At 41.7% G+C, this 72,089-nt stretch overlaps 1 protein-coding gene across 8 annotated transcripts; it reads right to left on the bottom strand.

Annotated features, from left to right (window-relative positions):
- Positions 1 to 11,895: 11,895 nt before the first annotated feature.
- Positions 11,896 to 44,844, bottom strand: gabra1 (gamma-aminobutyric acid type A receptor subunit alpha1). Of its 8 annotated transcripts, none has more exons than XM_084372720.1 (10): positions 44,614 to 44,844; positions 41,875 to 41,980; positions 37,893 to 38,005; positions 36,796 to 36,863; positions 34,422 to 34,642; positions 31,969 to 32,051; positions 30,579 to 30,722; positions 29,605 to 29,757; positions 16,446 to 16,648; positions 11,896 to 15,263 (listed from the first exon to the last, which is right to left on the bottom strand). In XM_084372720.1, the coding sequence occupies exons 2-10, from the start codon at positions 41,952 to 41,954 to the stop codon at positions 14,943 to 14,945; spliced, it is 1,386 nt and encodes a 461-aa protein (XP_084228846.1). In that variant the 5' UTR covers positions 41,955 to 41,980; positions 44,614 to 44,844; the 3' UTR covers positions 11,896 to 14,942. The 8 variants fall into 8 exon arrangements, with proteins under 8 accessions (XP_084228846.1, XP_084228844.1, XP_084228842.1 ...); XM_084372718.1 differs by having other exon boundaries at positions 44,687 to 44,844; XM_084372716.1 differs by lacking the exon at positions 44,614 to 44,844 and adding an exon at positions 44,460 to 44,493.
- Positions 44,845 to 72,089: the final 27,245 nt, after the last annotated feature.

Raw genomic sequence — 72,089 nt, 5'->3', positions numbered from 1 at the left:
GCCAAACAACAACCATTACAAGGCTCCTTCTGCTGACAGCTTACACTTATTATATAATACATTTAGAGAAATGTGTATCCCAACTCACCGGTCACAAGAGAATGATCTGCCAGCTTTTCAATTAACAGAAAATTGGCATAAAACAATGTTGATGTCCAGTTACTCACTCGTTTTAATTGAACAACTCCATTTAAACTGAAACACCACAGCTATAACTCAGGTTGACAGCTGAAACGTCTTCTTTTATTACAAATTCATACCTGCTATCTAAAAGGCTGAGCATCGGGCAGCCCATCAGAACATAGGGTCATCTGGGGTTGTTTTTCAAATAAAATGCAATTGCAATATTTACATTTTTTATACAAGTTAAAATTGATAGGTTCATGTTTGATGCATAAGTAAAAAGAATAAAAAAAATTTTGGTTAAAAAAACCCCCCTTTTTTTTTTCCTCATGTCAGGTCGAGTCTTTAAGTAGCCGAGTCAGGCACAAATCTGCTTTGTATTAAACCTACAGATTATGTTCAAGCTGCAAATTTCCCCTGCACACAATATCTTTTTTGTTACCACCGTTACCTGGCCTGGAAGGAACCACCGTATGTTTTGATTTGCTTCAAGTCTGATCAGAATCCATTTGCCTTCCCCGGTATTTGCATTTAACCTGCTAACTGTTGATGGATGCTTCCGCATCCCCTGCATCCCTGGGGAGGTGGTGTGAGATATGTGTCGATTCAGTGTGCGCAGTCTATCAAGGCTTGATTTATGGTTCAACACACTGCAATATGTGCTGCCTACCATACACAGAGCAGTGGACTGAGAGCCAAACCAAAACATCTAAAGATAAAAGTCTCTGAACAGGCGTAGGTTGGTGAACAGGGGTTGTGACACCGAGTGGCGTTACGTGAAGATATGACAACAGGAATGGAAATGGAGAAACAAGTCCTCCTTCTTATGATTCCCCTCATAATTGCATTGCAAAAGCATCACATATCTTAGCTGTATATCCAATTAATGTTCTACACTGTGCTTCCTCTGTCACACACCGTGTTATCCTCTAAGTTCTTTATTGATTTATGCTCTTGAGACTAGAAAAGCACCGGCCTCAAGAGGAAGTCATAGTTTGTAACCTGCACAAGCCAATACATTTATTAAGGTTGCAGCCAGCACTGTGTCATACTCTCAGGAAGTCAGTTTTGCAGGGTAATCCCCAGTGAAAACAGGGCAAACCTCTTGTGAAAGTCCAAGCTGCAATTATTTGGAATAAGAAAATGGGGAAGGAAGAATGACATGTTGTGCACTTGTGATTGAATTCGATACAACTTTTTGCCCTTTGAGTGGCTATTTCTTCTCCCAGAATAGATGGTTTTAAAGGGGCATGTCATGGTAACAAGATATGATTGAATGGCAATGTGTAGCTGAGCAGAAGTGAGTCTCATAGCCTTTTGAACTGCAGAGCTTGTTAGTGATATGCATGGAAACTATTGGTTTTGACAAAGAACATCCGGGAGGCCTTTGAGAGAGAAGAAAAAATTGGGAGGGAAGAGAACAGACGGCAGAGAAGAAGAAAGAGCGAGGCTAAAAAAAAAAAGATTACAATAGAAGAATGAACACAAGTGATCCCTTCTGAACCCCTGAAGGGCGAAGCAGTGCTCAGGTTGACCCGGGCACAAGACAAAGACAAACCGTAACCAGGTGGTGCTTGCACTGACCGTGGTAAACGTGGGTTTACACAGTGATTTATAGGAGTGAAACGCAGCTCCAGGCGGGACACGCACACAAGCCCACGCACAATCACACACATTTTGCGCACGAAGCACGTGTGAGGATGCACTCGCACACAGACAACACTCACCATAGATACAAAATCTCGCCAAGGTGAAGCTATAAATCTATTACAAGTCATCGGCTATATACATATCTACGGGCAAATGTATGTGTGCTCGGCGGGCCTTCTGGGTGTGACAGGTGCAGTGCTGTTGCTGCATCGAGTCAATAATAAACAGACTTACTGGAGCACATTAATACGAGACAGCTGACAGCACACACATTCTGATAATACCCGGTATGGAAAATAATTCCCAAACAAAAACTAGTTCCCAATAGCCCCGCATTGAACTACGCACACATTGTCCACGTTGAATCCTGGAGTATTTATGCTTTGACCTTCAAGAATTAGGCGGTGTTTACTGACTGTGTAGCCAACTAGCTTACTGCAGCAAAACTGAAGCCAGGGCCATTGTTTGGAATAAAGGAATTCAAAACCGCTAACGGGTCGAATTTGTTCCACATAAATCCAGTTGTATTACCACAAAGAGTGGATTGTGGGCTGCAGATACGGTCACTGAATGCACAAGCACCACCTCGCTGCCGTGCTAAAGGAGAAAGTACACTGAAAATAGAAGTTTAATGAGTGCACTGATAGAGTCGGTGCAACCTGAAAGATTCTGAACGGCACAGTTTTCAAATGTAATTATTAGAGTTCCGTTATTTCATAACGGCAACGCTAATTGTGTTTTAGCAGGGGTTCAAAAATAGAAAGGGGCTCCGTATGGCTCTATAATGAACTACTATATGTCTGTGACACTTGGAGTGTCTGGTGGAGTTGAAGTGGTGTGTCTGTAAGCAGTGAGAAAAGTAGTTAATTCCACATGAAAGCCCTCACTTGCAATTTAATGAAACAGGATGCATTTGGTGATGTAAGCCAAACAAATTACCCCTCTGTTGTCTGGTATTAAATATAACGGCGGATTGCAACAAGCTTAAGACCTCTCTTGATTCTGGATGCTTGGCTGGCAAGTGGAAAGCACACGAATGTAATCCAATGATGGTAAAACAGCAACTTTTAATTACGTTACGTAACTGCCATTATATAAGGCAACCCTACAGACAAATTGAATGTGTATCCCACGAATAGGGAAAGCAATTTTGCCAATGACAAAAGCGGCTTTTGTCTTATTAAATTCCAGCATACATATTTTAGGGGTGGCGGCAGAGGAGGATGTAGATTTGGGAGAGGCAGATGTGTAATTCAAACATTGAAAAAATAAAGGGCTGATGAGAGGAAACAGTTAAGGGGAGGGCTATGAATGCAGGCGGATTTAAAGCATGGAGAACAGTCAAATGGGCAACTGATTAGAGACTAGTACTGTACATATGTGCTTAAAGAGGATATGTAGCACAAAATGAAATGACTTGTGTGAAATCAAAAAGAAATAGAGGCAGCATATCACCAGAGTAGCTGCTAACTGCTGCTAACTTGTTTCTGTTTCTACATTGATGACCGTTGCTACTTTTAGCCTATTAGCTAATTTTTCATCAAGGGAGTGTTGCTATTTACACCACTAGCATAAGAACTATAGACAGCTGGGAGAAAAAGCGTTTTCAGGCCCGGGGCTAGCTGGGTAGCATGCTAACGTCAGTAGATATGTCTTCAACACAATACATAGACGTCTCTGACATAACGTCAAACCTGTTATTTCTTTACATTCTCCTGTAATCTGGATCTGGCTAGAGCATCCAGTTGTTATGGGTGCCAGTGAAAGAAAGATGCAACACATTTTAATAATATTTTTTCTTTTTTAAATATGAATGCTTGATGAAGTGATGTATCTGTTTTGAAAATAACATCTTTGATTGTTTTATTTCACTGTTTGTAGTATCACGTTTGATGAAATGATTCTGTGCTCTGTTCTCCAACCTCTGATTGTTCCTTGGCTTTTTATGTGCCCTTCTCTCAACTCATTGTCTTTTTCTCCTTCCTGAACTACTTTTTCTATCTACCGCCTCCTCCCATATCACTATATTCCTTTCCGCTTCCCCCGACTTCTTCTACCTCACTTTACTCTGTAATTACCCTTGTTTTTTTCCCCTTTTGCCTTCCATTCAGTCATACTCCTCTCTTTTCCTCATCCTGCTGTGACTTTTTCTGCCTCCAGACCCTCACTCATCCTTGTTGTTCATCCCCCCCTATCCCTTAATCTATCATCCTATGTGCCCTTGTGCACCCTGCTCTCCTCCCACCCCTTTCCATCCAGCTCCCGTTCTCACATTCCACCTTTAGCTACCCGTGCTGTTTTGCTGCCGTACCTCATTTCAATCTCGGCACAAGTTCACACCTCCTGGAGAGCAACAAAACATCGTAGGCAGTCAAATCTGATGGGATGGTTGAGGGGAAGATCAGCAGTTCAGTGGTCAGGCTGACCCGAGATGTCAACTTCAAAACCATCAGAAGAACAAGACACAGACAAGGAGAGGGGGACAAAAACAAAAACTCAAAACTGCAAAGACGAGGTATAAGCATCGCTGTAGTCCTGGAAAATAAATTTAAATGTGAAAGGGAGGAATCAAAAGAAGACGTTTGCGATCTAATGAGAGCTGCGGGAGGAAAGACAATATGCTGATGATATCATGATGGCCTAGAGAATGTGCCCCATTCTTATTCTTACCATCACACAGTCTTTCCTCTGGACTGACGAGTCTTGCCCTCGGCTGCTTCTGCCATCATTAGCTGATGCCCAGTGTTCAAGTGCATTCAAACAGGACTTAACGACTTGCTCATTTAGATAAACCTGTCAGTGTGGTGGCTCTGCAAATGTCGTGTTATATGACTAACATTATCCTTATTGCGAAAGAACAGCTCGTGGGCTGAAGTCTCGCTCTGCTTCCATGAGCTGGCCTGGACAAGTTTAGCAAGTCATTTTCTGTGTTCTTTGCAATATTATGGCTGCAAATGGCAACAACCCCCAAGAGGGACTTTCTTTTTTTGTCGTATTTGCATCTAAGCATATTTGAGGTTGATGCCTTGGTTATATGGGGCTGCTTTGTGTCTTGGTAATTTGTGGAAATCTCATGCAGTGCGACAGAGCCCCTAAGGGGATCTGCGCTGTCGTCCAATTTGGCTGAAATGAACAAAGCATAGTTCTGGAGTTCAGTTTGAGGTTGAACGTCATGGACAGAAAAACACAGCACAGGGAGCCAATTCAGAAGTGTTTGATGGATGTGATAACTTCACTTCTCACATTATAGAACTGTTGCTTTTCCTGGAAGTACAGTTATTTCTATAGCAACGCCAGTCAAAGTTTGCTCTCCTCATGGATTAGAGTCAGCGATGGCAATTTATTCTCACTGAAGCGATGCAGAAATGCATTTATTTGGATGCCATATGACCTAGTATTTAAAGCACAAAATATATTGGAGAACTAACGGTCTTCAGACACAGAAACACTCAACAAACATTGTTTTTATATGGACAAAAGTTTGTAAAGTGAAAGGAGTCAATCATTAAGGAACCCACATTTTAAACTTTTTGTCTGGTGTCTTTCAGCACATTGTTTTGTTTTTTATTTTACTGCTGTGGTTCACTTCCACGGTTTCATCAACCCCAATTCCAACCTCAGCAAGCAAATAAAAAGGGTTAGATAAAATTGTGGCAGCAATTTTTCAATCATAAATTGACCAGTAGAGTTGCCCCCTGCTGGCCATTAAAAAAAAAAAAAAAAGCAGGTTAAGGTACTTCTGCATTGGCTCCACTTTTCAGACCTGGACGCTTCAGCCTTATTTTATACAGTCAACGCATTGCACACTACCTGCATCAACATACATTTAACAGACAAAGGTAGGAACAAACTGGTAGTGGAGCATCAACATCTTTAGCTTTTCAGGTCTTCTCTCAAGAAATATTGGAGACCAAATAATAGCTGAGAGGAGAGTTTGGAGCAAATGCATGCTAATGTTACCATCAAGTCCTTTTGCGAATATTTACTGCCATGTTAAGATATAGAAGTATTATTAGGACATTGTACTTGGGAAAGTAAATATAGCATATACAGAAAGGGCTTGTGTAAAGTAACTCAAAATTCTACTTAAAGGTGCACTGTGGGGAAGAAAAGATCTTCATTGACTGATCATTTATGCTTAAACAAACCAAATAAACAAACTCTCTTCATTTTCATGACTGAATAAAATAAATAAACAAACTGACCTAAAAGAACAACACAATTTTAAACATACTTTGTTTATATTTGGCGGACCCTGCCACCTTTCTAGCTTCAGACAGTGTTCTGTGGACTCTATTTTCCTCCGAGAACAGCTTGTTTATTCAGTTTGTTTTATTACCTCATTAATATTGTAAATATTACAATTCTGAGTTTGAATTTCTTCTCCCAAACTACACAGTGAGCATAGCAGCCCCCTGTAATAATGATCTTGATCTGGCTAGCTGATCCATTTATTTTGGATGCCAGTGGAAGAAAAATGCAATACACAGTAATACTAATTTTCCTTTTTAAATACAACCATTTGCTGGAGGCAATGAGGTAATGAATCTTGTGGATTCATATATGTGATAAATGTAATATGATGATGGTGAAACAAAGTCAGCTTTGTTTTCATACCGTACCATACCACCAGACGATAGACCAGCTTCTTTCCTCAGGCTGTGAGACTGAGCAATTTATCCTCAGCACTCGCTGACAAAAAATAGTTTAATTTTATGACTATTCAGCTCAATAAATCTCACCTGGTGACATTAACTATAATAATTACATGGAAACAACCAGTCTTCCAGCTGATGGTCTCATTTGCGTATGTAGTTGTCAGTATTTTCTTGAGACGGTTTTCACAACCCGTTAAAAGTTCCATACAGTGTGTTTATGTGCACTACTTGGTTTTAATGTACTTTGCCATATTCATCTCAGTAAAGTTACAGCACATGAACAGACACAGCAAAAAAACTGCACAGGCTTTGTGCTTGTACCAGCCTGTCTCACTGAGTCACCATGAAAAAGGTTGGCACTTTGTGTCATAATACTCTCACATTACTGCCTGACATTTGGCTGTTATGGACTGGACATTTAAATTTTATTCTAGCTCCTATTCAGGAAGAGCTTTTTCACAGTGGATGGAACGCACAATAGAAATGGCAGCCTTGAAGAGTCCAATCCAATATTGACTCCTTAAGCCCTGCTGGGGAAAATAAATGACTGATTTGAATTTTTATAAAACAACCACCCTGGAATAAAAACTATTATGGCGTGGGGAGTTTTCTATTGTACAGAAACAAATTCGCAGCACATGCACAGATGAAAAAACAGTGTTCAAAATAAAAACAATGCCTTCCTTGGGCACAAACCCTCTATAACAGATGCATTTACTTTCAGTAGGTGCAGAACGTAAAGTAATTATCTTCCACTCCAATTGCGTTTTCCTTGCTGTTTACGTATTCATTTATTCATTTCAACTGAAGGAGAAAAACAAATCACAGATCCTGATACCTGGCCAAGTAATCTATGGAGTCTTCCAGAGGATAATTGGGGAAAGACAGCGGGCAATGGAAGAGAGTGAAGCAAAGGGACAGAAAAATGAGCAAGCGGGGAGAGAACTAATAGAAATCTCAGGAGATGTTAGTCCCTGTCGTGGCTACTTCTTGAGAATTTAGAGTCTGGAGAATTGGACAAAGGTACATTGGCGCTGTGTGAGACTGATCCGGAGCCTCCATCACCCCCCTGGGAGAGTGTGAGGTTTGAGAAATGCAAAATCTCACAGTCTTGATGTAATACTGAGAGTGCATTAGTGGGCTAAATACAGCCAATATTTTTCTGTCTTCATTAACAAGATTCAGTTAAAGGGACAGTTCACCCGAAAAAGCATATTCAGGGGTGCGCCCAGATTTTTATAGGGCCACTGAAAATCTGAGGATGGCCACCAAAAGGCAGTCAGAATTGGCTGGCTGGCTATGCATTCCCTATTTTCATTGTTTATTCATTATTATTTACTTTATTTATAGGGTACCTTCATGTTAAATATCAGATTGAAGCATATTATCCACGCAGTGCTCATTACAAAGAAGAATATTATGTATATGCAACTCAATAGACGAAGGGGGGCACTCGCGATGAGTGGGTGGGCACTTGTGAGTTGGGTGGCCAACTGCCTTTTAATGCTGTCCGTCTAGGTTGTTTAGCTGTGAGTTGCCTATTGTTGGAGATATCGTCCATGGTGATGTCTGCCTTCTCTCGAATGTAATGGATCTAGAAGTGACTTAAACACATTTGAAAAACGCAACAGCAATGTCACTTTCCAGAAGTCATGACCTGGTTACTCACGATAATTCAGAGACGCTGGTGTGAGCAGATTCATGGAGGAACTATTTTCCTTCTGTATCACCACGCAGAGAGAAGTGGGCAACCTCTCACAGACAAGTGGCTAGCAAACTAAGCTAGCTGATGTTACAGCTCAGCTTCGGAGGACTTGGTTAAATGTTTGCATCGTGCACTGTCACAAGCTCAAGACGTGCGTTTCCTTCTGTGCGGTGATTGGTGGGTGGTAGAAAGAAATTAATTCCGACACGAAACTGCTTACGACAAGGTCTGTGGATTATCTTAGGTAACTAGGTCATGATGTCTCGAATGATACATTACTGTTGATGGATAAAAAGCACCACAGGTAAGATGGAACATATTTATATTTGATTTTGATCATTATGAAAATGTCAGTGTTCAAAAAATACCCCGCCATAAACCATTCCTTTAAATACTCACTGAAACAAGGTTCTGAAAAGTTTGAGAGTCATTAACTCTATCCATCTTTGATTCACAGCAGTTACAATAGATTTCAATGGCACCTGAGAGCCAGAGCAAAATGGTTGTGTAAAGAAGGATGATCCCTGGTGAGAATTTTACTAAATTAGCTTTCATTTCGACTGAATTGCAATCTCTTATAATTTAGAGACTGGTTGAATTCACATTTGTTCCTGCAAAAAGACGATTTGTGGACAGACTGTAAAATCCCCCTCTAAATGGAGATCCGAGGGAAACCAAGGAGACGAGGAAATGGACTGTTTTTTTCCTCAAAGAGAAAGGAGGTTTTTTTTTTTTACTTGTGACAATAGCCATCCACACAATGCTTTTGTGAATTCAAATGCGCGTCTAAAAAACGCAGACCATTTGAGGCAGAAACAATTGGAGTACGATTCATCCTGTGCATAAGACAGAGTGGGACATGTCCCCACCCCTCTAAAAAAAAAAAAAAAGAAGAAATCTGTGCCTATGAGGGAAAAAGTGACAGACAGAGAGAGAGGGAGGAGGAGGAGAACCAGGCAGAGAGAAAGAGAAAAAGCCTCTTCTCTTTGCTCTTCTGCCAGCGAGAAGCAGCTTTATTACATAACAGTCTCAGGGCTTGGCAGCTCACATGCTTTTAAGGAAGAAGCACACGTTCCCCTGCACCTGAAATCTCATGGCAGGGTGGGAGAAGATGGGGACGAGGTGGAGGCTCGAGCGCAGAGGCAGCAGGGTAAGACAAGTGAGGCGAAAAGCAATGAGGGACAAAATACAGAATTCAGCTGAGAGACGGTCGGGCTGCCTTTTTGTGGTTTTGGCTTGAAGCCAGGCATCAGTTTATTACTTTGATTACAACTACTGCCACTAATATACTTTCACTAATAATAACAGTACTAGCTTTTACGCGGCTTTTATGGATGCTTTGTGACGTCCAAACTGAATGGCAGAATATCAAGAGGAATAAAGCCTTGCAGAGGCCTTGCGACAATGTTGGCCTGAATACTAATCTCTGGAACGCTGAGCATAAAAGTGGAACCATACATGTATTTAGTTAGGAGAATAAATCACATCAAAGGGAGGTGACTTATTTGAGTGTGACTGATTATACAGCAAAATACTCTGATGCACAATGATGTCCTTAAAGGTGGAATTTTAGTTGAAAACATTAAAAAAATTAACTCAAATTATCAACAGAATGTGAGGAAATAACAATTTTGAAATGATGACGCCTGTGATTTGTTTTGCAGAGATATCTATTGAAGTTAGCATGCTAACCGGCTGGACCTGGCATGTCTGGGTCCAAAGCTCCTGTGCCAGCAGTGTTAGCACTCCTCTGGTTCTCTGAGCTCCCAGTCTTGACCGCTAGCTGCACAGCTAACTGAGCTAACGGTGGCTACAGTTAGCAGCAGTTAGCAGTTACTCTTGTGATATGCTGCCCGCTGTTTGTTTTGAGTATGAATCGGACAGGTGGCCAACTCTTACATATTTCACAGTTAATATAAGGTCGGAAAAGTTGTTGGTTGTGTAGTTAGTTGGATGTATACGCTAACGACTCTGTGTGGCTGTATTTTCGCACAGCAGTGCTTTCAGCCAAATGCTAACATAAGCATGCTGACATGCTGCAAAGTTTACCATGTTCGCCATTTTAGTTAAGCAAGTTAGCATGCTAACATTTGCTAATTGGTAATACACAAAAAATACAGCAGAGACTGAGGGGAATGTCAGTAATGTATGTATTTTGTTGACAAACTAAAGTATTGAACAAATTAAAGTTTTAGTAGAAGTAGATGTTGAAATATTTTGAGTGAACCTTCACCTGTTGGTGGTGCTAGAGGAAAAGTTTCTGATCTGGGAACCTTGGATGTTTGGACAACCTTGTGGTAATATAGCTATCGGTGTTACAGTATTTTATAGTGAAAACGCTGACCTGCTAAAAGTCAGGGATCCCCACGGTCGGATGATTCATCGTCTTGGAACCAAATATCTGTCCAAAGTTTCGTGGAAACTATCGACCACTATTACTATTGACCAGCTGACCGACAGACGCTGTCATCCCAAGAGCCATGAAAAACTAACAAATAAAAAAAACAACAACGAAAATAAACAGAACTTTACATTGGGCAGTTTAATTCTGATTTATCAGTTTATCAGTTCTTCCTTTCCCCAATGGAACCACTGTTTTGTGTAAATGCAGCGACTGACTTATAGATATACAAATACATATATTTTGCCTTCTGTTTATTTTGTATTCCTTCATCTATCCAGTGAAAAGTTTTCAACAAAGCTCTTTTTTAAAATGTACACAGAAAGTTACAAAAGTGACACACATTCTCAAAGTGACACATCTTTAAAAACATATGGTGCACAAAAAAGCTTATTTTCTGCCTGGATAGAGATCTACGTGTCTTTGTCTGGTGATCCATAGCACAAGGACAGAGGTGTAACCACGACTTTCATTTGTTTTCTTTTTATTTAAAGACTAATGCAGAGAATCAGATTCTACAGGGCCATATCATAACCAAAAGAAACAAAAGAAAACATTTACAGAAGGTTCACCATATCATCTACATCCATCAGAACCCTTTTGTCCGTATCATTGAACAACCAACACATTCCTGTGTACTGTGTGTGAGTATGCGTGTTGGTGTGCGTTTTTGAAAGAGTGTGTTTGCTGATGTCCATATGTATACAGTCTCGCTCTAATTTCCCGTACCCTAATCAACTTTTGTGCTTTAGAAAATTAGTTTTTTTTTTTTACATTTCAGTGAAAATCAGAACATATTTTGCTTTGATAAAAATACAAGAAAAAACTCCAGTAGGTATCTAGGAATAACCAAAGACTCAATGTTGAAAAGCAAGTGCTGCTGAGAACTGCAATGGACCTTGCATCGAACGTAATGAAAGAAATGACCGACGTGCCTACAAATGTGATATTTACATGTATGCTCTGCATATGAGTGTGACGGTAAAAGTTGGAAGCTCATGATTGCACTGTGCCTCATATTTCACATTCTCTCTCTGGAGCATTAAAATGTAGCAAAACCAGACCTGGCTCAAAAATATTTGTACAAGGTCAATAGCATTTGTTTGATCCTGCGTGGAGTACAAGATAGGGGCTTAGCAAAGATATTCCCGACAGAGAAGTGTACAAAATTCACTTTTGCTCAAAGTCAAAACTCTCTGGCGCTGCCTGTAATATCATTGAGCTTTTTCGGAAACTCAAAAGATAAACAAAATGATCCGTTTAGCAAAATAACATTTTTCGTCTGCCTCCATTTTAGTAATGACAAACAAGCTCGAGAAATGAACAGAAATATTATTAACGAGGTGATCTTGTTACAGTTTTGCTCCTGTTTTTTTTTTTTTTTTTTTTAGCTCAATCACTTTATTGCATTTCTCTGGAGAAAAAGTGCAATCAACAATAAAAGCCATTTTCCCTCCAACCAACGACAAATCCAAAGCGCAAACAGAAGTGATAATCCACTGTTCTCTTTGATGTCACCCTGTATAGCCATGGCTGAAAGAAAAAAAAAAAAGCTAATGGGTGCGCAGCTGATACAAAAGCTAAGCTTTTTTTTTTTTTCCTTTTTTTTTTTAATAATAGCTTGTAAATCTGAAACACAATGGTCGGGGAGAGGAGGTCAATGATGTGGTTCAAAGCTGTCCTTGCATAGCACGAAGCTGACTACATAAATGTAATGTTATTGTTCTTCTAAATGTGCAAAATGCATAACAATAGGTTGATAATACAAACAATATTCATCATCATCTTAGCTAATATCTTCATTAATAGAATCAAATACTGTATGCATTATGTATTTTACATATGTATATATATTTTTTCTTCATGATAATAAACATACATACAATAGTTTAGAATTCAATATCTTTATACAACTCTTCACCCTGAACTTTGCAGTTCCTTGACCCTCTGCTTGTAGGTTAAGTGGCTGTTAACAGTAGACCGCTTGCATATGCTTGCAAAGACGTCGTCTGCCATTAGGGGATAGGTTCAGTATTGGTCATAATGATAATGCAAATAATAACAATAGCAACAACCACCAATCTCCTTTTTCGTTTCCCTCTGGCGATAGCATGATCTCTTCACCCCAGCGCACAAACACACCGAGAATTCTGCAGGGTTCTTACATGCCTTTTGGCCTGTTCAGTGCCCTGTAAAACAAGTTCAAGAAAAGCACACCCAGAACCCATAATGCAATACAAAGAACACCCACTCCCCGACAAGAAATGTGGAGATTTTGAGAAACAAGATTAGAGTGGGGAGCCGGAGGCTTCAGAACCCAAGATGGACACACAGTGCAATGCCTGTCGTTCTAGACCAAATCTAAATAGATCCTAGATGTCCATGTGCAGTGTACAGATGAAACTACAAGTAGAAGAGGGGTCGATGTAAAGCTACAATGGATATCACCCCCAGACTGAGTGTCAGGTTCAGGTCCTAAGAAAAGCCCTTGCTAATTAATATTGCTACATTAACATAATTTAAAAATGGACTGTTCGGAAACCTAAACGTGCCACATCAGAGAAGAAGCATTTCCTTAAAGTTTGTATATATATATATATATATTTTTTTTTTTATAAATTAAAAGAAAAAAAAAAAAGAGCAAGCAATGTTGAAGACAAAACAAGCATTCTTTTCACATTTGCGTTAGTTTTTCTGTTGGTTTTTCTCGGAAGAGGGATTGACATCATGCTACAAAAATATATTCATCTTCGTCACTATCGTAGAACTACAAGACAAGTCCTCTGTGCGAAACACAGCACCGGCTAAAGCAAGATTACAGTGCCACTTCAACTCAACGTCTCCTTCCTCTCTCCTTTTGTCTCTTTCTGTCTCTGTCCCTGTCTCTCGCTGTTGCTCACCGACAAGCAGCAACAAATGAGTCCAAACGGGCATGTGATACTGAAGGCAGTGTAGCTGGTACTTTCTGAGTGTTACGTCTCAATTTTCAACTGAAAGGAGATGGGGACTATGGCAAACAGGGTCGGGGGGTGGGACGGGACACAGTGGGATGGAAAATACAGACGCGCCATCGATCAACAAAGCGGTCGCCATCGCAGCTTCGACTCTGAAAATGGAAAAGGCACTTCTCCTCCTTCTCAATGTGCCCCGCCCCTCTTGAAGCGATGCTAACTGTACTTTGCCAGAAATGGCATTTTTTTTGGCCACTGAGGCCCCCACCATAAATAAAACAAACAAAAAAATAATGTAAATAACGAGTGTTTTAATTCTAAATGTAAAATGCACTCCAGGATTCGAGATGATTTTCTTTTCTTTTTTTTTTTTACATTCTTGCTCATAACTAGCCAATCTCAGTTTACACCGTTGATGTTGTTGTTGCTGTTGTTGCCGTCAGTGTGTACACAAACACACAGTTGAATAATATTTTACTTCAGTGTGAAAGCAGCTTTGAATGGAACACTAACTTGGAGAGAAAACAGTCACTTAAGCGTGAAATCGACCAGTATATACTCTTTTTGTAGAAAGTATCATAAAACAGAAACAAAAATAAATTAAATTTAAAAAGTTTACTTTTCCATGTATTCAATAAACATACCCTTTAGTTACACTTTGCAAAGCTTAAACATAATATTGACATCTCTAACACTTGATAATATTTACAACGCTGTAAAAGGAAATTAAATATTTTCGATGCTGAGCACAGAGATGACTGAATTTTTGTCTTTTTTTCCCCTAAATAAATGGTGTGTCCACTGAGACATGTTTTATTGCTATTGCAGAAACCCTAACATATTTTTAAAGAATGACATAAATAATCTCATAAAACATCTACAGAGAATTGAAGATATTTTGACAGAGACTGAGCGTAGCATTTTGCTGCTGATATCAAATAAACTAAGCTATCAGTCAATGCTGATGTGTACTTTGAAGAAAGAAAACATAAATAATAAGATGCCCTGCCCATGCATATACACAAGTGCCTTTTACAGTGATTCCATGTTTAAATCAAATAGAAAAAAATACATTAAAAAATAAGAAAACAAACATAGAAACAAAAGCCCCTCAACAAGTTTGGGCTATGTGCAGTTGTAGAATAGCATTCTCTTGGCTATATATTTATAGTAGCATTTTCTTAGTAGCATCATCCGATACCTGAACAACACCCTTTCAAGAGTCTGTATCGTAATCGTTCTTTTTTTCTCTATTTTGTTTTTTCAAAATCTTCAAACTTTAGGTAAACATAGAAGCAATGCAACGACTGGGAATTCAAACCAGCATGGACACCATGTTTGTCTGAAAATAAACACCTGTTTTTTAGGAGGAATAAGAAAGAAAATGAGAACAAAAATAAATAAATAAAATAATAAAATATTACAGTTATAATTTAAAAGGAATGAAACATGGATTAGTGTGGATTCATCCCCTGCAATTTGGGCTTCTTATTCAAGTAGGTCGCCCAGTAGACCAAGTTAAAGGTTCCAAAGAGCAGAGGGAAGGCTATTCTGGCAATCCTGTCTATCTTGCTCACACTGTTAAAGGTCTTCTTGGCCTCTGGAGGCTTGGGCTTTGGCTCCTCCTTGGGCTCAGTTGGGGGTGGTGGGGCGCTTTTGGCAATTGTGGCCAATCCAGGGTCCCTGGCAATGTTTGGAGCGAAGGCTGTAGCAGTGGCAGCTGGGTAGGCTGTGGTGTTGTTCTTCTTGAGGAGGGACTCCTTCTTCTTCTTTTGCTGATTTTGTTTGAAGGGGGAAGCAAAAGAGGATATATTTCAGATTTCTTTAAAGATGCATTTTTATTTCTTTTTGTACAATCACTGGCTGTGCTGCTGCCAGGCTTTTAACAGATACCGTACAAAGAAAAGCGACCACGTTACAAATATCCTTGCCGACCTAAACTGGTTATCTGTGAGTTTAAGAATTGATTTTAAGATCTTGCTGCTTGTTTTTAAGGTCTCGAATGGCTGTCTATATCTGTGATTCGCTAATTCCCCATAAGCCTGACCGCCGCTTGAGATCCTCTGGCGCTGTGCCCCCCCCAGCTGTGGAAATCCAAACTCAGTGTCCTCCTTAACATCTCTTTTTAAAACTCTGACTGTATGTTTTTTTCATAACTGATGATACTTATTGTTATCTTAAAGGTGCAATATGTAATAATTGTGTTTGAGAACATTAAAAAAATGTGCTTTGAGTTAAGAGTTTTGACATATTGCACCTTTAAGTTCTGAGGTTTATTGCGTTTGCCTGTTTTTATTGCAGAGCACTGTGTAACTTAGGTTTTCAAAGGAGCTATATAAATAAAGTTATCATTATAAAGCTATTATAAGGTCGGAGATATTAATCCCTCATATCTACACATTTCCAAATAAAAGCATTCAACTCAACAATTTATGTTCTGGCTCTTTTTCCTTCCCTTTTTTTTTCTTCTTTCAAAAACAGCTGGGAGATTACAGAGTACGACGCCGCTAACTGCAGCACCGAGACAAGTGGAGCAGAAAGCACAAGATGAACACTAAACTATTAATGTTCATGTCATGTTACTCAAATTGCATTTTCTATGAGATGAGGTGGCGACAACAAATACATGTTCCCTGCCTGGCCTCGCTCCCTCAACGGTTAAGTGCTAACAGTCCTGGTGAATGACTGCTTGAAACACCAGTATATTTTACTGTACTGTAAACTGGTGTCTGGGCTTGTCATGTGTCTTTCCTTTCCTTGATACATGGATTACCCTCATTTTTGCCAAGAAGCCTTTTAAATTTTGTTCTGGTAAAAACAAAGGAAGACACTGACGCTGCAGCTGAAGAAATTGGGATAAGAAAAGCAGTCATGTGCCGTATCGTCACCAAACAAACCACATTATGGTGTGTATATATTCGGAGTACAAGCAGTGTAAAAATAAGGGCTTCAAATACCTTCTCTGGCACCACACTTTTTCCGTCCCAGGCGTAGCCCCTCTTGGTGAAGTAGTTGACTGTGGCAAACTCAATGAGAGCCGAGAAGACGAAGGCATAGCAGACAGCAATGAACCAGTCCATAGCTGTGGCATAGGCCACTTTAGGGAGAGAGTTCCTGGCGCTGATACTGAGTGTGGTCATGGTCAGGACAGTGGTCACTCCTGCAGGGGGGGATACACAGACGAGATAACATGTGAAATCTGGTCAAATCTCAGATAAATCATTTGCTGTCGTGTCTCACTTTTGTATAAATGTATGAAAAGATCATCTGTGAAGTATGATGATTCACTTTTGATTAATCTGCTGATTTCTCTCATGGTTAATCATTTAGTCCACAAAAAGTCAAAAAACAGTAAAAGAGGCTTTTTCTTTTACTATCATGAATGAAAAAAACAGCACATTCTTACATTAAAGAAGCTGGAACCAGGAAATGTTTGACATTTCTGCTTGAGAGGATAGATGGATTATCAGAATCGTCGATCATCATTTTGTTTCCATCGACTCGATCGACTAATCGTTGCAGCTGTAGTTGGTACATTATCTCAACTATGAAGAATGAAAGACTATAAAATAAGCACCTGGAAACAACCACCTTCAATAGTTTGTTTGAAATCAGACATTTCCAGCACAGTAATGTTGTTGCATTACTTTAAATTCACTGTTTATATAATCTGATACCAGTAAATTCTATATGATAACTAAAACGAAACACTCTTAAGGTACCATCATGCAGGGGCTTTGCAGGGCAAGTTTTCTCTTCCTTAAATCAAACGAGCAAGCAGTTCTTTCGCATTAATCTATGTGAGCAGCTGATACAGTCTTGCAGCTTGTGCTTTTAATAGACTCCGAAAGGATGAGATTTCCACAGATGCAGCTGCAAGATGCTGTTGGCCTCGGAGAAACGGCTGCTGACTAATAGCAGGCAGAATAGGCTTCTAAATTTGACCTGCACACCAATGCGCAAAAAATGAACAATGAAATAGCATCGGTTCATGCATTTGGAGCACGTTTTTGAGCAAACTGCATCATGCTAGACGGTGCATGTCAACCACACGACGGCAGCTACTGAACGCTAAGATGAGACGCTGCATGGCGAGGGGAGTGGAACTGGGTCAGAGCATATCTAACGATGCAGTGCTCATCACAGAACAGGCTACTGCAGATGTTTACACACCAAATAACATCAGCCCGAGCAGCAAACAATCCGCCGATTCGACATCATGAAGGGAGCCGGAGAACAGCTGGCTAGCGCAGGAATTATAAAATATGCAGAGACGACCCTCCCACACATGTGGAGGGAGATGTTTATGTAAAGACACACATGTACACGATACCTCCAACAGACACACTCCCATGTTAAAAAGATCAACAGAATATGTCCATCCGCTCCTTACAACGCTCTGCTAGCTGTTTTTGAACTAAGGAATGCTTCCTTATTGCTGAGCAAACGTCTGGTACCTGGACTATTCAATGTGTTAGCAGTACCTTTCATCACTACAGAAAGATTAATATGTTAATAAAGCCTTTGTTGATCATGTCTGTTGAAATTAGTCGACTCCGTTGTTACAGAATCAAAAACGTGTACTAAAGTTAGCATTTGTGTTGGATTATATCAATGGGGGGGTCCTTGACACCCCACGATTGATGCACATTAGACCACAGACCCCCAATTTAGGATGAATTCGTTGTAGGAAATCCCCTCAGAGCATTTCTTTTATTTTGAGGTTTGAAGATGAGTCAGTCCTCAATCGTCAAACAATGATCAAACTAGAATGGCACTGAGTAGAGCACATACCTCCGCCAAGGCCAAACAGTCTCCTTTAATTTAATTAAGCCTGATCAGATGTGACTCACTCTTGTACTCACTCATAGATACAAGCCACTGGAATGCGCCTGATTTTTTAACTCAAGATCCATACATTATTCCCTGAGAAATGAATGGAAATATAAATAAAATGGCCTATTTCAAAATTGTAATGGATCCTTCCCCTTATCCAGATCCACACTTAAAGTTATTGGGGTCTATTCTGGGATGAGACCCATCCTCCATCCAAGTTTCGTAGAAATCTGTTAAGTAGTTTTTGTGTTATCCTGCTGACAAACCAACTAATGAAAACATAACATCCTTTGCGGAGGTAAATACTCGAGACGACAATCAATCAAAACGACCAAACCCATTTGTTTCCTTGTGTTTCCGACTTCCAAACATCATAATAGCAGTAAAAATATTATATCCCTCCTCTACCCGGGGACCCCCGATACAATCCAATTTGAAAACCACTGCTCTGTGGTGTTCTTGTTAGCATGTCCACCACCTCGGAGCTGCAAAAGCAGCTGGTGCATCGTTATTACATGTGTCCTACAGTGTTCCTGGCTCCCTTCAGAATCATGAATTCTCCTTGTTCTTCCTCCTCGCCTCAGATGAAGTGTTAAGTGATGAATCACAGATTCCTCATCCTCCCACTCTCTTTTCGCATGCTTTTGGCATCACTGACTTGGTGCTGTGACATGAAGCATAAAGGATGATTATTATGCTCTCATTAGTCAGAGCCAAATAAATGATTGGTCACCAGTCATAACTGAACAAGACACCTCTGATAGATTTACTGGATGTGCAGCGTAGGTACACAGGGAGCGTGGTCACACGTTTCTGTTGGTCATTATGGCTCCAAAGAGAATACTAAATAAGAAGGTGAAAGTTATTTACTCTGATACCATTTATTGTTGAAATTTGTTTCTAAGCTTTTGTTTGCACGTCCTTTAATCAAATGTCCCTCATAGATAATTTGTTATTTACATTATACAGGGACAATCAGGAGTAGCATGTGCCTGATCATCACACTTGCACTTTCACATGAGAATATTCGACTCCAATTCAACTTAAGGACGCATAAAGATGTGCGATATAAAGCACAAAAGCCATTTTTAATGCTACAGTAAGTGTATTAATACAGCTATGTGATGTCATAAAATCTGCACTTGACCATGCCCTGCACTGCACCCACTGCTAAGTAGGGCATTGAATGGTTTTGTTGATGTATTGTTACGGGGATGTATGGCAGCGAGAGATATGGAAATATTAAGTGATGCTTCGTCATGTATTCATACCAGATTTTCATTCACTTCCATCTGCAGCTCAGAATTATGTTCGCACACAGCTGATTTCTAAAAGCTTAAAAGCATTTAAAACTTGACATTTTTGTTCATTTGTTTAGGCAAAATTTAGCAGGATGTAGATGGTGATGGTTAACATTTAGGTCACTATAAACACTTCCTTTTATTTCGTCTTCTACTAGGCAGGAGTACTAGGAGTGTTTTTCTTGCCAGATAATGTTGACTTGCTCAGATTTAGTTGATTTGGTCATTTTTCCTAGATTTTATGTGCTGCTTAACACAGTAAAACGGTGTTATTGATAACATTCAGCCACATGGAGCTAGCGCATGTTAATTTTGCTAATGCGGGCTAATGTAAATGATGCTACGCCAGCTAAAATTGATGTCGCCAGCTAAAGGGCAGTACAGTATGCTTTTTGTAGTTTTAATCCTCATATTTTTCCTTGATCCATATTTCACATACAGTGCCTGTTAGCCGGAGGAGAACACCAGCATTTTCTCTACACGAGAGGCAACTGAGGGGGTAGAGGGATAAGGAGAGAGTGGCCTATAAACTGCTGCTGCAGATTGGTACGTACGAATGTAAGCTGTAGAATCGACACATACGGGGCATCACACGGAGGTGTAATTTGGCTGCAGAGAGAACAGTGTGCTGAGATTTCCAGTGGACTGTTACATCAAGGTGTCACTACTTATGATGTGGCTGCCAGAAATATTCTCCATTGGAGATCAGCCAGTGAGAAGTGATTTTGCCAGCAGTCACGGAGGAAAGGAGCTGTGAACTTATGGCCTCAGCAGGTGCCGGGGCACGAAAAAGCGCCGCACCTCACATCCACTGCCTCTGTTCCGATGGAGTGAGGGAAAAAGAGTATGTGTTCAAAGGGGAACCACTAGATAACCTGAATACATGTGTAGGAGGAGAATGAAGGGCCTATATGCACACTTTGAGATACTGCAGTAGGAAGGGATGGGGGCAGGTGAGGGAAGGTAAGAGGGAAAGATGGGTGGCAGCAGAGTGCTGTCAATCTGTCAGGTACTGTGTTTGCCAGTAAATCAGTTAATTTTTGCGGGGGCGGATGAAGGCAGCCCCACTGGGTATTACACAAGGCCTCGCGAAAGCGGCCCGATGTTTGGATTCATATACATTTTACTGTGTTTGACAAGCTCTGTTGTCATGGAAACAAGTCTTCCAACTCCTCCAACGTCTTAATACCACAAGAGAGAAAGAGAAAGAATGGAGAGAAACATTCAGCGTTGAAATTTGAAAGGATGCATGAATATGACTATCATTAGGCTTTGGTTCGCATGCGTGTGACGACAAGGTGACCAGGTATGCATTTACGGCTTTTTCCTCCGTGGCTGTTTGGTGTTTAGGTCTACTTAGGAATAATTTAGAGGACTACCAAGTTGATTCATTAGAACATGACTCCAGAGCTGGATTTAAATGACTCCATTTGACATGTTGCAACTAATAGACTTGAGGCTTTGAAGGCTGTTAATGAACAAAGTCACTGATCTGGAAAGTTCTAACTGGATTAATAGTGGTGTAACTCAATTCTTGAGAGTCCCTTCCACTCAATTTCGCTCAGTGTGCACAAGCACCGACGCTTGATTTATATGATACATATCTTCTCACGAGGTTTTTGCCTCTGTTTGCAGACTCATTTTCAAATGAACACACACACACACGGCGGGACAAACATGTCAAGATATTAAAAGATGGTGCAATTTTGGGGAAACTAAATTAGAGATTTAAGTTGATGAATGACGAGGTGAGGCAGACTATTCCCAGGTGGGAAGGCTATCGCGGCTGCCTCAGGCAAGGAAAAGTTTGATACGACTAGATGAAGGCAAACAGTTCAAAATGTGCATTTTTTGGAGAATGTGGGGCAGATAATGCCCACTTGGTTAATAGGTTTCTGACACAGCAAGGTAAAGCTTAAAGAATTTTGATTTAATGTCTATCAGGGTAATCGGTCTGAGAGACTCTCGGTGCTCGACGGCAGAGTGGAAAATAAATTGCTTGAGGCATGGCTCAAAATAAATGAATATGCTCGTTGAGCTCAACTTTGTTTGTCCCTTAAGGTCAAACAATTTATTCAGCAAAAGGTGCAAAGTCACTGTTTTAATATTATTATCGATCTTTCTGACAATTTGTTGTTTGCTCTCCTGGTTCCAACTTCAGCGCTTGACTGACAACCCTTGAATGACAGGCTTCGGCTAATCTGACCAATCTCAAACCGGTGAGTAAAATCTACTGCTCAGCCATTGGATCAGAGCCAAGCCACAGATCTCAAATCTCTGTGGGGCAGAGTGAGCCCTCAGGAAAATGGCTGTGCTCTCTCTCTCTCTCTCTCTCTCTCTCTCCTTCTACTCTTAAGCTCTCTGGTTCTGGGCAGAAAAGCGCCTCCGACAATGTTTGACTGAGTAGGCAGCCAATCAAACATGACAATCAAAATGTGGGACGAGGTCAAAAGTACACTGTGGAGCGGCAAGCCGGTTCGCTCACAGAGTGCGTAGTCGTTTGTGTGTGATTTAAACGCTGCATCCAGGTGGAGCGCTAAAACGGGCCTCGCAATAAAGTTGCCGTTAATGAACTGTTTTACAAACCCTTTAATAGCACCTGCACAAGGACAGTGCAGACCATACTTGTCACACAGCGATGCAAACGCTATTTTATGCTAAAACCTTTAAGGAAGCCTTGTCGAAGCTGTTATTTTCTCTCCAGCATCAACCGAATCTCTGACATTTGGATACTTTAATAGCACTGAAGTCAGCGGGCTTACACGGAGACAGAGGGTTGGGCATGCACAACCGATTCACCAGAATAAATGGATATGTTAAACCTTTATGTTTTGTTACATTTCTATGTATCCTACCTATCATATCAACATTTTTACAATTGTATCAAACGTATATGCTCAAACTTTGTTTCCATTTTCATTTCCAAATACTTGCTTATCAAACAAATCAAAATACAATACAAAATACTGGTATGACAAAATATATTTTATTAGAAACCAGAATTAGAATAGAATTTAATTTTTAATTTCAAAGTACTATACAAACTGATAATTATATTTCACTTAGTAGCCTCAATATGGATTGGAATGTGTTGGGCCAGTTGTTGACAGGAGCTCTATTATTATCTAGACATTATTTTGTATTATTTAGTTTACCGTTCAAGTAACTTGGTGTTTATCTGTTCTTTTTTTCTCTTTTACTAATGTAACCGACTCTGATCTTATCTTGCATCAAACATAGTCAGTGGTTAAAACAGTTTCCCAATGGAAGCACATCCAACATGATTCATACATTATTAATGATAAACCGATAATCGATTGTTAAGGCAGCCGACTATTGGTATCCCTAGTCGCAATTGAGTAAATTTCCGCTTACACAAACATTTCCATGATCAGCTGGATCTTAAACTAATGAATTAGTGAGGGCACCACTGTTGTAACACTTGTATAGACTGCTGATGAATGAACGTGATGGTTGTGTAGGGAGTTGTCAAACAACATTCGATATTCCCTCAAACAGTCCCAGGAGCGAAGCTGTCTTTGTCGGGTGTCTATCAACCTCACCACTGCGCAGCGCCTACTCATTTATTCATGCCTTATCAATAACTGAAGCCTCAGGGGGGGCTGACTCAGAAACACACTACCTTTAGCGTCACTACGTCACCCCCCATTTACATAAATGAAGCAATAAATTGACACGTTGATTGACAGGCTAGTTAAATGGCTGTGCCAGCACCACAGCTGTGGGAACTGTGCCACACACACAAACACACACACACACACACACACACACACACACACACACACACACACACCATACATAGCACAACTGCCTACAATGTTGTCAGCTCGTAATCATGAATTTATGAGCTCCCGCTGGCGCACAAGCAGCATGCGCACGTATAGCGAACAAACACACGCGTCGACGCATAAACACACTCACCCTGTGGAGACACACACACACCCACGCACACACACACGGAGTTATTCCTTAACGAGCTGATACATTAAACAGCATCATGGGAGAACCAATAAATACACAGCCAATCGCTCCTAAAGAGGAGAGAAGGAAGCAAGCTAATCTTCTGAGCACTGCTGTCCCTGACAGCTTAGATACAGAGAGAGAGAGAGAGAGAGAGAGAGAGAGAGAGAGAGCACCATATCAGCACAATCAGCGGCTGTTTCCTTTTTGCTTTTTCATTTTGACTGCAAATTAAAAAAAAAGATGCCAACAGTTTTCCACCACACCAAACTGGCTATAAACTAATCAGCCTCTTAATCGGCACAATGATAAATAAGATAACTCTACCCACTGCTGTGTTTTCAAATTGCCTATTCATCTACAGGGCAGGCTTTAGGAAAAAGATTTAGTGCAGAGGCTGTGCTTCATTGACACAATGTAATTTCAAACAGTGTTTCGATGCTTCACATTAATGGAGTTTCGGTGGCGGCTGTAGACATCTGTGTCGGTAAACCATAAACCTGATCACATCTGTAGTAATGAAAGAACACGTATAGTGTCACGGTAGTTGTTTGTTTATTCTTAGTATCGGTGCATCATTTGATACGGCTACACCGTGATTCTGTCCTGCGATGAAAACAGAGAGGATGCGAGCTGTGAATAGGTGTCTGTGGGAGGAATTAATAAAGAGCATTTGGGCAGTTTAGTCATTCCTCCCACGGCATTAAAAGAAACATATTTCCTTTAAGGGTTTTGGGTTTCTTTGGACCACTCGAATATGCAACATCGCTGGCCTCGTGTGCATATTAGTTAAAATGAAGTATTCTTGCCACTCAGACGTATCTGTCTCTGTACGTTATTGTTCCTTACGGCTGTAATTAGGCATGACATGACTGTTGCAGAAAGAGCCGTATCCTTGCGTAATGTATGTGTGCAGCGAGTGGCGGCACAACTGGAGAACTGTCTCCGAAAAGTCTTGATACAGCATGAAGGAAGACGAGTGTTTTCTGTTGCATGACAGTGTGCATCAGCGACAGCACTTTAAAACCTATTCTGCCTTTTGAAGATATAATTAATGACCAGCGTGGGCGTGAATGATGCTCATCCCTACTTCTCACAGTGAGTCCTCCTCCTAAAAATTATTTTTGATGCCATCATTTCTTAGAGAATCCCACTGCCTGCTTCATATTATCCAAATGTGATCAAGCATAGAATAATGCAATATTAAGTTGGGAGTCTTGTTTAATTCCTGTCTGCCCACATGTTGTATGTGAAGCACTTTGCCGAATATTCATTTATTCATCACGCAGTTGGCGTATTTGAAATGCAGAAATATTCTGGTGCGATTATAATTTTGGTTGTCTGGATAATTAAACCAACGGTATTTTTCTTTGTTCATGAGAGGCAACGATTAGAGGTGCTCAGAAACTTCATTTTCACAATATTAATTAGGTGGTTACACAAACTAATTGTGTTTGTACTTTTTCTCTTCTCTTGATTTTTCTTCCTCAAAACTATGTAGTGCACCTTTATGTGGCACATTTCAAACAATACTCTTAATAAGGTGGAACAATGTGTGCAGTAAATATCTCTATGTGTTAAAAATGTGTCATTTTTACTTAAAGTTAGATCACAGTAATGTGTTGCAGCCCGGTAGCAAGTAAAAAAGATGGCAATTAATGTTTTGACAAACCACCGATGTCATAGGCTACGTACCGTATTGGCATTTCTACAAAACATGCCATATCACATTCATATTACGTGTTTATGACCTGACTTTCACATCAAGAGGTGGAGAGGATGGTGGTGGAGTTACAGGCGAGGAGGCTGCCAAGCCAGTGACCGGAGTTCAGGACTGCGTTTCAACATTTGTAAGCGTGATACCAGTGGATATTTTTAAGTACAATTTCCAGCTGTGTTTGTGGCAACAACGCCCGCTTTTTTTTTGACAGGAAGTTGACACAATTCCAGCTGCGTTTGCGCTGCCCAAATATAATGTTTTTCTAACACTAACCAAGTGGATTTTGTATTTTTAACCTAACCAGCACTATCACAAGATAAAACATAAAATTGAATCTAAGGAAACAAAGTTGCAACATAAAGAAACGTAAAGCTTCAACATGTCTATGGTTTGCAAATATGTGCGTTTCCAGCATTTTTTCCTGGGTTGTGTGCAAATCAATTGCATTTCTGAAAAGTCCAGCTCTCAAAATTATCAGCGTATACAACGTCATAAACTCGCAACATGGCAGAAGGAACCAGGAGGAGCTGCGACACATTTCCCCGTGTGCGGCGAACATTTCGAGCAGTGAGACCACCACAGACATTAGCCTTGGTCTAACATCACTCCTGAGTTATCACTGAATATCCGCAGGTAGCTTGTTATTCAGGTTGCATTGCGCACATGATTCACGCTATAAAGACTATAAGTAAGAGCTTCACTGTCAAGCCAGATCAGTGGACTCTTTTGTCCTAATAGCACTAGACACATGTACTATGGGTTGATATACCGCATAAATCCTTGACGCAGATGATAGCTGAGGGATTAAGATGGCAATGAAAGATCCTGATTGTCTGCTATGTCTTTTTAATGATTCATTTACAGCTATATTGACATCGTAACCTCTTTGAAGAACGGGCTCATTCATCTGCTGTCTCGGATGATGCATATTAATCACATGAATGACCTACCTAGTATACTGGGACGCTGTGCTGCTCTGCGTCTTCATGCAAGCGCACGCATGTGTTTCCTCGACTCTGTGCTTGCGCGCGTGCGGGCGCGCGTTTTGCACATGCTTGCATGCGTGTAATCTCGTGAAGCAGAACCAGCAATGATAGCATGAGGGACACACACATGCCCTAGATAGTTGTTTCAATCTAATCTAGGCCATCCTCATTTCCCATCGACACGTGACAAGCACCGCAGGTAGCTAGCTGTGGCGCATACACACACACACACACGCACGCACACAGACAAACACACACTTTAAGACACTAAAACATCGCAGGAAAGAGTAGAAAAAAGCTGCTGGAGACTGCAGAGCTGCAGAATCTGGTGCATGTATAATGTTTTTCTGTGAAAGCTTTTTAAGTAGTGGACCAGGGGAGACACTGACAACCATGAGAAGATGAGAGCGAGGCAGAAAGAGAGGGAGAGAAGAAGAAGAAGAAAGAGTACAGGGCGAGGTAACTCAAGGACATTCTGCCTGCTGCTGTGCTTTGCTGCTACAGAGCATGCTGCAGACTAGCAAGAGCTTTCCTTTTGGGCGGTATTATGTAAGACCGTAGTGTGACAGACAGACAGATACACACATACACACACACACACACACACACACGCACGCACACATGCCCAGACACATGCAACACACGCCAATATGTGCGCAAATGCACACACGCACGCACGCAGTTGAAACACTTACATCACAGGCACAAACACACACCCTTGTGGACACACATTCAGAGCACGTAAATCTAAATTCACACTGAGCCTGGTGCTTGAAATTCTACCGCAGCCAGCCACAACTGATTAGAGCTCATGTTCACCTCTTTGGTGCAGAGGCAGAATAGAGTAGAATGGAAATATTGTGCAACGAGGTTCTGGACTGAATATGCAATTGTTCAATCAGTCTTTTCAGCGTTTAATATCCTTCGAAGGGAAAGTTTTACATTTTGGCAAGCCGAGAATGAGACGAGGAGATTGATGCCACTCTGTCGTCAACATGGGGTTGCCAGGCAACCAGCAGTAGCAGGAGCAAGTTACTCCACCGAGCCAGTGTTCAGCGAGACATTTTCACAGCATACTCTCCCTTTCTTCATTTCTGTCTGTGTACAAATTAAGATACAACAAGTATTGATCCAGGCTTTATGCCATGCTAAGTTAATACTAAGCTTAATCACCAATTCCCAGCTCTCATCAACTAAAGTAAATACACACATTTCCCAACGTCATTCACTTCAGGATTGGATGATTTCTGCCCATATCAGAGAACCATTCACCAGCGATCAATCACACTCTTTGCTTTCCTTTGATTATTAGTCAGACATTCATCAAACTCGTATAAACACACTGTAGATTCATGAGGCAGTTGATCCAAGACCCTGTCTTTTAATCCCTTCGAACACTGAGGTCTTGTCTTGTATAACAAGTTGCAACGTGCGACTCAGACAACGTGCTATTCAGGAGAAAATATGAACAGCAAAAACATTTTCTTTTCAATCTTGGCACAAGGAAACAAAGCTGCACTTAAGGGCCACACACAGCTGCATGTGGAAAAAAGCCATGTGTCTCACAGTTGCTTCTATTGAGTCCAAAGCCATGTGACAAAAGTATTTCATTTAAAAATCAATCTGATGGTCTCAGGATCTATCTTAGCATCAGAAATCCAATTACATGTCTTTTTTTTCATTTTCACAAAAAGGGATGAAAGTGATGCAATAAGTGGAGCCGGCATACTTAAACTACATTTGCTTTCAAACATGTCCATTCGAGCGGTTGGATTTTTAATATTTTTATTTTATTTTATTACTATTAGTTTTTGGAATGATAATTCTATATTTCAAGTCAAATGTAGCCTATTATTTACATTACGTCATAGATCTTACCTCAAAGACTCACGCACCCCCTTTACCTATATTATTAGTTTCTTCCATAAGTTGCCGCCTGAATAGGTTAGCCAACAGCGAGTACTCACACACAGCACTGCAGGCTGTTGCTGAAGTTGTTAGTAAAGCATGAATCCGAAATCCGAAATGCAGTTTGTTACAAACACTTCATTGCTTTTGAGTTACATGGGCATAGTTTGCATTACGAGATAGTTGGCTAGTACCGGCTAAAGTAAGCCATCCCAGCCGTTTAGCCTTCTGGCTCGCTAGCTGTTCATGACTTGCGATAGCTGGCCGTGGCAGTTGATACAAAGGGGATGCAGGAGTGAACCTAGAGAGAGTCGGGGATTCTTACTGAAGTCTTACAGACAGACATTAAAGTCGGTATATAAATCCAACACTCAGCTATTACTGCTCGCTGCCTCACTCCCTCTAGTTATATCCGTGTGTCGCTGTAGTTTTAGGCTATATGTATTTAGGCTAGTGGTGATAAAGGATCTTCCAAGGAGGCTGAGCAGTTTGGGAAACAGGTTACTGCTGCTCAGTCCAAGTTTTTGTTGGCAATAGAGCAGATACTGCTGTGTGATGTCAGCACAGTCTCTGTACTGTACTCAGGCTGCTTCCTATACATTGTGTTTGAACTACAGCGATAGTTTCGTTTCATCTGTGGCTTTGTTATCTGTGTTCTCCGGATTAATTTGCAGTTTGGATAGTCTAGATAGATAGTATTTTTATGTCAATTTATGCCCCTTAGAATCAGCTTTTTAATATAATAATAACCCATACCAGCAGAAATGGTCCAAATGAAAATATCTAACTAAATATACAGTATTAAACCTGAAGTGGGAGTGTGAGCAACAAAAAGTGTTGACTGAGTTAAGTTTTACAATAATACCACCAAGAATATTCGATATAAAGGTCAAATTGCGTAATTTTTTTCGACATTTTTCCATTTTTCTAGGGAATGGCCCCCATTGTATGCCACCTCTGCACTGTAATACCACCTCATTAATATGTTAACCAATGATAAATAGGTAATAATTGGTTAAACACAATTTTCAAATTACGGTTTACTATTTGTTAATCATGTTATATTTATTAATATTATACTACTCAACATTTGTTTAAAAATTCGGCAGGTAAAGTGAAGCAGAATCACTTCATGATGTCAAACAGTGACATAACATAACACTTAGAGGGGGTATTATGTATTTGTTTTGTGTTGTAATATATCTTTAAGTCCAGTTGGTTAAGTGCTTAGCTCGACAGCGCCAGAGTTTTTGAATGAGTGCCAGATGTCCTGTCATCGCGTCTTCCACATTGATTTCCCAAGAACAGATTCGAAACCTTCTGGCGAAGGGCTCTAATATGTCTCCCAACAGATGTTTAGAAGTGAGGAGAGCAGACGACTCACCAAAGACAGTCCTGGCAGGGACGGATTCTCTGTTGAGCCAGAAAGACACTTGGGACAGGATGACTGTCATGATGCAGGGTAGATATGTCTGGATCACAAAGTAACCAATTTTCCTCTTCAGGTGGAAGTGGGTTGTCATCACAACATACTCTCCTGTGGTCGGCAGAGAGAACACATGAAAGTCAGACGGACAGCGCGGATAAACTTTGTGCTTTACTTTCACAATATATATTTAGAAGATCTATCGTATATGTCCCTGTAGTCTAAAGTGTGTTTTTTCCTAAATGGTTTGTTGTTGTTTCGGCCTTCAGTTTTATTGTAGTTGAAATTTATTGGAACAGTTATGGGTGTCATTTGTCAACAAACTCAATACCCAGGCATGATCCATTTCATCAGTGCACTCAGCGCCGGTCGCAGAGAGAATACGACAGTCACAGGCACAGCACTGGGGTTTCATTTGGCTAGAACAATGTGTTGATTTTGAGGTTTTCCACAGACATAAATTACTGGAACAAAAAAAAAAATAACACAACGTATTTATACATCAACACTGCTTATTCAGTCACGCATGGTAGATGCAGTCGCTCGGGAGCTCGCTGCTAATAAAGCAAAGCGTAGCTCGGGGGGGGGGGATGGGGCTGTCTTAAGCACTACTTTCTGCCTGCAGCTAGCGTCGCTGCAAACAGGTCACCCATTTAATGCTGTCACTAATTTTTGCCAGTATCAATTGAGAGAGGAGGAAGTGGAAAGAAGCTGTGGTTGGCCAGTAGGGAAATTATGAATCTGGGACATGGCCTGTCATACGTAAAGCGACAAACCGATGCCGCTGAAGATGCAGACGAACTGATGCAAAAATGAAAGGGTAAATGTTACCGAGTGTGTGTTGACCTTTAATCTTCCCGAGAAGCTTTGACTGGCAGTGTTATTTAAATCACTGTATAATAAGAGCACCTTGTAACCTAACTGAAACCCACCTGTGCTGGACTGCACCACTCCAGAATCGACACTCTGTCCCATCAAATCGTACTGGTTTAATCTGGATCCGTCCTCTGCCACCACCACGGACTGGGCAGCCCCTCTGGTCCACACGTACACCACCTCCGCTCGAGTGTAGGCATCTGACAAGGGCGAAGCGAGGGAAAGTTATAAATTATTTTGCAGCTGGTTGTCTGTCGTCACGTGTTGCCTCGCAGGCTATTTTATTTATTTTTTGGGAAGCTGCAGGGGATGCCAAAGGGAGAGACGGATCAGACAAATCTGAAATGAGATCTCCCATTCAAACCTTTCGTTTTTTTTGCCTTACCTCTGCTCATTTTGTCTCATCCTGTCTCTTCTCATCTCGTCTAGTCCGCTCTCATCTCAATTCTGCCTGTCCTGTCTTATTTGCTATTTAAGCACATTATTCTTCTCTTTCACCTTGTTAGGTTGTCTGCTAACCTCATCTCCACTGTTTTATTTAATCTGTTTTTTTTTATAATCTAGGCTCATCCCGTCGCTCCTCCAACATTTCACCGTTTTATCGCGGGGATGCGATGTCACATCGCGTCTCGTCACACCGTCCCCCGACTTATAAGAAAACAAAACAAACAACATCCCGACAGGACAACATGACCTTAAAACAGCCAAGTCAGTCTTTCCTTCCCTCCGGCCACCCAACCTGTCAAAGCTGCAGTGTGGCTCGACCACTGCAGAGGAAAGGATGGCTCGACTGCAGACTGCAGCATAAGGAAGAGAGCTCATCACTGAAATATTTAGGGAGTGAGTTCAATTTAAAGGGGGTTGAGGCTCGGTCCTTTCACTCACGCTGTGCAGCTGTCTGAAGAGACAGTCTCCCTGTCTGTTTCACTTTTGCAGTATTTTTTTGCGTGCCCCCACTCCATCCCCTATGCTTTCCTCCCCTTTAGGTCCTCTCTCATTCTCTATTCCTGTCCTCCATCATTCTATCTCTTGCTATGTCTTCTCAAGGATGGTGCAGGGTAGGGCTAGCTGTCAGCGGTGAGCAGCTGGTGTGATGCTCTGGAAATATTACAGAGAGTGCTGCCTTGGATAAACACAGGTCTGTGCGCTGCATGCCCGCCAGGGTCTTGCGGGGTCTTGCAGGGCCTGGCAGGGTTGAACGCGGGGACCGCGGGAGCGGGGTGGGGTGGGGGTGGGGGTGGGGGGGCCTTGGCAGACAGTTCCTCTGGGAGAACAGCTGTTGCCACACTGTCATCCCTTATCAGGGACTGGTGCTGGGGTCACGCTTCCAGTTGGAACAGATACACTCAGCGTGTCAAAGAGGCACGTGTGTGTGTCAGTTTGGTGCGTTCATGGGTTTTTATGTGTATGTACGTGAGGTTGTGTGTGAGTGCAGCATCCACTTACAGCTGCCAAACTTCAGTGGACAGGCATGGGCATCCATTGGGAAGTCTTCCAGGTGCATGGGACATTCTGCTCTTACTGTAAGCCTAGAAAGATTCATACAGACATGGATAGTGAATTAGAAAAGAAAACACATATTACACTTGATTTATTCATTTAGTTACATTTGATTTCTTTTTTTTCTGATTTCTATGTTTTTGTGTTGTTGCTGTTGTTCTGTTTTTCGCTCTTCAACCCTGTTATTATTGCTCCTACAGTTTGTTTGTTCTCTTTTCTCATTTGTCTTAGCTTGTTTAAGTCTACTTCCCCCTCATGTACTGCGCTACAGTATGTCTGTTTGTCCCAATTGCACTATGAAGTGTATGTAGCATTCTGTTTTTATAAACTGCATTGTTACTTATTTACATATAACAATGCAATTTATATAAATACATATACATAATTGTCACATATTAAAGACATATATATTTTTTTTATTTTACTACCTCTTATGTTTCAGCACAATTTTTTTAGTACTTTATATATTTTACTTTTACTTTTACTCTTATCATATTATCTTGCTCTATCTAAATTGTGTTTATATCCACAGTATGATATTTTCTATACTAGAAGGAGCAACCGTAACCTAGGCAATTCACTAAAGTATTTCTGATTCTGAAATTAAAGCAAAAAAAGGTAGCAAGGAAAATAAGACAGAAAAAACGCAGCATGTGGCAAAGCCAGAGAGAAAGAACGCATGGTGGACTGAAAGGATTTAGCTACAAGAGTGACACAGCAGTACAGGGAGGCACCAGGAACATGTGGCGTACTCAGTGTTTTTTTCCAGTCTCTCAGCACCAAACACTGTCAAACTGCACATACTTTTCCCCAAACCAACAGAAAACGCTCCACTTCCCTCAGCTGTGGGTTTTCTATTTCCTGACAGCTTGGTGAAAAACAGCATGTCAGGCCACCCGTGACACACTAATCTCCCATCCATCCCTCATCTCGCTCATCTGTGACAGCAATACGAGCTCCGCCTCTACCCCCTCCCCCCGCTAGTAAACATGCTAAAACAAATGTTTTACGATCCTCGCCTCTCAGACATCTCACATTAGCATCGCTCTGTGGTGTGCATCAAGGTTCGTGCTGTATTTACGCTTTTATTTACCTCCTTCTCTGCTGAAGGCTGCTGAGATGCCACGAGTGGCTCTAAACTCAGCTCAGCTAGTCAGACACCTTATCTTCCTGCTTGCAACTGTCAGGTAGCATCCCCAAAGTGATAAATCATAACAGGACAAAACTATTTTATTTTTCCTGGTGAACACTACAATGGACAATATGACAGATTGTGATGAAAATGTATGTGGAACATAGAGCTCATAAATGGCTGACTCTGATCTCTAAATATAGAAATAGAAATTGAGCAGTGTAGTGAATCATCTTTGTCAGTGTAGTGAATCATCTTTGTATGAAATAAACCATATATGTAAAATTGACTGTATTCACAAAGACAGGTGTCATGCAGTTTTGCACTATTCAGTTTTGAAATTTAAAAAAAAACCTAAAAAAACCTCTTTGTTTTCATAACTGAATAAACAAACTGACTTTAAAGGACAACGCAATTTAATACTGTTTTACTTTGTCTATATTTGGCGGACCCTGCCACCTTTCTGTGCTCTGGGGGCCATATTTTCCTCTGAGAACAGCTTGTTTATTCAGTTATGGAAACAAGTAATGAATTTGTATTATTGCCTCATTGATACTGTTTGAATTTCTTCTCCAAAACTACATAGTGCCCCTTTAATAGCTTAAATGATCAAGTTAATAATTTAGAATTGTATTCCTATTGCCTAACCCAACCTAAAACGAAGTCCCCAAACAATCAATAATGATCTTACTTATTAGAATAAGTATAGTCTGTGCAAATAATCAGTAAATATATCTTAGTCCTCTGTGCCACAGATCTCCATCATTGGAGATCATAGAAACTGTTAAAAATATATCATTAAGCCAATCCGTTTCGACCGGGGGACCTGTTCCCTCATTACTTCGAACACGATACTTCAATTCATTATGACTCAATTCCACTAAAACAATTGTGGCGCACTATTAACTATTAATCCGCAGCTGAAAACGGTCCCCAAAAAATGCAATATTTACCTGAGTTTGAGTGTCAGTGATGAGAAACTATTTATGTTTCCACATGCCGTATATATATATATATATATATATAATAGGGAAGTCAGAAAGTATAGAGAGATGGGTAACACACTACTGTTCAACTGCCCCCATGTCATGTTTCATGATTTATTAACATACAAATACATCAGCCATCCTCTCTTCAGCTCAGATCACATACATCTAGTGTGCCCTTAACCCTCCGTCCTCTTCAGAAAAATGAAAAGCACATACAAAATGACACATCGTCTCCGCTCTTCCTTCAAAACTCTAAAGCATTTTTCCGTTGAGCCTACCTCATGGTGTACAGCAGCGTGCCTTCCTCTGTAATTCGCAGCAGCTTGTTCGGCATGGTCATGTTGTGGGCCACCGACTTCTTGCCGTTGTGGAAGAAGGTGTCGGGGGTCCAGATCTTGCTGGCCATCAGGTTGTTGAGACGCAGCACGGCCATGGGGCCTTTGAACTTTAACCTTTCATCCTTCCAGCTCTGTCTGAAGAAGACATCAATGGTGTACTCCTACAGGTGGACGGTGAGAGGTAGAGAACAGAAGAAGTCAACAACAAAAAGGAAGCCCAACCCCATAGCTGTTTTCTTCCTATCTTTCCTAACACAGCTGGCTTGGGGAAGGTGCTGAGTAATCCAACCTTATTTTTATTTTATTCGTGTCCTCACTTTTTCCCCCCTTTCTCTTCCTTGTGTCACTTTGACTTTCTTACGGTATTCTTGGCCTAGTTTCCCTGCTGGTAACTGTCTCTTCATGTTAAAGGCTTTGGCAAACATAGGGGAGATCTCGTGGATGGTTTTCTGGCTTGCATCCTTGAAAAAAATGCCTTCATTGTCTAGTATAGTAATTGTTCTTTATTTCATGTAGTAGCATGTGAGGTTGCGCTTCCATTTTCTTTCATTTTATCATTCACATAATTGTGGTCTGGCCAGTTTAATGTGCTTTATGCAAATGGAGGGACCATTTGCTGTTTGGTCATTTGGCATTGCATAGTTAGGTAAGTGGCAAAAATGATCATTGTTAGCATTTATCTGTAGGGAAACTTCTTTGCCCGGTAATCTAAATTACATTGGACACAAACAGGAAGCACTGGGCACAAAATTAGGAGGACATTTCATTTTGAAGGCAGCTAATGACTATAGCTGAGAGCAGATTTTAATGGTTCCACATGACTGCCCGGCAGAGTAAAGGGAGCCTGTAAAAATTACAGTTCAGCCTGTTTTTTTGTTCTCTTGCCTCCCCTCCCTTTCCACTCGGCCCCTGTAAGATAATTAGTATGAACTGAAACAGAGCTTCAAGGTAATAGACCGGGATAGGGAAAGGCTGGAGATGGAGAAAATGTTCTTTAGCTCTTCCTTCTGGCTTTAGCACAGCAGCAAAATAGTCCTGGGCTGCATGTCAGCAGCCAGTGCAATTAACTGAGATTATGTCAAATAGAGTACACACACTTCACGTGCATATAACAGGAGGCCTTTTTCTCTTTTTATTTCCAAGTGGTAAAGGAGAGGCAGCGAGACATTTGGATGAGATTAATTGGTTTCCGGTGCACAGTGCAAAGATCAGCTGCTTCTGTTTGAACAGCCCACAGCTTCTTTTAGAAAAGCATATTGAAGGAGACTTAAGAAATCACGGCACCGACGTTTCGTATTTTTCAAGGTTTGATTTTAATCTGATGTGAAATTTTGATTTTATTTATTTTTATGGTCAAATCATCTTACAGCGCGGTAGTGTTTATCAAGGATCTCATGATGGGATATGACAAGAGCTTGACCTTCCAAATCACAGCAACACATAATGGCTTTGTTTTGCTGCAGTTTCATTACACGCCAGGAGTGAAAGACGGATCAGCACCTTAATCTGGTACTCCTAAAAAGCTGATGTGTTTTTACAGTGCCAGTCAATCACTGTCCCATGATTTTATTTATTTGATTGATTAGTTTTTGTAACATTTCACGTCTTAGCTCCAGATGTTTCACTAAAGGCTTATCAGCACGGCGAGAGGTCTGAAATACGAATAATTCTACAAGCTATACAAGTAAAATATTTTATTTCCTATTTTTTTTCATATTTACAATATAAAGGACAGAAATATAATTATTTTTCCATAACTGAACAAACAAGCTGTTCTCAGAGGTAAATAAGGTCCTCAAAACTCTGTTTGAAGCTAGAAAGGTGGCAGGGTCCGCCACAAAGTAAAACAACATGAAACTGTGTTGTCCTTTAAAGTCAGTTTGTTTATTCAGTCATGAAAACAAAGACAGTTTGTTTATTTAGTTTGTTTAAGCATTAAAAAAAGCAGTCGATTAAGATCTCTCTCTTCTGATTCAAATCTCTTCCCCCAAACTACGTAGTGCACCTTTAATATTCCACAACGAACACATATACACGGCATATTTCGACATTGCACATAAACGTGGCACATTTACGAGCAGGGGTGGCATTTATGCGGCGCAGGATTACCAACCATGCACCGGAAAATACGCTTCACACATGTGACACTTTTATTAACACATCAGGAGTTAATGGAATGAATCATCAAATTAATAATTATCTCGCAGCCCGTGTGTCCAGAGAGGTTACAAGACGGGGCTGAGGGCGGAGGGTGGAGGGGAAGGGGGACACAGGGAAAAACCAGTGACATTTACAGAGACCGAAAGAGTCTTACCATGTCGTGGTCTGAGACTGGCCCAATACTAGTCACGAAAATGTCAGTCTTGACTTCGGTTACACGCTCTGTTGAAGCAGGAAATTGCCAGAGTGAGTGACTATCAGTGGCATTCATTAGCCCCTAACTACCTGTTAATACAAGACCACCTGGCTATAGCTTCTGATCCATTCAATCTATTCAACATTAGCTTTAACACACACACACACACACATAAACAAACCACCATAAAAATGCCCATTTTGGACGTCGATAACCATTTCTGCTGGTATTGGTTTCAGTGTCAGCTCCATTACCCGGACAGTGGTTCAATCTCTTAATAAATTTGCGCATGGCTGTATTACTGAAAATATGCCACTCTGGTCCCATAATACTGATAGTCAAGATGGGTCCAGTGGGGATTCAATTGGAGGGAGTGGCAGAGGCGATGTGTGTGTGTGTGTGTGTGTGAGTGTGTGTGTGTGAGGGGTTCCTTCCTTGTGATTCTGAAACTGAAATACGACAGCATGATTTATGAATGATACCCATCATAATCCATAATTTCTTCCCTCTCGGCTGCTGAACTTCTAGCAGGGCCGCTTTTATTCGCCTGTCTGTTTGATGCCTGCTGCATCACACTGCGCGATCCTCGGTGTCCTTCACACACCAATTCTCACATTATCTCCCCCTCTTTTCTCTTTCTCTATTTCCTCTCGTTTTTTTTCTTCCGTTTCTGGATTTGGCTCTCGGTCTTTCTGCCATTTTGTTTTCTCTCTCTGAACAATGAGCAGTTTGACAATAGAGTGAAGAGGAGCCCCCCCCCCCCACACACAATAACGTGACATCCGCTATGTGTGCTATTAGAAGCGCCGGCTTTATGACGATTCACCGTTTCACAAGAGCAGCAGGTGAAGAATGTGTGTCCAATTGTTCTTTTTTTTTAGTTATCAAACACGAGATCTGACACTGAAAGCAAACCCACCTCTGGAAGATATATACATCACATATGTCTTTTGCCTATTTGAACAAAAAATACAAGAAGAAGGGGAAAAAAAAAACAATGATTCAAACAGTCACCATGAGGGACAAAGTACATTCAATGACTTGGGTTTACTGACCTCCCAGTCCTGGCCTGAGGCGATTGTCATAGCCATCCAGAAGGCTGTCTAAGATCTTGGTGAACACTGTAGTGTTATCTTTCTGTTCATCTGTCATGCCATTCTGCCCGGAGCTGGCAAAGCAAAGGAGAAGATTTAAAGTCGTCACAGCTAGAGTCCAAAAAAACACAGTCAAAACTGCCAAAAGAGTAAGAACAAACTCTGAATATGAATCATATATCAAAGACCAAAAAAAAAAAACAAAAAAAAAAGAGGATCTCTGTTGTGTAGTTAGCAAGGCAGCTCCGTTGAGCACAGAATGCTTCGTGAATCACATTGTGAAAGAACGGGCTCGAAAACTCGGTCGAATCCTTCATGGCGCTGACGCACTTGGCTGTCGTTGCCAATTTTGCAACTCGCAGCGTGTGACCGAGAGGTTTTCAGATCATTTCGATATGAGATGAATGAGAAAGCGGCTGTTCAAAGGTGGACAGGAAACTGGGAAGCATCCCCACGAGGCCAATTTATCCTGTGTTGGAGGAAATCTGTGTTATAATAAAAGGCATGTTTGCGAGTGTTCAACTCATTGTCATCAGTGGGCTGTGAAACTGGGCGAGCGGGGAGCGCACGTGCATGCGTGCGCACGCCCACACGTAGGCACGTAGGAGAGAGAAGAGAAATCATAATACATTATTTATTCCTTAATATGGTCTTTTAGACCGCGCGGGCCTTGCTGAATGTGCTCTTTGAACATGAAACAAAATGCTCCGAGCAACGCCGAAAACAGTCGCAATCAGTAATTGTGGGAGCGGAGTTTGCAGCATCTCCACGCATAAATATTTAAACACACTCATAATCAGGGATGCAGCCCCCTAATTACATATTGTAAAGCATAACGGCAGGATGTGACGGGCGTGTTTACAGAGTATGTGTGTGCACGTGTGGGTTTGCACACCTGGATCGATGCATGCATGTGCTGCGGGATCAGGAGTCCGCGCGCACATGCGAGCTTACGCGCATATTCGCTGCATGTGTGTTGGTGCAGATAATAATCAGATGAAAGTCTGGGACAGTGTGTTGTGTGCCGCCAAGCAATCATCCTCTCCCCTCTTTTTATGCCAATAGCGTTTTCGGTTTGATTGCGTGCTAAGTAAACAGCAACTGTTTGGAAACAAGCTCCGCTAGCCGAACGGCTCCAAGGAGAGGGAGAGGTCATCGAGATTAGTTAGCAGGGACCTGCGACGGGGAGGAGAGGGAAAAGTAAGGAGGGATGGCGGGAGGGAGAGTCTGGAGGAACGTGCGAGGGAAGCTCTGAAGTAAAAAGACAAAGACGAGGGAAAAAAAGGGACGGAGATAACGGAGATGGAGGAGCGGGAGATAAAAAAAAGGCAGGAGGGGCGAGGTGGGGAAGAGGTGAGGATACTGTGAAGAGAAGCTGGGGAGTGGTGTTCAAGAGAGAACCAGCTCACATCTGAAAGCTGGTGGGATTGAGGCAGCTCCTACAGCTCCGAATGTGAGCAGCTAGACATTTCTTGCTTTCTAAATAAGGATGCGGCATCGGCGTCACACACGGATTTGTATAAAAGGGTTAATGCGCGTCTCTCCGCCACCAATTTCCCCTTAATTCGCGAGCGCCCTTCTATCTGCAAAAAAATAGAGAGCGAACTCTCTGAAGACCAAAAGCACAGCATTAAAACTGGAGAGAAACTGTGATGAGCAATTTTGTTTTGCGTCAGTCTTGGAGGTAACAGCTTTGAAATACTCAAATTCAAACCAATAATTAATCTGTTTTTGTTCAGGTCTGGGAAGCCAATTATATATCCATGCAGGTAGCACAAATTGCATCCATGGGACGTCAGCTGAGGCTGAAATTAGACACAACCTCCTCTTCCCATGTTAATATTCTTGCTTTCTTAATTTATTAAGTCTTTTCAGATTTGCCAAACCGGTGCGAGACAACAGAAAACGTATCTGGTCTGCCCCCAAAGGTTACGGAGAAAACAAGCCCAGGATGTCCTTTTTGCTTTTTCAAGTTCGGCAATAATTAAAAACCACTTAACGGAGGGAAATGCAAGGTAAAAAAACATCATTAAAAGTCATTAAAGAAAGAAAAATGAAAGTAAGAAATGATCAAAGGGCAGACTGTGTTATTCCGCCCAGATTTTAATCAAATTTGTTCACCAAACCCGGAGGAAATCCACATTTTTCACATATTAGTAATACATGGAATCATATGGCACATACCTTTTTTTTCTAAGATTGACATTTTTTACAGTGTATACGGGGGAGACATGGGTGGTGGGGAGTTTTGAGGGTTGGGTGTCGAGGAGGGAGAAAGGAAAACAGGGGAGGAAAAGGTGCTGTGGAAGAATACACATGTTTAGCAGCCAGGGGCCACTTCCTCATAAAACATTGTACACCATCCCCATCTACAGGTCATCTGAACAGCAACAGTGCCGTTCACACTCGCTCCGCCAATGACTCTCTCTCCCCTTCTCCATTTGACTGCATGTCTCTCTCTCCTTCCCTCCCTCTCTCTCTCGTCACTCGGATATCTAATTATAAGGCAATTTCTCGCGGTGGCGACATACTGTAGCAGAGTGCTAGGTCTTCCTGATTACCGTGTCTCGTTGAAATCCCCCAAGGTGTGTACGCCTGTGTGCGTGCTGCGAGTGCGTGCGTCCGTGTGAGCTCTGTGTTTGGCTTCAAAAACTGGGGGACTGGATTATACAGTAAATCTTTGGGTGATAATTGCTTTGCAGTTTTGCGGTGACAGTTCCTCGGCGGAGTAATCAGTACTTTATACATTTCCTCTAACGTGCTCCGCTCGCAGCGCATCAGACCCTCCAACTGCATCTTGAAACTTAAGCCACGGCCTCGATTAAGATGGAGAGAGCGAGATGGAGCGTTGTGTTTTTGTTGTGGAGGAGAGAGAGGCAAGATGGACCATCTCAAGACATCGCCGTGCCTGAGACAGCTCCGCTGAATTATTCAGAAAATCCTGATTCCCTCAGCCTCAGATGGGCTCAGATGATCTCATGCAGCTGCAACAGCTGATGAACTGCACTTTTCTTGTTAAACCTTGAACATTTTAAATGTGGGTTTTGTTTTTCCCTTCCAAATCCAAAGTTACCCACATTCACCCAAAAGGCTTGCAGTCAGATTACCATGCATCGAGGTATACGCCACGCATGAATGGCTGCCCGGCATTTGAACCATGTGGGAATTAATGCAGTTTGCAGTCACATGACAGTGGATCTCATTGCTGTCATCTCCATCTCATGCACTCACTCACACACTCCCTCCCCTTTCCTGCTTCTGTCTGCTTCTGGTTAGGTGACACCCAACACCTCGCTGTTGACATTGAGAAGTGTGTCTGTACATCGAAGCCTGCCTTCCCCTGCAGCCGCTGTCAAAAAACACGTGTGCACGGATCTGTGCCAAACACCACATTGCAGGACACGTCGTGCACAACCCGGGTCTTTTCAACCTGAGGATGTTAGCTGCAAAAACCCCACAGTGCTAGTGTACCAACATGGATACAGGCTATTTTGGCTCCTGCACTTCTTATTACCTCTGTGCAATTATAAGCATGGAGGTGTCCTGTGGGGATGCCCCAGTTCCAACCACAGAGGATACGCTCAGTGAGGGACGGGTGTAACCCAATAAACCAGGCAATGGGCAGGAAGGCGGGATGTCGGCCCGGCAGGTGCACCACTGGCTGAACCCTTGGCTGGCTGAGCGCCTCACTGATTTACTGACATATTTACGAGACAGTTGACAATTTGGCAAGCAGGGAGACCAGCATTAAAGGGTAATTGTCCTTTTCAACAAAGCCTCATTCAATAGTTTTGCCCAAATGCAGTGCAGTCTTCACAGCGTGTCCCTCAAACGTCACTATGTGCATCCACAGCGATACCTTGAGACTAATGAGCCCAATGAGCGTTTCTCTATATTCAGAACTGACTAATGATCCAAGGCACAAGTCAAAGTTGGTTCTTACCTTTTCCCACCCAGCACGCTGTTGGCGACGAGAAAGCAAGCCCACAGACACAGAAAGGCCGTCCTGCTCCGTCCACACATAGTTGCAATATGAGGACCTTTCACTGCTGGAGGTCAAAGAGGGAGAGAGAGAAGGAACATCATTACCAAGTCAGGAGCCAGAGGTCCACCATTAGCTCCAGCATCTCATCAACAAACATGTCAGACTGCAACCGAGGTGGAGGTGGAGGTTCCTACAGAGGTACCTCCTATGTGAGGGGCTGGTTTTTTTTTTTTTTTTCTGGTCCTGCTTCCCAAACATCTGTCACAGACTCACTGACAGCACATGAATCACACCAAGCGGGGCCCTGTCACATGCACGGGGTCCATCACATGTCACCAGACACAGGCGCTTTACATCCTAATTCGACAGTAAACACATCCTACATCACATCTGACTGTGTGTGTGTGTGTGTGTGTGTGTGTGTGTGTGTGTGTGTGTGTGTGTGTGGATAGCTGCTCAGACGCCTGACACGCCATGGCTGCATCTGTAGCGCACGATGATTAAGAAGAAATAACAAGGCAAGCACACCATCGACCACATAACACCCTGTGTGAGCTTCAGTAGCACCTGTGCACAGCCTCCTCTAATACCCTGCAATGTGAACCGCGGCGGTACCGCAATATAAACCCCCCCACCCCCCCACAACCCGAACCCCCCCCCCTCCTTAAAAAATAAGAGCGTTTGCATCCTCCTCAATCATGAAGCTATGATGTCAGCCGGGTCATAAAGTATGTAAGCAATTAGCCCTGCGCTATTGCGCATGCAAAACACAACGCTCACCATCACGGTCCATCTTTTTTCCCTTTTTTTTTTTTTTTTCTCTCCTGAAGGCATGAATCGGACCCGATTACTTACTTACAGGAAAAGCGCAGGAAGAAGAAGGAGGAGAGAAATAACGGATTGTCACCAAGGAGCGCAGAATCCTGCTCACACAGCCCCACATAGAAGACAATACCCCTGCTGTACTTGCTTGTGATGTTCCAAGGTGCACCGTGAGCGGATTGGGAGTCGAGGAGGAGGGGGGGAGGAGGAGGAGGAGGAGGAGGGAGGGAGTGAGGGAGGGGGGGAGAGAGACACACAATTCTCCCCTTTAAAAAAAAAAAAATGAAATAAAAATAAAAATAAATCCGATGCTTGACAAGGATTTAACCAAACGGGGGGGGGATGATGCAGATTAACGCGCGGAGGAGAAAATCCCGCACAAGCAAGCACACTTTCTAAGTTATTCAGAGGAGAAATGTCACCCTTCTCTCCCCCTCTCTCTCTCTCTCTCCCTCTCTCTTCCCTCATCCACGGTTTGCGTGGACGCGAAAAATTTTGCATGCAACTGGCATCCCTCCGAGGCTGCTCTGAATACAACGCGTGGCGATCCCGGTTTCGTGCGTGCCGGAGTAATTATGCAAAAATGCGCGTTGATGCCGTTTATGGTTTTTTTTCCTCTTTTTTAAAAAATGTTCTCTCCGGAGCGCTGTCCGCGGTGCTGAGAGGAGAGCGGGGCTGCCTTCCTCCGTGAACGCCACCAAAACGGCTCCGCTTGGCCACAAAACACCGCCGGTAAACGCTCCCAATTTCGACGGCGGACTCCCCCCCCTCCCTCCACCGTCTCCCCTATAAATAAGGAAAAAAAAACTCGCCTTCGATCCTAGCGGTGTCCAGCAACACAAACCATCCTTTTCTAAAAGAAGAAGAAGAAAAAAAAGATCCGAGTGTTACTCCCCGCTCTCCCCGAGGACGAAAATGGAGAAAATCACTTACAGCAGAACGGAGGAGTCGGGGTGTATTCGGTGTCCGCTGGCTATGTCCTCAAACTTTTGAGAATATCGTTTCTAGCCGGACTGAATGAGAGTGAGAGAGAGAGAGAGAGAGGGGGAGAAAAAAAAAAAGAAAAAAAAAAATCCTGTGTGATCTCAGATCTGACGAATTCTAGCTCGAGGCTGGAGAAGCGGCTGCTGACGATGTGCGCAGGTCTCTCTCACTGTTCATTGGCGGTGCTGTAGTGAGTTGAACTCTCTCAGTCTGTCAGCGGCGGGGGGATAGGGAGGAAAAAAAAAAAAAAAGATGTTCCACTAAACTAACGAATGTGTGTGCGTGCGTGTGTGTGCGCCGAGGTCACTATCCAAAAAAAACACGTTTTGGTGCTCATCGGTCATCAATAAAAGCGCACGGGCTGAGACGAGACGCTGCGTCCAAAGCGCAGAGCGTTTTCACGTTAGACTGTACCAACCTCATATAAAACCCAGCCCGCCCATTTTATATGCAGCACAATTCAACTTCCACTGCTGCTGTCGCCCTAATCTCTCTCTCAGTGGCTGCTAAATAAAAAATCCTCTTACATTTTCAACTGGGCTCCCTCGCGTGTGCGTGCGTGTGTGTGTGTTTCTCTCTCTCTCCATCCTCATCGCGCTTTTTTCCTCTCCTGTCTCGCTCCCTGACTCCTACGTGATGATTTTCCAACGGGGATGAAATTGACATGTATCTCAAAAAGAAAGAATCCGTGACAGCTAGGACAATGTCAAGAGAAGCGGGTCAGTAAAAGTACTCACCGGGAAAGGCGATAAACATTTGGGGAACGCGGATGAATCAGACGGGAGCGCACACAACAAGCAGGCAAGCAAGCAGGGAGAGGGGTGGGTGAGGAGGGGGGAAGACACCTCCAAAAAAAAAAAAAAAATGTTAAAGAAAATCGTGTTCCCTCACCAGCTTTCCACTGATGAGACGAGCCTCTCCCTCCGCAACAACACTAATAAAATCCACCTCGAGTCACACTCACCGTCTTCCTAAAAGCCTGCGTTTCGCATCGAGGCAGCAGCGCAGCGTCTCTGTTTACAGCCCCCAATAATTCTGCTGCTACAGCCGCGCCACTCAAGACTGAGCTGAGGACGGCGAGGAGCGCTGAGCTGCGTGTGCATCTGCAAGAGGGAGAGAGGGAGAAGAGGAGAAGGAAGAGAGAGAAGAAAAAAAAAAAAAAGAAAAAATCCCAGGCTGATGATACCCGGCGTATATTTTTGTAGTCATCTGCGTATTTCCAAGTTAAAAAACTACAAATCAGAGGACATTTTCATCAGCGAGGACTACGGCGGGGAGAGGGGAGGGAGAGCGGTTTATGATCATATCAGTGTGTTAATTCACGGTTGCATAAGCCTCGTGCAATGATAATAATAATACAAATAATAATTAAAAAAATAAAAACTCCAGCTGCTTTTGACAACTCGGGGTTTGTTGTGTGTTGTTGTTTTTTCGCCCTCAGTTTTGACTGGAGGTTTTATTTCCCCATCAGAGCAGAGAGAGTGAGCTGGCAGTGTATAGTCACGTCAGTCTGGTCTGCAGTGCAACGTTTCCTCTGTGTGTGCGCGAGTGACTGAGTGAGAGCGTGTGTGTGTGTGTGTGTTGCCTCCTCACGCGTGGTCAAAGTAGTGCATGTGCGTGATTAGTTGTGAGGGGACGTCACGGGCTTGTGTGCGCCTCTCGTGTGCGCTCTGCATTTCAATACCTCGCATCCGACGTGTCGGGAGATGGGAACGATGCGCGAGCACGCCCGAAATCTAAAGTTGAGAGATAATGACGTAAATAACCCAAATATTTGGATAAGCGCACTTCTCTCCCCCCTCCTCCCTCTTTTCTCCCTCTTCTTGCGCTCTGCTCACAGTCCCTCCTCATAACCTGATGCTGCAGGTGCACGCGCATATTTCAATAATAATAATAATAATAATAACAAAAAGGGGGAAATAATGATAGAAAACCCTCCACAGCCCCACCGAGCGCCTCAATGCCACTGTAATGCAAGTGTCATTTCCAGCTGCTTCCCTTCTCTCAGAGCCAGACGCCACCGCTGCATGTGACTCGATTTTTTCTCTTTTCTTTTTTCTTGCCTCTGCGCGCGCGTGCACGTGCGAGCATGCATAACCAACACGTGCCCGCGTGCGCGTTTGTGTTGTGGCTGCGCACGCCCGAGACGGAGAGCGGAGAGAGAGAGGGAGGGAAGAGCAGGGGGGCTGGAGGGGGGGGTGGTAGAAAGTACGACTCTTTCTCTCCCCCCCACCACCTCCTCCTCATCCTCCTCTTCCTCATCCTCCCTCACGTTTGAATAACCTTCTGTTCTGGAGACAGCTTCTCCAAAAAAAAAAAAAAAGTGATCAATCAAGACCCATTCCTCAAGTGAACAATCAACAATGGAAGGCGACTTGCCTACTTACAGTATAGCTCCATCTCTGGGCAGGTGATGGGAAGGGAGTGTGATAGTGAGGTGTGCGTGTGCATGTGCATGTGGGTGCGTGTGTGTGTGTGTGTGTGTGCAGGGCTAAACGGGGGAGAGATGGATGACGGTAATTTAGGTGAGAGATGTGCAGGTTATGGGGAAATAATCGCTCGCTGTGAACAGTGCTTTTGAATTTTAAAAGAAGGGATATTGACGACACCCCCCCTCCTCTGTTTGTGCATCCATCATGATGCTTGTATGTGGCGATCATCTGCTCCGTTTCACACGCACACTTAAAGTACCGACTGTGCGGCGGAGTCCGCCTCGCTGACACCTTAACAAGTCACTTGCAGCCGCCTCAGTGTGTCCGCACTTAACCTTTTATGGTTTTTGTATGGTGTTGAGCTCCTGTGTGTCTCTGAGGCGGCGCAATCAATCCTGAACATGTAAGTGTCTTTTAGTATTCGTCCGTTTGACCTTTAACAGTTCAGTCGTTCACGCTGCAGTTTATCTCTCCCTGTGTGAGGGTGTGTCGCCACACATGCAAGCACACCAACCGTTTGCTCCTTTGGGTGTCCGATGGAGTCTTTGTCCTGCACTTAAAGGATCAGGATTGTTGTCGTGGAGAGGAAGTGGCCCTCGTAACAAGGTGATATACCGCAATTTTGTGATGTTTGTATAAATGTTACCGCAGTACACCTCTGCAAAACCAAAGATAAGTCTGAGCTGTATGTTACTTTATATTGTCTTGTCACAACCCTGTGCTCATGCTCTGTTAGGTTTAGGCACACACATTTGATTATGGTGAGGAAAACACTGTGGTTTGCCTTGAAATATCACTTTTTGGCACCACAAACACAGCTGGAAATGTCCCATGATCACCTTAAAAAACACCAGCTTCTGTCACCACAAATGCAGCTGGAGACAGCCTGACTTCCCATGAAAAGTATAAGTTTTGTGGCTACAAACATGGCTGGACAAATGCCGCAGCGCAGACTCGAACTGCGGTCGCCGCTCGGCAGCCTCGTCGTCAGAAATAATCATTCTGAAACGACCGGGGTGATTCTACGTATCAAGAGCCTTTAAATCGTACTCATTTACGACCTATCGGGAAAACTCCTCCTGTGGATTAGTCATGGAAAATGAGAACTTTGCAAATCATGTGTGTCTGTGCCAAGCAGCAAAAAAAGTTCTAGCGGCACTTTTTAGATCGTTTCCCATACGTGACGTTGCACATCCACCTGCCTTTTAATGACTGCAACACACTCTGAACACCAACAGATTCTTTTTCCGTCCTGTTCCACTAGCACACAGATAACAGCAGGTGAAGTCTCAGTTTCAGCTAATTTGGAGGCAGTAAAGAGCATTTTAAAAAGGGATAAAAACCAGCACAGGTGCAAGAGGGCTTTTTCAGCTTGTTTTTATTTCCTTTGGAGTGGAACAAAGCACTCTTCACAGGGGAGGGATGTCTTAATTTGGCATGTGATGTCACTCGATGGAGATTCCTGAGTCTCCTCTAGCCGGCGGCGTGTTGTACCAGTTAGGTCAGGGCTGCTCCTCGATGAAGAGGTCGCTCAGGACCACTCCATGTCCAGTCGGCAGCCAGGTTCTCCAATCTGGCTGCCTCCAACCGAGGCTACACCAGGAGAGAGAGAGATAAACCCAAGTGCAGTACTTCAGTTCAATTACTGCTGTAAAGCTTGATTTGTGCTCGCCTTTTTTTTGCCCCTTGGGCTTGTGCATTTCACAGTGCCAGCGGGTTGAAGCTCTGCTACCTCTCTGGCTCTTGAACTCGGACTCAGCGTCTGCTGTTCAACAGTGTCTCGCTTCCCCTCCTGCCCAGCTCCTGGTTTCATTTCTACATCGCTCACCCGTCCAATCTGGATGGAAGGAGCAGGCTAATTAGGTTTTCCACAGGTGCGGATGAATCACCGAAAATATTTTCAGTGAGGTGCTATCCACATGTGGTACCAAGGTGAGGAGAGACACTCGCAGTAAATCAAAATCGGTGCGACTGTGTAGAGCTCCTCCAACAGACAAGAATGAAGGACAGGCTGGCACCTGAGAGGACCAGAATGCTTTGTCAGAAGACGAAGCTGCCAAATTGTGGGGTACCTGCCTTTCTGGCAGTTCGAGCCTGTAGTTCCCTTCTGCTGAGCATTAAGAGTGACTTGCCTCAATCAGTTGTCCAGCGGAATAAATCAGGCTCTTGAAGAAGACAAAAGAGCGCTTCCCCTCTGTGAGCCGCTCTCTGCAATCAGCCATGAACTGGCAACCTCGCCTGACTCACTGTTTCAGGGCGAGTCCCCTGTGACACACGCACAGGTGCACACACACATTGACTTTCATACCTATACCTACATATATGCATACCCACTGGATGTTTGGATGGATGGATGGATGCATACAGACTGCATGTGCACACACGAATATAACTGAACATTCACACAAATACAGGCGTGTAAAACTGCCGCAGATAATCTTACAACACTAAGAAGATGACTGCAGTTGAATAAGTTGACATGAGATATTGTTAAAATGACAGTGGGGATGTTTCTCCTTTCAACAAAATGAAAATATTTAAGGCTGACATTTATGTTGAGGGGGACGGATCGGCGATATCAGACTGAAATGGAATTAAAGAACATTGAAGTTCAACATATTTAAGACAAACAAGGAATTATTTTTGCATCGACGCTCACTCGATCCTTTCCCACATGCTGTATTATACGTACAACCTACCAGCAGGCTGGAGAAAGCAGCCATTGCTGATGTAAACAAACATTTAACAGCACTGGAAAACACAAGTTAATATCTAATGCATTAAAAAAGGATCATTTTTGAAGTGTAAGAAGCTTCTACACCTGTATTGAATTAGTTTGGTGGTCGGGATTGCAGATTGTACTTTCTGACAATAACAATCAACTAAATCTGTTCTGAATGAACCGCTCTCTCTTCTGATATATGAATTTGGGTCAAGAACATCATGAAAATGTGTAGAATATCTTCCATATCAGATTTATACCCTGTACCCTGCAGCCAGAATCCATCTGGGCAATCAGGTTTTTCTGTTTAAGCAAGTGGAAGTCTCTCAGAGAGGTTTTACAATGTTTGTTGCATCACAACAAACATTTATGTTAAATATTATATCAGTCTTGAATTCATAGCTCACAGTACAATACATTTAAAAAAACAACATCTAAACCTTACACCGCAAAAAAAAAAAACAAAGTGTGAGAGAGTGTGTGAGGAGCAATCATCGCCAGGTAGACCGTCAAAAAGAACAAGAGGAAGGATGAAATGATGCAGGACTGCAATCTGCAGAGTGGAGGAGAAAGGAGGAATACATCAGACAGGGGGCAAATGTCAATGAAGGGGAAGGTCTCGCAACAAGTGGAGTGAAATGTGGAAGCGTGTTTCTTCTTCTCGGCACCAGTTTCAACTTCTTTCCGCAGGAAGTTGTCGTGTTGTCATGTCCATCTCATGTGTCTAGTTATGTAAAAATCATTATAAAATAAATCAATGTGAAAGTCCAGATTGTTGGCAGGTATGCAAATGTGTTGTTACTCTCCATACTGTGCATTTACACAGTTAAGAAAGTGTAACCCTGAAGCATGATGTAGTGTTCAGTCTCTGTGGGCTGTGGCTAATATGTGAGCCAACTCTCTCCCAGATAAATCTTAAATTACTGCCAACACGGTAAGAAAGTAAACACAAATTAGACTCTCTGACTCACTGTTGCTACATCCACCAGTTACTGTTACGCTCCCATAAGGAAGGGCCTGTAGGAGGACAAGGGGACATGAATAAGCAATTTAAATATTAAACATAAACATAATAGTGTTATTATTGGAGTGATTTAGTACATTGTACAGTTTATTTACACTACAAAAATGAGTGAGATGATCTCAAGTTATTAAAGTGACTATTACAGATGCATGAACAAATATACAGTACAAGCACATCTTGGTTGTATGCACATTAACAGACATTCATGCACATGCATAAATACCCGTTGTTATCCCATATGCACGCTGTTGTAAAGGCTTGCGGTTTGCGACACAATGCAGGACAAATGAGGAGGTAAATCCAAAGCTAAAGCTGAAAGGAAGTCGGCGAATCTTTGCAGACAACTGCACATCACAACTCAAATATTCATGATTTCCAATGAACTGTCGTTATTTATAAACAGCATGTGAATGAATGTCAAAGGAAGGACACAGCTCAGCTCCGTGTTCAAATATATATATGTGCTAACATGAGATCAAGAATTCAGTAGCCTTTCTGCTGCATCTTGGTCTGCATTGATTTCCTTCCTACCCGTCAACCACTTCGTCATGTGTAAATGAGTGTGAACTGCGTGGGTGTGTGCATGCATGCATGTATATACTGGACATGCATGTCTGTACACCCTCTTATTGTAATAAGCTTTTACTTCACAGCTGTTTCACCACTGTGTATACTTTTTTAACCTTATGACTAATGTAAAGAACATAAACTCAAATATTAAAGAGGGAGAAAAGGCATTTTTCAAGCTTTTTTAACAGTTTTATCTGAATACATTTCTTCTGATATCACAGTGACACCGTCAGTAATTTTCCTGGAAGGTGAAGTGTGACACTGCCTCTTCTTCGTGTTATATAATTCAGTAGTTTTCGACTCACAGTTAGCAAATTCTACCACTGTGTCCTATGATGCCATTGATATTACAGATCATCTCACTGGGACTTCAGAATCCAAGCCAGAATTCACCTAATTAGCTCCCATGCTGATTTGAACATGAGTTTGTGAGCTGCTAGCGGATTTGCAGTATTCACACATGGTAAAAAATTTATAAAAAGGAGCTGCAGTTTGGTGCAGCACACACAAATACAGCTTTAGATCCAGGGACCAGGCCAGAGGAGTGATCAGGGGCCTGTTGGCTGGCTAGTTTTGTGGAGGGATTACTGAACAGGCCTTCCAGATACAGGCTCAGGTGCTCCTAAACTGAACCTCAATGTGAAGTAGATTTCCTCAATTAAACGCAGACAAAGAGAGGCAAAATGACCACAAACTGACACGATACAACAACAAAGGGAGACAAAATGAGATTGCAAAGCAAGGGAAAAGTGACTATAAACAGATACAAAACAACGAAGAGACACAAAATGAGAGGCAGAGCGAGATGAAAGTGACGACAAAGACATGCAAACAACCTCGAAGACATGCGATATGACCACGAAGAGACACAAACGACAAAGTGTCTACAAACAGATTTAAAACAACAACAAGGAGACACAAAATGACCACAAACAGATGTAAAATGACTACAAAGAGACGTTAAATGAGTACGTTCAGAGGCCAAACGACTACATCCAGAGGAGAAACAACCTTAGAGACGTGACAAAAGACCACAAGAAGACGTAAAATGACTACAAAGCAAGATGCAGCGACTATAAAGAGATGCCAAACAAACTCAAAGATATTTCAAAAGGCCGCAAAGAGACTTAAAATGACCATAAAAAGAAACAAAATGAGAAGCAAAGTGACTTACATGCAGAGTGACTACAGAGAGAAGCAAAACAAATTCAAAGACATTCAAAATGACCACAAAGAGACGCAAAATGACTGCATACAGAGGTCAAAGGACTACATCCAGAGGCATAACAACCTCAAAGAGATGCTATACAGCCATGAAAAGAGAAAACAACCACAAAGAACACAGTCATGTTGTGTCCCATTCAGTCTGAGTGTCTTGCTCCTAAGTAGGAGCGGTAGGGGGCTTTTAATAGGTCCGTGTCCAGGGGGCCTGTTGTCCTATATCCTGCCCATGGCTGCAGGCTATTTGGAAATAACTGCTGCAAATAACAGCTATCTATTGATTATTGTCCATAGAAGTATACAATTCTGTTTATTCTGCGTGCATTTATTGGACAGAATGAGGATTACAGCCATTAAAGATGTACATTTTATATGGAGAAAAAAACAAGGTTATACATTTCGTTCATAACCCATTTTTTACAAATGTTACACGACATGTAAAACTGCACCCCAGTCTGGCCCCTTTGTTTCTAAGTTTCTAAGCTAAGTTTCTTTTTATTCCTAATCTAATGAAGTGCCCAAACAACTGGTTGCTCTTATTGGATTTATTCATGGGAATCCAATGAGCCCGAGGCTTGGCCTGTTTGACCAGCCTCCAACTGAACTGTACTCCAGTGCAGAGGATTTATACCTCTGTTGAATGCCTGGGGGGTTTTCTCATTCACTTCAATAAACCTTATTTGAGCCAGCCTCTAGTGGCCATTAGGGGTATGTTTTTGTGGATTTGTCCTCAGCATTCAGCTGTGGTGGTTGCTGTGTACTCTAATGAACTGGTGTCAGTCAAATGTCTCCATTAAAGCATTTTAATTCCACTGAATGTCTGAAATTTTAAGTGTCTTTTCCTGCTGGCCTTGATCTCCCTCTCTCTCAGTTCTCTCCATCTCATGCTTCTTGGTTTGCATCCATACTGGCTCTTCTCTCTCTTTCCCTCTCAAAAACATTGACGTCTGCCGGCGAAGGCGCTCTAAACATATACACACAAACAGTGCAGAGCGAGTAGGGCCACGGAGCGGAGGCAGACCGCACAGCAGCAGCAGCGCTCTCACTCGTCAGTTTACATAACACTGATTATAACCCTGAGATTTAGCCAACTGACGCGCAACAGTTTAGTTTGGCCTGGGCAATAAAATCTCACTGACCATCTGTTCCACTGCTTGGTTGCTTTTCCTTCAAATACTTTTTCCTGGACACTGATTCTACCTAGTGAAACTATTCACTACTGCCACTCAGGCACTGAGGAGCAATGATGTGACTTAACTGATATATTTATTACTATAAAAAATAACTAAATATGGAAATTAATTATTAGAAATACATAAAAGCACAAGTTATTTTTTAATGTAATATCCTGAATTGTTGCAAAGATATTGTCTTAATTTGTTTATTTGGACTTTGGAGTTAATTAACTTTGTATCTTTTGGTTAGCCTCATTTTTAAAGATGAGCAAACACACTTTATTTCTGCACTTGTAAGCTGTGAGTATTTTAAAAAAATCTAATGCAGAAATCCAATTGTTCTTAGACAACTTCTTTTTTTCAATAACATGTATGTGGTTGAAATAGAAGTTTGCGAATCAGAGAAGCCAGAAGCTAACTTTCTGACTGTTCGACATAACCTTAAAGATTTTCTATAAAAAGGAACAGATCGCTATTTTGAATCGTTTGAATGTCAAAGTTGAAATGCAGGGCAGATATTAAATGTATCAGGAGCTCCATATGAGCAGAGGAGACAGAGATTGGCTTGGGCCTCTCAATATAATGGTCAATAACAGGTCAGTGTGTATAGAACCAATAAGAAAGTTACATGTCAACACAACAACATCGAGGTACCAAAGATAGTATTAAAGATGACTTCAACCAGGAAAATGTCCAAAATTTTAATAAATAATTAAAATGGGTCGGCATTTGAATGTACAACCTTGAACACTCATCACAGGCACAGAGGCAGGCGGAGAAACATCTAAAAAGGAAAGACAGGCAACAAAACAAAAATCAACCAGTGAAAACAGGTTAAACAGGGAGACAGAGGAACACAGGAAGCCACAGGTAGACACACTGCAAGCACAGGACTGGGGGACAGGTGAGACAAGCAGGAGACACAGGAACAAAACAGATGAACACTGGCTTAAATACACAGGGGTGATTAACTGACGAGATACAGGTGAACACAGAAAAAGGGCGGGAAAACGGACAAAGGGAGGAAGTGTAAAGTGAAACCTTACAAAATAAAACAGAAAAATACAAACCTAAAACCCAAACCATGACATAAACTTGCTGATTAAGAATTGGAAACCATTCTTACAAATAAAGCCTCACGCAGATGCCTGTAGGTTAATATCATAACTTCTGCACTGTACAAAAGATAATATTGACTAATGTATTACAGGTATTCCATAGCAGGACATGATACTCATATATTTTCCAACAAAGATTTAGTGGCACATCTTCAGGACAGTGAAAGCCGACCAGTCCTGGGAACTAAAGGTCTTGAAAAATTGCTATCCCAGGCAGCATCAACTTATGAGGTGCTCATTTCTGTACATTTTCCTTTATTCTGTTAATGTTAGCTGACCCCTCACTCATCCTAAGGTCTTTGAGAAAAGGTGGATGGGGATGCAAACAGTGACGAACCCATCTACATTCATTGTAGCTGCAAGTCGAGTGTAGACGTCATTTGTGTCATGAAATCACGTCATTGTTACATTCGTGCAGTCCTCTACGTCTGTACATATGACTCAACCTCCTTGCGTCCACCCTGTCCTCCCCTTGTCCGATTTTTCCTCTGAGTGCCGTTTACAAGTTGGAGTACAGACATTATGGATCATAAACTCTGTTCGCTCTCCAGATGCGACGGAGTAATTGCCGTTAGCATCCATTACCGTGGCTATGGCAATTATATGGAATGACAGTTCCTCTCAAACATCCCACTGATCCCAAAATAAAGACCGCGTGAGAGAGAGAGAGAGAGACGGAAAGAGAGAGAGAGAGAGAGACGGAAAGAGAGATGTTCTCCGATTGTTAGCACAAGGTAATGAAACACTGAAAAGGTGACATTATCAACATGTGGGCTGAGATATTCAGTGAGACTGTTGCTGCCTCTATTTCTGGAGGTGTAGGAGTATTTGTGTATGCATGTGTGTGATTGAGAGAGAAACCGATGGTGTCAGAGTGTGCATGCGTGTGTGTGTGTGTGTGTGTGTGTGTGTGAGAGAGAGAGAGAGACAAAGTGACAAAATAAAAAAACAGAGATAGCGGGAGGGAGCGGAGGGGAGAGAAAGATTCTTCACACATCTCCTACCTCATTAGAGCCCATCATTCAGTCATTCAGCAAAGCTGTGAATTTGTATGGAGGTGCTATTCTGGGTTGCAGCCACAAAAAGTTGCTCCTCAATTCCCACCACGCAGACGAGACAGAGAACACTGAGAATATTTCTGTTTGTCTCGCATTATTATGATTAATGCCCTAAGAGTTGTCCTTAGCATTTCTCAATGCGTCAGATGGTCGGATGTGCAGAACAATGGCCTGCTACACACTTTTAATTCAAATGGAGAGAGCATTCACTGTACAAACGACAATGTCTCCAATGAATTTAACTACTTCTTTTCTGAAGATCACTGTATTTGCCCAATTGCTTTGAAACAAGCACAGAATGCATATGAAGTTACACCTGCCATTAGTGTAGAAAAAGAAAAAAAAACAGCTTACAAACTAAAATAAATGCGGGAAATGTCATTAAAATGTTTTTAAAAAATAACCAGTACCAATAAAACCAATACTACGGAAGCCCTAAAGGGCCATGCATTCATACATTTTATTTCCTCCCTTTTCCCGAAGGAATGAAATGAAATTAACGCGTTATCACGGGAAAATGGAGGAAATAAAATGTATGAATGCATGGCTCTTTAGGGCTTCCGTACAATACAATAAAAGTGTCAAGCATATAATTTTGAGCAGTGGTTACCAAACGATACGGAAACCATGAGGGGCAAGTGAAGAATTTTGTAATTTTTTTTCTATCTTTAATCCATTGTCTGATCTAAATTGTTGGGGGGAAAAAAGTTTTGGCAGGATAGTCTTTCTTAGTTCCGTGCTTTTTTGTCTTTTGTGTAAAACATTTTTTTCCAGAGAGAAAAAAAAAAAGAAAAAGTCACATGCGAAACCAAATGAAAAAAATTAAGGAGACGATTTTCTTTGTCATGTGTGAAACTGGGTGAAAAAAATTCTCCCAAGAAAAACAAAAAAAAGTTCACTAAGTTTCACACATCGATTTTTTTTTTTTTAAATATTGAAAAATAAAAAACACATTAAAACTTGTTTTCTCTGGGAAAAAAATCACATGTTTTCACAGATGGAAAAAAAAATGCAAAAAAAAAAAGAAAATTCAAGTCAATTCTTGACTTGCCCCTCAGCGCTTCTGTAAAAACAGGGATTGGGAAAAATATCTGAAAGAAACTGTAGGTTCACAAGGAATTGTTGTTGAAAAAAGAGAATCACAGCAAGAGAATCACACAGACATGAAAAGAGCAAAGCAACGTGACTTCATAACCAGGGGAACACATCACATGTTTTATTATCTGGCTTCCCTTTTGTCATACATTAGACGTTGTCACATCCATCTCTTGTCAAACAGACAGAATGATGACTCCTCCCTGATCGGAGTCAGACAGGAACAGAAGTGGAAAAACTTCATGCCTATTTTTGTTTTCGCTCTTTAAGCACTCGTTCAGCATAAGCTGCTGCCGCTCAATGGAGGAAGTGAAAGAGACGCAAGAGAGAGATACAGAAAGTCATATTTGGAATAACAGCAAAATAAGTGTCAGCCTCTCAGCTTGCCACCGTCAAATACAGCTGTTGGCCTTTAGCAGCTCTACTTACATGAAGTTAAAGTGAGAGTAAACAGTGTAAAGAGGGGAGAAAAATTCAAAGCTAATACAGAGTTTTTTGCATGAAGTTATGAAAGTGATGCTCAAACTGCAGTGTGGGGCACAGAGGGGAAACGTATGGAGTTAAACAAAGTTGAATGACTATGAGATTCATATAGGGAACATAAGCAAACAAGCTTTCTTGAATCTATCGTGCCGATCTTCGTTTCACTAAAATTCAACTCGGATCTGTTTTTCTAGTTTATTAGTTTTGTTAGTTACCACGAAATTAAGATAAACCACAAAGAACAGAATCATTAGCACTGATTTGCGCCAATTTGATATACTAATCAATGTTAATTGACACCCATTTGCTATTCAGCAGTTTGTTTCAGTTTCATCACATTTCATTATGCTCACTACACATGTTTAAACAGCAAACTAACAGCTTTACCGTCACTTGCAGTTATTGCTGCCACCACTGTTGCCTTTGTTCATACAGCATTTCAAAAGTCTCCGTCCTAACATCTACCTGTAGCTAAGTCTATGTTCCCCCAGAGATGGAAGTTATTATCATCGCTCCTCACTCTCTGCTGTTGCGTTTCCGTGTGGGGGAGATGAAGTTAGAGCCTAGACGTCAAATAAGCATTCTACATTCACATAATTATCCATTTGAGTTTGCCGAGTGAACTAATGTGTTTGGTTAGCTCCTGCAATTAGAGCTAATTTCGTCGGTTGGATGATGGAATGAGTTTGAACTTTGGTTCCCTGAAAGCCACAATGAGGTAGCCTGGATTCAGCCCCCATCAATAGCAATCTGGGCCACTTATTGGAATTATAAAGCAATTGTTGAGACTGGAAAATTAGGCAATTTTTAATCTTTAATCCTCCAATCTTTCAAGTGGCCAACAGGGGGGCGACTTCACTGGTTTCAAAAAGAAGTTTTCAAGAAGGTTATGAGAGAATGAGCCTACTTCAAATCTGATTTATTACCTTATTTATTTTCCTAAAGGTTCCATGTTCTCAATTGCTAGTTTCAAGGCCCAAGTCAAAAACACCCCTTGCCCCTACCACTTAACCCTACCTCTCCATTTTGCACGTTCCCTTCTTGGGGTAATGTTCCCAGATTCTTGTTGGGATAGAGGACAAAGTTTTAGGGCTACATGGCCCTCCAAATGGAAGTTTTTCAGAGGCGCACCTCTAGCTAGGGGTTGTAAAAATGCTATGTTGTTTCAATGCATTATCGTCCTTTTCAAAGCATAGAACAATTGCTACAAGTTTGCTGATGTTCCATAAGCCAACAAGCTGGCTTACGCTACATTGAAAATGCTGATTTGTGCATGACTGTCCCGCATTTTGATGCATTTCAATGTTGATGACAAGTCCAGCAGGAAATTTGCTGCACTTGTTACCTCTCCTCTAAATACCAATGCAGACTGGCAGGGTAGTAGAAAGGTCTGCTAATGTTAGCCTTTAAAGCGCTGCTAGTGGCTAGGTAGCAAAGCGGTGGTCTTTTTTATTCGATGGCTTGATTGGTAGCGCGAAGTTGTGAACAAATTGTGAGCGACCATGCTTTTCTGTCTCCATCAGATGAATGGCAAATGATATTACAGTAACACAAGAGAAATTACCACATCATACTGCACATGTCCGTTCGCCTCTGCTTACATAAACGCTATAACTGACGACGTATGAGGGTCTTGAAGGGTTGTCCAATTTCATAGGGAGAAATTTCACCCACTACCCCCTATAACTCTGTTCTGAGGGGCAAGACAGCACTGGAAAATGGGGTGTAGGGGTGAAAATTGGAAATGGGATTGGGCCCAAGTCATGATGCATGATGTTAAATTAATAAATTATGGTCCCATGTAGAATAAAATAGACAATAAGGCAATGCTTTAGGGCCGGTTGCCCTGTGATTGACAAGCCACTACCACAGCGTGTTCTCAGGTTCTCAGTCATATGCAATCGGGATATTCCAGGGCAACTCCAATGGCAACGGCCTAAGTGCCAAACAAACCAATGTGTGATCACAGTGCAGCCTGTGATTCAGGGGAAGACTTGGACTTTTGGCTTGCGCTGACTCTCCAAGCCAACTGTGTACAAAAACCTCAGAGATTAGCATGAGCGCCATCGCCTCCTGGCAGGACGAGCTGCTGTCCTCCATGACCTTTTAGCCATGCAAACTTTGAAGAGCAGGAGGAAGAGGCGTGATGCAGAAGACTTTCTGATAAACAGCCTGTGCAATGGGCTGTGTACTGATGAGGCACGCTACAGTCTCTCTAATTGTGGGAAGATCAATAACTAAGAAGCATCCATAAAGTAAAAGTTCTAATCAGGTTTTAAGATGGTCATACCACCATTAACAAGAGCTTTGGCTCCCTAATTTGAATTTATGAGAATGCGAGGGCCGACCTGCTGCAGACCAAGTGGCAGGCGTACAGAATCATAATATACAAACATCCAGTCTCACAAATGCTTTTGCTCCTGCCAGTTATATAGAGGGATCAAAAATAAATTGAGGCTGTTAAATAAACAAAAACTCCTCATGGCTGCTGTAAATGATTTCCTTGTAGAGATGATTGTAGGCTCACACTGCAGCCCTTATTTCTGTGTTGACATGCATTACCAGCGTAATAGTCTTGTAAACAAGATTGTATTTTTTTGCCGTTCTTATAAAAAAAAAGATGCAAGGAAACGAGTTCTGCTGCTGTGACACAAACATGCTGCACAGTAAACACTCAAAGACTGTATGAACACATATGTACACAAAAGGATGGAGACGCCGCCATTGTTCATACACTTCTGAGGCTACACCTGCTGACAAACACTCACCGATAAACACACGCACACACACACAAAAGAACACAATGGCCCTCTTTGTGCGAGGTGGTATCATCCATGCTTCGCCGGTCGCATCCAAGGTCAAGTCCTTAATGAAGATTGATGTTGGTGTGATGCGGACCAAAATTGACAGCATTGACTGTGGGGCATTGTGTGTGCAAATGTGTGTGTGTGTGTGTTTGTGTGTAAACATGCATGAAGAAAATCTGAAAAGTGAAAATGAAAGACAAACATGGATAAAGCAGCCCGTATGAGGGTTTCTATCATACAAAAACTGTGTCAGAAGTGTAAATAAAATGCAGATCGTGGTTCTCAAATGTCAAATATCTGTAAACAGTGCTCACAGGCTGTTTTGTTTTGGCCACATTAGCCGGCCCCCAGTGGTTTCCAACCCCCACCAAGCCTCTATTCAGCCCCTATAGCTAGTTGACTATGATTGATGAAAGGCACTAGACCACATTGGTGAGGGAGAGGTGACCACTGGAGCTTACAGAGGTAATAAGGTGTGATGGTGGTTGAGATGGCTGCAGTGGATGTATTAGTGCCACATACAGTAGAATGTTGGTTCACGTTCTCTTAAGCATCAATCTCATTTTGGAAAAAAGTGCTTTGGCCGAATAGACCTCATGGGTTATGACGGTAGCCTATTTCCATACACATATATTGGCTCGGTTTGACCGTGTTTGACTCGGCGTGTCAGCCCAGGGCAGCTGGGATTTGCATCTCCTTCTCCATTATATCAGAATATGATTTGGCTTGGTATCTACCGCTTATTAATTCTAAAACAGAGGCAGGTCAATGAAATGGACGGAGAGAGAAGCAGAGGTAGAGGAAACTCATCCCCATATGATATCACCTCATCCTGCTTGAAAGCGGTCAGACTTGAGACGGTCCATCTTGGATACAGCTCGGCATACTTTTATACTGGACACGCAGAATGGTTTGACTTATCGCCAATGGAAAAGCCCTTTTTGATGAGTTCAGAGTTCAAATTTATGTTTAACAACATTTTAAATGAGCTGATTAACAATATGAAAAGAAACTTAATTACTGCAGCAAAGTGTCACCATGACAATGGATGAAATTGATACATAAAGGCACGCTGGTATTTATTAGAGTTGTTAGAGTTTTGAATTAGAATTATGTCTGTGCACATTCCTTCATTGAACGTCTTTCAAGCATAAGAAATACGTATTAGTAACAATATTAGGGTCAGGAAATGAGGCTAAGGTAATTCAATGTGTTTCACTGCAACTAAATTTAGGGTTAGAGTTAAAGCTGTTGGTAAGATGGTTGATTTTCTGTCCGACGAGTCACTGGCACACTTTCTTGTTCCTTACAGTGTCAAACAGTTGCAAAGACATTCCTGAAGACATTACATTGGTTTGAGCCTGCGCAACCTTGTACCTGGCTGCTTGTGTGAGGACAAAGAATGAAGGCAAGAGGAATAAAGAATTTATAAGAGTGAAGGTCCATTCATGTTCTGGCCCTGTGTGTTCATTGAGCCTTGGTGGGTAAATATAACATTAAACTCAGTCAATATATTTCAGGGTGAATAAAATATTCACCCTGAAATATTATGTTTATGTTTATTATGTGTGGCTTTTGTAGCTTTTCTTCTTATCCTAACTGACTTCAATAACAGGTTGGCTGCATAACTACTGTTGCATATCTGTTTCTTGGAGTAAAGTCTAGCCAATCGCCATAATAAATGTGCTAATGATCTGGCTAGGTTTAGGCACAACAAATATTTGGTTGAGGTTAGGAAAAGAGCACGTTGTGGCTTCAAGTACCTGCTTTGGTCACTACAAACACAGCATGAGATGTCCCAAGGTCTTGTTTAGGACGCCCAGTTCGGTCGCCACAAACATGGCTGGAGATGACTTCTCGTCATAACCATCCAGTTTTTGTCGCCACGGACACAGCTGGAGACTGTCCCGAGTTCTCCTTAAAAATATCCAATAGTGTCACGCTTACAAGTATTGAAATGCCGTGGTCCCCCGTTGAAAATATGCAGTGCTTTCACTCTTCAACACACAGCGTTGAAACAGTCTTGAATGGCGGTCATTGGCTTGGCAGCCTTGTTGCCTAGCTTAGTTCCACCCCTATCCCCTCCACCCTCCTGATGTGTCAGTAAGGTCATCATATGAATCCATCAGTGGCTTGTGGAAACTTTAGTTGCTAACATTTTATTCTGGTGAATGGGCTGGCAAAGTATCTGGGCATGGTTCGGGACAGAAAAATGGGGATTGCCTGGTTTTGTTGCCACACCTATGACTGCTCGGTGGTATGCAAAACGGTTGGTTTGTTTTCCATTTTCTGTAGAAAAGGTGCAGAATCTGGTGTTTTTTAATTTAACCAGAAATAACAATTGTTGTCAGAGCAATGTACATATGAGGAACATTTGGACGTGTGAAAATATGTTTTCCCTTCTCGGAGGGAGATTGACTTACCATATATCGCAGCGGCCCTGAAGCCGACACTGTAATCCTCCTCAGCTCTGTCCCCTGTGTCCTGCGTGCTTCCTGCACCTGTGGCATTTCTCAAGCTATGATTTGGAATTGTCATATTAATGCTTTTTCTGACCTCCGGGGCCAAGACATCAATCTCTGAAGAGGGAATAGAATTGTGTTGGACACCTGGAGCCATTCACTCTGCTAAGATGACCCGTCCTCTTTATGGTGATGGCACTTGTGTCGAAGTGAGTGGTGAATTCCAGGACGGGGGGTTAGTTTAGCTTCCAAGTTGACGGTCAATGCTTCTCTGAGGCAGTGTTGTTGGAATCTTTCTCTGCGACTTTATGGTCATGATGATTATCTGAGGGTCTGGTTTCTGTTTTCTGTATTTTTCTTTCAACAGCTTTTTCAGGCAGCAGGCCGGTTTTAACACAGAGGCGAAAAACCAGGCCATGGGTCTTTTCTACTTCCAACCTTTCTGACCTTGCTGGAACGAGGTAAAGATTGGCCCTTGTATCCTCACTGGAGAGGTGGTCGCCCATTTTTATTTACATGCTGGCATGCAGCTGATGCTCTCTCCTGGAGCTCTTTAAAATGGGCAGGAATGGTTGAGTGTCTTGCTCAATGACAGTGCGACAGACCGAACACTTAAGCTGCTGAGATGGCAGATTGGAGTTTCAGCTCTACACACACACTTCTCGGAGCCGGAGCCGCTCCGGTAGTGAAACCTCAATAAACAGAACTGAATAATTAAAGTTTTCCTGGCACGGCCTTGCTCTCAATTCCGCACTACATGTTTAGTCAAAACAGGTTTTGAGTGGGCAGAGCATTCACACCTACACATGACAAACTTAAGTATGCTCAAAAAGGTCGGTACGCTTGCTAAAAACACTTGCGTTTTGACGGTGCTGTTGTTGGTGTAAGCTTTTGTCTCAAAATGCAAAGGACAAATAAAATTGAGGGAGCCACTCACAGATGGAATTTCAGTGGTTGAATCATATTACAATTGCAGGTGGAACAACTCCAGAAATAAAAGTATTACATCTTTGCTGTCTCTTTGTGAACTTTAAAGGTCTCTGAAATGGAAGACGTTTTGACATTTAGGGAAAAAATATCGGTGTAAATGATAAAATTATTGATGAGCCTTATTACTTTTAGCTGCTTTAGTTTAGGGTCCTAGAGTTGTGCATGCTGGGTCACTGTCACACCGTCATTTGTCCTCATTTAGTGTGTTGATCTTCCGAACTTATGCACGTTATTTTCACTTTGCGCATACATCAGCAAACAGATAATGATGACACATAGCTTTTATTTGATAGTCATATGTTATTATTGTTGGCAGTGCATTAGTTTCCTTGTAAGGTGCACTTTGAGTTAACATCTGGATAGCCATCTTTAGTTAAACCTTCAGTGCAGCACTCTTGCTGTATATATAAAGACATGGTTGTTTCATTCAAGGCATTGACAAAGAAGTTCACAAAATGTTGGTAAGATCTATCACCGCCAGAATTTTCTGCGCTGGTAGTGCAACCCTGTCCCCAAGATAAAATGTTGGAAGGTTAGCAAACCACAGATACAATGACATTTGTATGTGTTACAGTATAGGCTACGTACCATATTGACATTTCTACAAAACATGTCATACCACGTTCACAATACATGTTTATGACCTGACTTTCATATCCATAAGATGGAAGGGATGGTGGTGGAGTTATGGGTGAGAGGGCTGCCAGGTCAGTTAGCGCAGTTCGAGACTGTGTTTCAACATTTGTAAGTGTGACACTGGACAATTTGCAGCAGAGTTTGCACCAACAAAAAATATATTTTAGATGTCGGGACATCTCCAGCCAGGTTTATGGTAAACAAACCCTAACCAAGTGGTTTCTGCGGCTAAACCTATCCAGTACAGAAGCACAGCGCTGTCACAAGATAAAACGTGTAAAAGTGAATGTAAAGAAAAGTACATTTGCAACATTAAGAAATGGAAAGTTTTAACATATCCATGGTTGGCAGAAACGCCAATTGCTAACAATTATTCTGGCGATTGGATTGGTTAGTGATACATTTTACCTCAACCAGCAAAGATTGGTTTGCCAGAGCTGAAAGGTGGAGCAACTGTAACCATGGAGCAAATAGGATTATGGCGGAGGCTTGTGAGGCTGGAACAAAAAGACAGAGCTGTTAAATTCAGGCAGTGGCTAATCAGACTAATGATAGATGTTTGTTTTATTTGAAGTTTAGTTGATAGTGTTTGTCTTTGTGTTACCCCGTTTGCTCCAAAAATGGTCTGATCAGCGATCATACAGTATACGTTCCCCTTTGTGGGCAGATGGCGTAGTCAGTTTTGACTTTGTTAGGTCTGTTTGGTCTGCTCAGCTTTTTTTCCCCCTCTTTATCTTCTTATAATAGCCTGAGTTTTTATGTTAATGTAGATCTACCTCCAAGCTTCTTTTTGACCATTAACTTCATCTCTAAAAATGTTTCACTAGAACTCCACCTTATGCTGAATACATAAAACCCGTGACCTTTATGTTAGTGGGTAGTCTGCCTGTGTTAAATTGCCTGGAAGTAATCACTTTCAAGGGATCTATTGTTGGCGGAGGTTTTTGTGGGATGACAGCCGTGCTTCTGCCGGGCTGTGGAGAGAGGAATGTTTTCTCTTTATTTGGGTTGAGTGTCAGGCCTAAAATGATATATGCTGATGTGAATAATGGCAACTCAACATTGGTCTGAAGGTTCTCCTTGAAGAAAGGTATTTACTCGAGCACCGTCAGCATATTGGACTGGGCTATAAATTGGTTGACGTAGAATATGACTGCGCAAGTCGTGATGTGTATTTCTATGGGAAGCAATCTCTGACAGGCAGGCCAAGCATGCCGCGAAGACAGAAAATAAAGAGGGTTTGAGTTTATGAGGCAAATCATTGTCGTCATCATCATCATCATCATTGTTGTTTACCAATAAATGTGCTGCCTTCTTATCCTCATTTTTTTTGTCACGCGTCCCTGCCCTAATCAGTTCCCGTTATCATTTAATGCTCGCTACCCTCACTCTCACTTATCTATCCAGCACACTGACCACTCCTTTTCTCTGGCAACCCCCTCCATCCATCCATCCATCCATCCATCCATCCATTTATTCATAGACATTCATCCATCCATCCTGCCAGTCCCTTATCTTCCTCCTACAGTGTCCATTACATCCGGCCCTCATCCCTTATCCGGAGCTCACCTGTACTATAATCTGTCTCCCGCCCCTTCTGCTTCCTCCCTCACCCCTCTGCGCTAATTCATCTTCCTCCAATTCACTCTTTGCTCAGCCCCTCCGCCTTACTAAATGACTCCGGCTCCGGTATTTGTTTCCTATTCTTCACTCGTCGTGTCTTCTTGGCGCCATTTTTCAGTCCCCTTCCTGCTGTCTTTCTTTTCATTTCACGGGAACATGACTTTTTTTTCTTTCTCCAGTTTGGTTTTGGTCTCTTGCCAGTCTTAAAACTTTCCCACAAGGGCATCTTCCCCTCTTCCTCTACAAATTCCTCCTTAACAACTCCCAGCAACCTTTCCTCTGTCTCTGTCCCTTCCTTGATCCCTTTTTACCCACATTCCCTTCCCTCTTTGCAGGCCTTCCCCTACATCTTACTTCCATCCTCCTTGAGTGTTTTTTTTCTCTCTCTCCTCCTCCCTTTGCTCCTTTTGGCCCCATTTCCTCGCTAATGCTTTCACCTTTAACATTTGACCCTCTCCATCTTCTAAATATCATTCTGGATCATCCTATCTCCTCTCTTTTTTATATTCCACTAAGAGCCTCTCTCTCAATACTTTATAATGGACACAAACTTATTCCCCTCCCCCTGCTTTCCCTTTTCTTCAATCCAACATGCCCCCTAGTGTGCACTCAACAGCCTCATTCGGGGTAGTTAGATTATTTACTGATTTTATTTCCTTGCAACGTTAGAGCAGCAAATAAGACTAGATAAACTAAGGTGAGCGCTGGTTTATTTTCTCATCGTTATATAAAGTCTTTAAGCAGTTGTTTTCAGTAACCTAGTTTGGGGATGATTCATACATTAACAGGTGAAAAAGACTTTTTTTTCTCCTTTGGCTCATGTTGATGACTGTAGAACAAATATTTTTGCCCGCCTGTTAAGCCACATTATGCCACAGCCTGTTACGCAGTAGGGAAAGACTGTGACACAAGCAATGTATTGCCAGAAAAGAAAGCTGTTAAATTAATGTAGGGAAAAAAACAAAAAAAAAAAAATCAATCTTACTCATACTGTAAGCTCAACAGGGATTATTTAGGTTTTGCTTTCAGCTCGGTCATGCAAAACCACCCACGGGCGGGAAACACACAGCTTTTACATAAGATCGACTGCGCAGCCTGCAGCAAATAGTCAGGAATCGGTCATGTTATTGATTGAGCTTATCTTATCGACTAACAATACAGTAGCATTCCTTGTGCGCGGTATGAAGTCTGTAAGGAGTTGCTGCCAGTAACAAGTACATTGTCATTCAATTTCTATAGGAAACAGTCAAGAATAAATTAGCATCAGGTTTTTTTTATGATGCATTGTGGGTGGTACAAGAAAAGGCAATAATTGCAAGAAGTGAGAGTGCGTATGTTTTAGTTGTGTTTTTAAGTATGGTTTGTAAAAAAAAGACGTTTGATGAAAGTCGCCTACTTACAACAATAACGTTTAAGGAACATTGCTGAAATGCTTTATTGAATTATATTGGCGTATACTGTGAAAAAAGAGACACTGCTTTATGTCAAATTACAGTTAGTAGACGTGCATGAAGTCGTCACTATCTTAATCTTTCCAAGGGGCGCACACCTACTCAGATTCAGGGTTCAGCTCTAGGCAGCTGTTGAATCTTAATTTAATGGTATTAACATATATTTTCTCATTAACTTAAAGCAAATATATAAGTTTAATTTATTTCAAGTTCATTTCTAGCTATTGTTATTCAGACAACTTCAGAACTTACAATACAAATGAGTTCTTCTAACTTGTATGAATAGACCGAACAGAAATCAGTGAAACAATTAAAATAAGTTTTTGAAGAAACATGACTAACATACTGTATTCGAAGACTTCCCAGTGTGCATTGAGAGGTAAAACTCTCCTGAGCCCCCCTTTTTTATATAGGTTGAAGAAAACTTGCTGTGTCTTTAATACAGTCATGATTGTCTATTTTCATAATAATGGTAACAGGATATAATTATGTTCAGTCTTTACCCCCTGCACTTTAACATGCTAAAAATAAAGTAGCGGTAATAGGAGCAGCTGCAGCTGTTCTTTGTTTAAAAATGAAGACCTGATTCTTAAAATGAGAAAATGTAGAAGGCAACCAATTTTATTTATGTCTGTCAGTGTGTCTGAACAGTTGTTGATATAACTTAATATCTTAAGTGTATTGAACATGTTTTCTTAAGTTCAGTTAACTTAGAATTTGGTTGGCCTTTGAACTAAATACACAACCTAAGTCAAAGTTGAACTTACATTATTAAGTTGGAACAGCCCAAACTTATTTAGAGTGTGCACCTCAGGCTTTTTTATGAGTTACAACCCAAGAGGCAGCGTTGTGGGCAGGAAGTCTGTGACAGGGACTGCTTGTTTTTTGGGACCTATATTCCAAACTGAGACAAAATAAGTACGAAAACAAAAACAAAACAAAACTCCCTGAACGCTAAGCCATTACCATTTTAGTCGTTACACCGTTAAACATAATCTTAAACATCTAACGGCTTAAATCTAAATAAGACAATTATGAATTATATTGTTAAAAAGAAAATCAAGTTTTCTATTCCTGTTATACTTCTTATGAAAAATATATACGTTTTCATGCACAATCTTTATATTTTTAAACATGGGTCACAAATACGTATAGTTTTTTTTAACAAAAGGCACTAACTTTCTCAAACGCGGCAGTTTTTGGCAAACATTACACAAACTGGAGTAAAAAGTGCACATTGTTGGGAACTATTTCAGTTCCAGATTGATGTGTGCTCACCGGATCACCACACTAATCCTTTAAAGGCCATGATACCTCGCAAACAAAGACTTATGGCGCTGCAGTCACATGTGATACTTAATTGGCTGTCAGTCAAATATCATAACCGACAACCACATGTCATTGTTTTGTGTCTCATCTGTACCTGAGAGAAAATATCCAACATGTTCAATAGGAAGCTTACATGAATCCCTGGCCCATTTTAGGCAATCAAGAGAAGTTGAAAGCGTCCAAGCAGACAAGGACCATTCAACCATAACACCCATGCCTTGACCTATGTGACACAACTGTCTGTTCAGGGCTCATCCTTCACTTGAAGGTTTTTTTATTCAGTGAGATTTGCTCTCATGTATGAGTGTAAGGCTCAGATATTTCGGATCGACAGCCACCTTGATCTCATTCTCTCTCTGTATTGTGTTTTTCGTTTGTAGCGGATGGTAAAATGATGCTGACAAAGGAATGTTTTTCCCATAGCTGTCCATGAGATTTTGCTTTTTACATTCCCTAGATCTCTCAGCTGAAACCATCCACCGAAGAATGTGTAAATTCATCCATCCATCCATCCATCCATCCATCCATCCACGTATATATCCCCCTCTCATCCCCTCATCCATCCACCCACCGAGTCAGCCATCTATAGCTAGCCATCTGTTATTTTCTCAACTTTTCCCTTGCTCCCTACTGTCTCTCTCTCTCTCTCTCTCTCTCCCAAAGCCCATCCATGATATAAACGCCCCGCTCCAGTGAGCAATGAGCTTTTTTTTCCCCAGACATCCTGACGGAGAGAGACAACCTTGGCAAAAGAACTTTATGTAAGCAGTTCATTAGCTTCTCGGCTCCGGACCCCCCACAGTCACATGATAATCAGAGTGGCCGCCATGGTGAGAAATTACCCAGAAAAATGTCCATTTGACATGCAGACTGAAAAGACACCAGCCGGATACGTTATGCAGCTGTGACCCTGGTCTCGTTGTGCTGCGGGAGCGATGGCATCGTGGGGCGGAAAAGGCCAGACCGTTGATTAAAGGGGCTAATTTTATAGGCTTTATTTGACTGCCCTTTTAAAGTGGCACCTTTTTGCACAAGTGATGCCCCCTAAACTCAAGTTTGGGGAAACCAGCGCTGATATGATGCAATTTAATTCCACAACAGAGGGTTGTTGCTGCTCAGTCAGTCGCCTGACACTTGCAATGGTAAGCAGTGGAGCAGTTGTGGTTGAATGGAGTGTATGTCGCGGGAATTGCTCCTGTTATGGGAATGGTTATCGACTCTGAGTGCACTTACTTTGGCAGTCCGTGCAGGAGGGTGCTCATATGAAACTACTACTTTTATATGTTAAGAAATGCTTTTTTGTACAGATAAACTCGTTTCTATATTGAGCATTGCAAAACTAATCAGGTATTGCTTTGGAAAAATGAATTTTCTCATTAATATAATATGATATATATAATATAATGTCAATTTACAGCACTTAAACTATAGTCCTATAAGCCTGACTTGTAACTAAGTACATTAACTCAACTATTTTACTCAAGGACAAATTGTAGGTACTTTTACTTTGCATGAGTATTTCCACGTGTGTGATACTTATTACACTACAACATTTATTCTACAGCTTTAGTAACTATTTAATTTGCAGGTTAGGATTCAGACTGTATGTTAATGTGGACTATGTATTTATGTCAGAAATAAGGTTAGAGGAAATGTTAAGGAACTATATGAAAATTGTTGGGGTAAAGGCCGGGAGTTGAACCTTATTTCACCTTTAAAAAACGTTAATCATTAATGTTCAACGCTCAATCTGTAATTTTGTGAAGTGTCTTTGAGTTCATGAAAAGTGCCATATAATCCATTATTTATTAAATGAGGGAAAAAGTATAAACATTTTAGATGATGGAGCCAAATTTACACATTTATTATGTAAAAATAAATGTCATATTTTCACAATATGTGCCAGTACACATCAAATGTGAAATTTGTATTCCCTTCCAGCCACTATCTCTAAACCAAGACCTATTATACAAACACATCACAGCTGCCACTCAATAAGTGAACTGGATACGGGCACCAGCTAAAGTGCTTGATCACTGTAATGTTTTACTCTCACCCCTCGATTTCAAATAATAAAAGTAATTTTTAATTATATCTGATGTGTAAGCTTATATGAGGTTAGTTGCCTGATTGTTTGTCATAATTACACCAATTATGCTATTTGATTCTGACCGATAACCAGGCACGTTTCCACGTTCAGGTGCTTCAGCTGGCGACTCAGAGATATAGCAATGCCAAAGATTATACTGCAAATATGAAAAATCAAATTAATAAGTCCACCACTCACAGACATGTAGGATAACAAACACAGCTCTAAGTGTCTTGGTTCAGCTTGATGTGAAAAGAATGTGATACAACTGAGAGTAAAGGAGCATCACTGTTGAATCAGAAAATGAGGCACTTAGGTAACATCCAATTAACAGTCACTAATTAGATACACATGTATTGTGTTTCTGAAGGAGACACAACAGGTGAACAGGTTTAAAAATGCAAACTTTCAGATATCACCGTGTGACTTCCCTAGTTGATGACTTACATTAAGACAATTATTTTTTGTATAAGAAGTCTCCTGAAATTGTATGTTTACATATGCAAATGACGCATCTAATAAAATGTGTGCATACAGTTACAGAGAACTGGATAAAGCCCTTTTAAAATGTCATGTTTCATTTTGTCGACGCATTCAAGTCAAATGGTTTTACAGAGAGAACTTTAGATATCTCTTTTTGTCACTCGATCAATCAGACAATACTGTCCACGGCCATGGAAAAAAAGATTGCCTATGAATGACATATGAATAAACCCATCTGTGTTAACCTTCAGAGTTTAGATAGGAATCAAATTGGGAAGTTGGCGAAAGTAAGTTCTGCTGAAGTGGAGATATTTCTCAAAACTGTGAAATGTCACTTTTAGACAAAACATGTTGAATGGGGTAACGATTTTAACAAACACAAAAGACAAAGAATCCAGTTGATTGCGTACATAAAGACAAATATTTTATGTATGACAAGTTTTCTGCTATTTTATTTTTAAATATTCATATTGAGGCTATCCAAAGTCATTAAAGCAACAGTATCATTTTTTTTCTCCTTAAAATAACAAATCAATTTACAAACAAATCAAATTAATTTTGATGGTACAGTGTAGTACAGTCTTGTAATAGGGTGAATAGTGGCCACTGTGCCACCCCCAGGTATTACTTGTTTCTGCACTCTGTAACTTCAGTTCATTAAACAAGTTTTGAGCACATAACATTGTTATGATTGAATGAGTTTTGTTTGTAGTTAGCACCTACATTACATCTGACAAATTGTCACAGACCTGGGATTTATATTTGCGACAGTGGTGTTGCACTTAGAGACTGTGGGGGGCGCCAAATCGCACAAAATACAATTTTCTACATAATATTGCTTTAACTGTAACAGAAATTTGAACTAAAATAAATACTTGAATGTGTGTTTTAGATGTTTTCTTTCCACCTGTCTCAAAGAAAATTTTGTGGAAGCAAAATAGCCTAACATCTCAAAACTGACTGGTGAATTGAAAAATAAATAACATTTTCCCCTGTAGTGTATCCCCTTGAAATTGACATATCATACCATCAAACTGAGGAACATAAAGCCCTGATACTCAGGCAGGATTATTAACATCCATGACCTAGCACACAGAACACCCTCTGCGCTCCTAAAAAAAAGAAAAAGGAAAAGAAAAAAATCCCCAATTTTGTCTAACCTTTCCTGTCACCTTTCCTGTCATTCGTTTGTTGTATGAAATAATAGTAAGTGCGTTGCGCACCGGGTAGGAATGTCTACTATTGCTGTTATTTTATTTTGTGAATGCATTCCTCAGAATTCCAGTGAAGCTGCAGAGCACAGGATGCTGCTGCTTGAGTGAACATGAAGATCCTGTGTGACTATAACAACAGCAGCTGGTGTGAGGTGTGGAAGAACCGACTCAAAGTTAGCCGAGGAACAGATGGACCAGCTGGTCTCTTCCGGTGGGTTACCATGGTAATGTGGATTTGACCTTATTTGTGTCTAATATTTCTACTGCCACCGCCCCTCTCCCCCCTCCACCAGCACCACCACCAGCAGCAGCAGCATCAGCAGCACACCAAATCCTTTCATTAATAAGATAGACGTGTATGGATATCCACTTAAACACGCATTAC

Source organism: Pagrus pagrus (genome assembly GCF_965226575.1).
Source record: "Pagrus pagrus genome assembly, chromosome: 14".
NCBI classification, from domain to species: domain Eukaryota; kingdom Metazoa; phylum Chordata; class Actinopteri; order Spariformes; family Sparidae; genus Pagrus; species Pagrus pagrus.
This window is presented reverse-complemented; position numbering and strand designations above follow the sequence as displayed.

Excerpts from the sequence above, each read along its gene's own strand:
- gabra1 (XM_084372715.1), bottom strand. The coding sequence starts at position 42,859 with ATGTGGGGCTGTGTGAGCAGGATTCTGCGCTCCTTGGTGACAATCCGT. Across the intron at positions 32,052-34,421 it reads ACGCTGCTGTACACCATGAG|GCTTACAGTAAGAGCAGAAT; the intron begins GTAGGCTCAACG and ends GAATCTTTCTAG. Across the intron at positions 29,758-30,578 it reads AGTGGTGCAGTCCAGCACAG|GAGAGTATGTTGTGATGACA; the intron begins GTGGGTTTCAGT and ends TGCCGACCACAG.